Below are 72089 nucleotides of genomic sequence, written 5' to 3' on the forward strand. Positions count from 1 at the left end.
AGACTGACGGTCAAAGTGAACGTACCATTCAAACTTTGGAAGATATGCTGAGAGCTAGCATTTTGAATTTTCAAAGTAGTTGGGATGTACATTTGCCTTTAATGGAGTTTGCATATAATAACAATTATCAATCTAGTATTGATATGGCACCTTATGAAGCCTTATATGGAAGAAGATGTAGAACTCCATTATGTTGGTCTGAAGTAGGCGAGAGACAGTTATTAGGGCCTGAGATAGTGTGCAGTTGACAACAGAAAAGGTGCAAATCATACAACAAAGGTTAAAAGAAGCACAAGATAGACAAAAAAGTTATGCAGATCTGAAACGGAGACCAATTGAATATGATGTGGGAGATAGAGTATTTCTGAAAGTATCACCGTGGAAGGGTTTACTTCGATTTGGCAAGAAAGGGAAGTTGAGTCCTAGATTCATTGGTCCATATGAAGTTGTGGAACGAGTTGGGCCAGTTGCATATCGATTACGATTGCCTCAGAATCTCTCTAATATACATGATGTATTCCATGTTTCAATGCTACGGAGGTATAGGAGTGATCCGAATCACATTATTCAAGAGCAGCCAATTGAATTGTCTGAAGACTTGTCCTATAAAGAAGAACCAGTAGCTATCCTAGCTAGAGAACAGAAAGTCCTCAGGAACAAAACCATACCACTTGTTAAAGTTATGTGGCACAGACACTCTCGTGAGGAAGCAACCTGGGAAAGAGATGAGGATATGAGACAACAATATCCCCATTTATTCACCTAGACGGGTAAGTACAATTTCGTGGACGAAATTTCTTAAGGTGGGGAGGATTGTCACGTCCGTGTCTAAATTTCTAGAATTTATATCTAGATATTAATATATATTATAATTATGGGGTATGTGATTTTTATTTGGTGTTATAGGAAAAATTTGGAGTTAATTCGATGGGTTTAGGTGTAAATTAAAAGTTTAGGGTAATTATTAAAAGATTATATAAAGATGGAGGATCAAAATGGATATTTACTAAATTTTGGATATAAATCCTACAGTTTCCAGGAGGTACGATCACCTTCATCTCTTTTCTTTTTCTTTTTCTTATTCTTTCTGCTTCTTCTGCAAATTAACCGTTCTTCGACCGTTTCTCCACCGTTTCTTTGATTTACGGAGATTCGACCGTCCAAATCACTTGAAATTTAAACTATAGCATCCTTAGGCATAGATCTAAGTCCTAACCGAAGAGTTTTTGAGTTTCGGAAGCGTTTGGAGGGAAAACGTCTTAGACAGGATTTAGAGGTGAATTGAACGAGTTGTTTTCTTCAATTAGCAGTCAAGGTAAGTCACTATTAACTATCGTTTGAGTTTTATGTATAGAGATATATATAATCAAAGAATTTCTAGAAATTGATATTTTAGGGTTATGCCGGAATTTTGTAAAATTGAGGTTTTTCATAATCTTGCTTTTATTGTGAAATTATAGTTCAAATGAACTATTGACTATGTTTAAATGTGAATTACAGATTTTACTGGGTTATATTGATTTGAGGTTTCATTGGTTGATTAATTTTGGAAATTTTATTTGAGTAAGGATTGATATTTTGAAGAATTGAACACTTGTGAACTTGATTATGATCAAATGAAGTATATACATATATACATATAGGTTTTTGGTTTCAATCTATATATATATATATATATATATATATATATATATATATATATATGGAATTAAATGTTTGGTATCCATTGAGAGTAGTCCGGTATGGTGGATTTAATTTTCAAAGACCATATTTAGTGAGAAATATGGCCTGTGTACACAGTCTGAAGACCTATTGAGTATGGCAGAGAAGTGTTGGGTAAGACCATATGGGATAGGCAATGTTAAGAGACGTCTCGTATATGTTGTGAATTGTGATTTGAAATATAAGGGGATGAACTCAAGAATGGATACAAGATTATATATTTTGGGTTTTTGGTTTAATACCTTGATCCTATTATGAACTTTAGTTTTGAGTATATTTTACAAGGTTTTGATTAAATCCTTTATAAACGTATATATATGTAGTTATATTAAGTAAAGTTGATTTTTATAGCTGATAGTTTCTTATTGAGATTTTTATCTCATGTTTTCCAAATGTTTTTATTGTTTTGTTTTAGGCGAGGAAGTGCAAGGTACCGAGAGGGGTACTCGATCCTAGGGCGAGGTTCGGTTACAGCTACGAGGTGCAAGTCGTCTCTAGGGTATTGCATCCATTTTGTTCATGTACATATATGTGAATAGTATACGGACACTTGAAGAACTTGTTTTTGGCAGTGTCCTTTTGTTTGGTTTGTATTATCTACCGGTATATATATATATATAATTAGCTGAAAGTTGAGAACTTGTGGAATAGTGTGATATCGGTTATGATTAAGTCATAACTTTGAGTTAGATATAATAAAGAATTGTCTATATAAGTGATGCGGAAAAATCAGATTCATACCTGAATCTTGTGATGCATTTTTCGACCAGATATAGGCCGAATCTGTCTTGGAGTCCTAAATGAAAGTTCTTTATTTTTGTCTTATGTTTCCAGGGGTTTTTGAATCGCCTTAATCGGACTCCGTATGAAAAAGTTAAGCTGGAAACGGAATATGTTGTTCATTTTAGCTTTAAACTAGAATTTCGTTTTTGATTTGATTTTTCTCCTTATTTGAGAGATACTGCTATTGGTTTATATAATAAGTCAGTAGTAATGTCTCACCGTCTTATCTGATCTTATTTTAGGTCGGGTATGACAATATTAACTTTAGTTATATTATTATATTTATTTATAAAAAGATTATTTTATCTGTACTATATCTAAGAGATCTACATAATTTAAATTAATCCCTAAAATCTCTCTAATTCTCTGCATATCTATATCTAAAAGTTATACATCATTTAAATTAATCCCTAAAATATCTCTAATTCCCTGCATATCTATATCTAAAAGTTCTACATAATTTAAATTAATCCCTAAAATCCCTCTAATTCTCTGCATATCTATATTCTATATAAAACAGTAACGATGGAGCTGAGGTGTCACTTCCTCCTTTTTTACTGATAAAAAATATAATAAAAAATATAATATATTAACTTTAGTTATATTATTATATTTATTTATAAAAATATTATTTTATCCGTATTATATCTAAGAGTTCTACAGAATTTAAATTAATCCCTAAAATCTCTCTAATTCTCTGCATATCTATATATAATATAAAACAGTAACGATGGAGCTGAGGTGTCAGTCCCTCCTTTTTTACTGATAAAAAATATAATATAAAATATAATATATTAACTTGAGTTATATTATTATATTTATTTATAAAAAGATTATTTTATTTGTACTATATCTAAGAGTTCTACAGAATTTAAATTAATCCCTAAAATCTCTCTAATTCTCTGCATATCTATATCTAAAAGTTCTACATAATTTAAATTAATCCCTAAAATCTCTCTAATTTTCTGTATATCTATATCTAAAAGTTCTGCATAATTTAAATTAATCCCTAAAATCCCTCTAATTCTCTGCATATCTATATTCTATATATAATATAAAACAGTAACGATGTAGCTGAGGTGTCACTTCCTCCTTTTTTACTAATAAAAAATATAATAAAAAATATGATATATTAACTTTAGTTATATTATTATATTTATTTATAAAAAGATTATTTTATCCGTACTATATCTAAGAGTTCTACAGAATTTAAATTAATCTCTAAAATCTCTCTAATTCTCTACATATCTATATCTAAAAGTTCTACATAATTTAAATTAGTCCCTAAAATCTCTCTATTTCTTTGCATATCTATATCTATATATAATATAAAACAGTAACGATGGAGCTGAGGTGTCATTTCCTCCTTTTTTATATCATTAATTGTAATTATTAATTATATTTTTGTTAATCTTTATATATTAAGATGAATCTGTGCATCGCACGGGTCAAAAACTAGTTAATATTAATAGACGGACCGACTTTAACCCTCTATGCTATTGGTCTTAAGGATAACTTTTCATGTACAAATCTGATTCAAGGAAAAGGTCTTTGATGGGCCAGACAGATTCCTGGACTCATAAACAGATCTACCTACAACAATTAAGAAGGCATTTATATCCTAAAGAGTCATTTATTTATATATAAAAAGGATTAGTTACATGAATATCATAATTAACTACAAAATTACAACTAAATCATATTAGTAAACTTAATTTTGAATATGTCATTATTTTTCATATATAACAAATAAAGCATGCTTTTACATCCTAATTTAAAATTCTAAACTCCAATTCATAAATTTTAAACTCTTTATAAACTCCTATTTTAAAAAATAGATTAAAATTAATGATTTTATTAGTTTGACAGAAATCAAAATTAGGACTTGACATAATTGTAGATAGTTTTTCAAATATGAATTTATATGTAAATTTTCCTATAAAAAATTAATAAAACATTTGAAATATTTTATCTTATTTTTTTATAAAAAAAAAATGGTGCTTTCTATGCTTACTTTGTGTTTTTTACCATTAGATGATGGTGGACTTTGACAAATCCAATGGTGGGAAAAACAAAGTAAGCATAGTCTCTCCAAAAAAAAAATATATACAGCAAGATTTTAAAAGATAGTAAATATCATGAAGTAGAGCAAGTATGTATATATAATAATAATAATAATAATAATAATAATAATAATAATAATAAACAATAATAATATTTATTATTTCGGTGCCCGCTATGGTTACTTTGTTTTTTACAAAGTACTGTTACTTTGTGTGTTTTCACCATTGGATATGGAACATAAAATTAATCCAATGGTGAAAACACACCAAGTAACGGTACTTTGTAAAAAACAAAGTAACTATAGCGGACACCTTATTATTTCATATGTTTCATGTTACATGTTTTTTAAGAGAATTCTTTTTTCATAATGCATATAATTTTAATATGATCAACACATCAAGTCACATTCTTTCTACTATAAAACGTGATTTTGTAGAGATTAATTAAAATAATAGACTTATTATAGAATAAATAAACAGTAGAATCAATAAATAAGAGATATTAAAGTCTTTTTTTAATATTTTAAATTTCTGTGTAACTTTTTAGAAAGATATATGTAATATGAAATGGATGAACTATTTTTTTTAGAGAAAATCACACAGAAATACATTTTTTAAAAATTATTTACAACTATGTCATGTCATTATTTTGTATTATATCGAACTAGTAAAATCAGTACTTTTAATATATTTTAAAGATTATCATTTATAAATTAAAAATCTAGAATATATTTTCTAGGGTTTATAATTTATGAATTGGAGTCTAGATTTTTTTTTTTTTTTTTTGAAATGAAAGAATAATATTATTGGTTAATGTCAGCAATGAGAATAGAAAATAGGGAAGGGGGCATTCTTGCCACTCCTTACGAACAGACACAGAATCGACTGCTCTAGCTAAGCTATGTGCAGCACAGTTTGTTGAACGTTTAACAAAAGAGATAAAGGTATTCTCTAGCTCGCTAATTAATTTAACACGATAAAAAATAATGTCAGAAAAATACGATAACGCGTGGTTTCTACCGTTAATGGCATTTACCACAGAGAGACAGTCTGTCCGAAGCTCAGTATTTCTGATGCCTCTGTCTTTTAACCACGATAGTGCTTCTTTTACTGCCATAGCCTCCGCTATAACTGGATCATAGCAACCCAGGTGTGCCCCGTGGGAGGCGAAACTGCAGAAACCCCTATTATCCCGAATTAGAAAACCAAAAGAGCAGTATCCCTTATTTTGAAATACCCCTGCATCAATATCACAAGCTAATTTACCAATTTCCGGTCTTTTCCATCGTGAGGTACAGGGGCCAGTATTTGGGTTAGTTCTATTACGCACATCCCAGGCTAGCCGCCAGTCCGTCGTCTCTCGAGCAGCATGCTGAATCAGGTCTGTTGCTGGGGTCTGGAATTGATTCCAAACTTTCCCATTTCGTGAAGTCCAGATTCCGCAGATCACATACAGTTCTCCATTCGTCGGGCCATTTTGTGTATCCCTAACAAATCTGTTCAGCCATTCCACAAAATTCAGGACCCCATTCATTCTATTATCCCCATAGAAATTCCACCATACCTGTTGAGCATAGGGACACTGTACAAAGACGTGTGTTTCATCTTCAATATCAAGATCGCACTGGGGGCAGAAGGGTGATAGATTATTGTGCCTAAGTTGCAGATTTCTCATTACCGATAAGCATCCTGCCATCACTCTCCATAGGAAGTTTTTAATTTTGGGAGCAGCTTGTATTTTTCAAAATTTTCCCCAACAGGTATTATGATCATCCCTACTTGATTGAGGAAGCTCAGTGAGAATTCGGTACCCGGATTCCACCGTGTAATTGTCCGACACCTCATGGCCCCAGAACTAGCCATCCTCAGCCCGATTTCCTCGTCTTGGGATGAATAGAATCTCCCTTTGGTCACGGTCATTAAAAACTTCTTGAATTAGTTGTCTGTTCTAAGAGTTGTCATCCTGTAGGAGGTCACGAACACTTCCTGTTGGCATTTCACTTTCCCCTGATGTGATTTTGGGATTTGACAGGTCTGGGAGCCAGGGGTCCTCCCATATGCGTGTCATACAACCGTCTCCGATCTTTCGACGCAGTCCTTTGAGAATTAAGTACCTACTCGAATGTATGTTGCGCCAGACAAAAGACGGGTTATGACCCACCGCAGATCGTAGGAAGTCCGTTGTAGGGAAGTATCGAGCTTTCAGAAATCGTGCCACCAGCGAACATGGATTTTGAATGATTCTCCGTGCCTGCTTTACAAGTAAGGCAATATTAAAGTCATGTAATCGTCTGAATCCTAGACCATCCTAGGCCCCCAAAGCGTTTTGGCACAAAGCTTGTCATAACTCTTCCAGTGGATGCCAGATATTGATTCAGCATTATTCCTCCACCAGAAGCGATTCAATAATGACATATTAAGAATTAAGTTTGGTGATATGATTAAGTTGTAATGTGAAAATAGGTAAAGTTCAATGGCCATAGGTGTAATTTATCTGGCCATTCTGTTAAAAATTGAAGTTTGATGACCACAATGTTAAATGGGTAAAGTTCAGTGACCATGGGCATGGATGTAATTTACCCAATAATCGTGTAAGACGGTGAAAACAAGCTTTTAACATTGAGGACTGCAAATTTTGCAAGCAAAAAGATCTAAAATTGTCACATTTCAAGCATTAAATATCATATCTATGAGCAACAAAAAATACCCAAAAAAAAAAAAAAAAAAACATTTCACCATCCTGATTATCCAGAAACAAGTTTACAGACCAAACTAGTGAATTTTGATTGTTGCAGAGAACTCAGCAGAGTTCTTCCTCCTTGTGTGTGTGAATCACACAATCTGAAGTTGGGTAAGAAACACAAGTCAGTAGATACCCATCCTTCATCTGACTCTCATCGAGAAACGAACCGTCCGATTGGTCAACCGAACCAGCCGCCATCTTCCCTGCACAAGTGGAGCAAGCCCCAGCCCTGCAAGAGTATGGCAGTTCGATTCCAGCACTCTCGGCTGCATCGAGAATGTAGGTGTCATCAGTGGCTTCAAACTCGTTCTCTTCGCCGTCTGGCCCGATTAGCTTAATTTTGTAGACAGCCATTGATGCTTTGAAGTTTTGGGAGCATTTCAAGCCGAATGATTTGGAGATGCTCCTCACTGATCCGAGTGAACTCGGTGTTTTGATAATGGCGCTAGTTAACCGAGTTTTCGGTGTAGCTTTGAGCATGGACTGAGAGGGAACTGTCACGGTTGCCATCTTTAAACCCTGAATCCAGAACAGGAAATGTGAGTTATAGATTCATTTCATTGTATGTGTATGCTACGTCTCGGATTCTCAAAATAACATCAAACATGAAATAGATCATTTTGTATGCCTTGAAAATTTTCACAACAAAACGGAACTACTATCCGTTCGTCCAAGAACAAGGCAATTAATATTTGGAGCATTATGAGAAGATGCAAAACTAGGGTACTCCGCTCTTCACTCGAAGCTCCAATTGACGACACGAAGCAAGATCGACTTTAAATTCTCATTATTGCCAAGAACTCAACCAAGCTTTCTAAAACTATTATAGGCACCGACTATTTAGATTCATTTCATTGTATGCTACCTCTAGGATTCTCGAAATAACAAGCACAACATAGATCATCATGTACGCCTCAACAAATTTCACAACAAAACGGAACTAACTATCCATTCGTTCAAGAGCAAGGCAATTTATATTTGGAGCATTATGAGAAGATGCAAATTGGGACTCCGCTCTTCACTCGAAGCTCCAATTGATGGCACAAAGAAAGATTGACTCCAAATTATCCTTCTTGCAGAGAAGTCAACCAAGCTTTCTAAAACTAAATGCACCAACACTATTAGATTAATTTCATTGTATGCTACCTCTCGGATTATCAAAATAACAACAAGCACAACATAGATCATGTACGCCTCAACAAATTTCACAACAAAACGAAACTAACTATCCGTTCGTTCAAGAACAAGGCAATTCATATTTGGAGCATCATGAGAAGATACAAAACTAAGGGTACTCTGCTCTTCACTCGAAGCTCCACACTACAAGTTTCCAAGAGTTTGCTTTTCCAAAACATGCAACGCTTAAAAATCGAACTTTTTGTGCAACATAGCTTAACGTATATATTAACATATATGGCTATCAAAAGTCGGGGATTATAATTAATTAGAACACCAAATTTTCTTCATAAGAGACCAAAACTGAAGTAAAAACTATGCTAAGTGAAAAATAAACTGGACGTATTATTTAATTTTGCTAAGGATGTCAAAGCCGGATGCTTAATATTTTTTCTTTCAACACCAAAACGAACTAAGCAATCACTCAATAGCACAAATCTCAAAAGCACAGCATTCCAAATGATTATGATACTAAATGGTGAAATTCCTAGACCTATTTTGACACATCAAACCAATTGTCAAGGAAAACTCAAACTATCATGGATTTTTCCTCAGAATAATCCTCTTTCTGAGGAAGGACATGAAAATGGTGTTCAAAAGCAAAGAACACAATAATTGTATCACCGGGTTCAGTGACAGAAGTCAAACATAAGCATCTAAACACTAAAACACTTGTCATCTGACAGCGTGTTTCAAACACCGGTAACAGTTGATTAAACAGTTTCTACAACTTTCCCACTTACATTAACATCTGACATTGAACCCACAAGTGAATCAATCACCGGGTTCTTTGCCTCCAAAACCGGTATTTTGAACACCGGTTCTGTATGCATTCTGATAATCCAGACAGAAGCATTAGCTGTGGAAATATTTTTAACCGGACCTTACCTAAATTTTTTCTCAGAGAGAAGGCCTAATACGCAACGGTAAACGTTGTTGTCGTGTGACCAAGAGGTCACGGGTTCGAGTCTTAGGAGCGGCCTCTTGCCAAATAAATTGGCAGGGGAAGGCTTGCCCCCAGTACACCCTTGTGGTGGGACCCCTCCCCGGACCCTCGCTCAGCGGGGACGCGTAGGCCGCCCTTTTTTTTTTTAGAGAAGGCCTAATACATATGTTGCCCCATGTACTTGGCCCAAAACTTCAGCTGCCCCCTAAACTTTCAAAAGTTTCAAATGACCCCTATTCTTGTCCAATTGCATTCAATAACCCCCTATTTCTTAATAGAATTTGAATACGGAAAATGGGAGACAAACTACGTCACGTGTCAAAGTTGTCGCCCCGTGTCAAAAAGAAAATGTCAAATAGACAAATAATTAATTAGGAACTTTTGAAAGTTTAGTTAAAGTTTTGGGGTTATTGAATGCAATTGGATATGCAGATGGGGTTATTGAATGCAATCGGACAATGTAGGGTGTTATTGAATGTAATTGGACTAAAATAGGGGGTCATTTGGAACTTTGGAAAGTTGAGGGGGCAACAAATGTATTAAGCCCAGAAAAAGAAACATTATCACGAGAAAAAACCCATCACATATATCTGTGGGCACAAGCTAGAAACATACAAAACATAATGAAGTCTCTAACCTACGATGAGTAGGGCCAAATTTCAGCAAGTAATTGCTCATGTTAAATCAAGCCAAATTTCAATACCCCAAAACATTGGCATCAATATAACATCTCATTTCATAGAAATGTTGATGAAATGTTAAATTTTCAAGGAACTCTCCAATAACGAATTAAGGGTCAAAATAGCCCTCAAAAGCAAACAGATTTAATTTAATCCAAATCGAAGTTCAATTATCAACTATGCCTCAAGTTGGTGAATTTTTGACAAATTGGCCCAAATTTGATAATTTTTTTGGTATGAAAATTGATTGTATTCGGGCCGATCTGTCAAAATGTCGATGAAATGTTAAATTTTCAAGGAACTCTGAAATAACGAATTAAGGGTCAAAATGACCCTCAAACTTGGCACACATGATTACTTTAGCCCAAATCAAAGTTTAGATATCAACTCAACCCTCAAGTTGGTGAATTTTGACAAATTGGCCATAATTTGATAAATTTTTGGTATTAAAAGTTGATTGTATTCCGGGCAATCTGTCAAAATTTACCAACTTGAGGGCTGAGCTGATATCTAAATTTCGATTTGGGCTAAATTGATCTGGCTGTCAACTTGTCAACTTTAGGGACCATTTTGACCCTTAACTCCTCCAATGAGGGACACCAAATTTATGAAGATTGTATAATATCAAATCAATTAGAATCTCAAGAGCCACAAATAGGATTTCCCCCTAAAAAAGTCGGTAAAATACTAAATTTCAAGCGAGCTGAGAATTTTTTTCCCCTAAACTTACCACTAATCCAGGGTTGTCAATTTCACGATAACTCAAATTGCTCTCTATGTAACCTATTGGTTCGAAAACACATAGATAATGAAAGAGACTGAAACTTTTGTTGCTTCCCCAGAAAACAATAAGAAAGAAAAAAGCCCCACTTACAAAAGACACTCTACCCAAACATCAATCAAATTTAGCTCAACAAACAAACAAACAAACAATAGTACCCATCAATCATTAACTCAATAAACAAAATCAAAACCCGAGATAAACCCAAATCAGAATAGATCTATAAAAAACCCCATGATTCAAACCCTAAACAATAACGCAAAATCAATTATATACAAAAAGCGCACAGAGGAAGAAGGAGAAGAAGACTCACTGAGTTGGAGAAATGATCGAGGAAAATCAGGAAAAGATGGCAAGAAAGGGGGAAATGAGTTTGGTAAAGCGGAAGTAACGAGGTGGGTTAGAATTTATAAGTAAAAGGAGAGAGTGGGGGAGTCGGGTGGCTTTTGGAATCTTTTGAAGGGCAGCAGAGGAAGGCGGCCACCTCGCCGATACGCAGGAAGATACCTTATGGCTAAAAGCCAAAACCCACCTCACTTCAATTTTTTATTCAATTAAGGGGTTGTAATTATTTTGAGGGTAATTAATTTATTAGTGTCTACTAGACCTGTCTACGGGTCCGGGTACCCGTCCGGTCCGTCCAGGCCCGTGTCCCTTGGACCGGGCTTGGACAATAAAAATTGTTCATCGGTCCAGCCCGGTCCAGGCCCGCTAAAGCCCGTCTATTTTTTGGGCGGGCTTGGGATTAATAAAAATAACACTGGCCGGCCCAGCCCGGCCCGCTTATTAATATTAATTAATAAATATTTATTTATATATTAAATATTTATTTTTAAGTATAATATTTATTTTTTTTATAATTAACAATTATATATATATATATATATTTAGGTGGGCTTATATGGGTTGGGCTCGGGATTTGATTTTTAAGCCCGAGCCCGCCTAAATTAATTGTGGGCTGGGCTGGGCTTGGGCTGAGCATTTTTACTTAAAAACCCGACTGGCCCGGCCCGAGCCCGGCCCAACCCGGCCCATGGACAGGTCTAGTGTCTACATTTTAACAAAACACACTATTTAGTCCCTGTATTTTTAAAAACACATGATAAAATCCTTAACCTTTTTCTCGATGAACTGTTTAATCCCTAACATTTTTCTCGGTGAACTGTTTAGTCCCTGCCGTTAGACTCTCATGAAGATTCTGTTACGCAATTTGGATTTGCGTTCTTCTTTTCCTTTATTTTTCTTTCCTTTAAACTCTACTGCATCTGAAATCAAATTTGAGTGTTCTTCTTCTTAATTTTCTTCTTAATTGCTCAAATTCGTAAGCATTAGGTCTGTTCTTTTTCTTGTTCTCCATACAAATTGCTTCTTTTTCTAAATTGGATTTCATCTTCTAAAATTTGAAGGTAAATAGTAAAGGGTAATTTAGTCATTTCTGAATTCATAAATGGTAAAAAATCTAACAAACAGACGGAAGGACTAAAAAGTTCACTGAGAAAAAAGTTAGGGACCTTACCATGTGTTTTTAAAAATACAGGGACTAAACAGTGTGTTTTGTCAAAATATAGGGACTAATAAATTAATTACCCTTATTTTTATTGATTTAAAGGGGTGTTTGGTATTTAATAAAGGACATAATAAAGATAAATATTGGTATATGGTTAAAGATAAATGTTAATTTTAAATAAATGTAGTGGGGTTTTATATTTTTTCAATTCGGTATTTGTGGTTGGTAAAATTTTCATTTTTCCAAATTTGATCGATAACGATTTCAAAATCAAAATTTTCAAGAATTAAAGTTGTTTAATACTCCATCCATCTCATTATATAAATCGTTTTAGAAAGTGGAATTTTTTCAAAATATAAGTCGTTTTGGTTTTCCAAAAATTTTTTGTTTAGTTTTTTTGTCCAAGCATTAAATTTTTTTATCTTTATCTATGTGTTTTTTTAACATTCCAATGCTTATTGCTCAATCATTACATGAGAGAGAAATTTTTTTTAAATTAACCAATGTAAATTCATTAATTGAATTTCTTAATTTGTGTGAAAATATCTAGAATGACGTATATTATGAGACGGAGGTAATAGTATCATAGACCACACTTTTATTTTCGAAATCATTATTTTTGGAATTTTCCCACTCAAAATATTAACTTTCTCTCTCACTAAAAAACCAACACCTAAATGACCATTTAAAAAGTTGAAGAATTAAAATTGCTTAAAATATCATTTAATTTTTGAAGATTTTCACTTTAAGATCATTGTCGGTCAAATTTGAAAAAATAACCACATGCATCGATCTGCACAAAAAAAAAAAAAAAAAAAAAAAGTGACACCATAAGGTTTTATTTGAAATTAACCCTAAAGATAAAAGATGAGTATAAGATAAAAATAAAATAGTTTGAGAATTATTATTTCATGGTTTTTTTATATTTTATCCAATTTTTCGGTTCAAATCTCGCCAGACAACCTTTAAGTGGATATTTTCCCAATTAAAGTTTTCCGCATATACCAGGAATCGAACTCTTATTATTTCATGTTTGTTTTGTGGAATAGAGATAAAATAATATATTTTACTATATTATCAATACTTAAACTACATAATATTGATTTGATGGATAAAAAAGACTTTCCATCTCATTAAAACTGAGAAGTTTATCTCATCATTTTATACCAACCCCCTTTAGTTATAAGATTTGAGGGATAAGGGTCTTATCTCTCCCTTATCCCCTGTCCTATCTCTAAAATAAAAATGAAATAAATGAACTAGAGATTTTTTTTTATCCTTATCTCACCCCACTTATCCCTCATGACAAACACGCTCTGAGGTTAAATTTGACTCGTAGACATTTTCAATTTAGTTTAAATCGAAATTTATATATCAATTCAATTTTAAAGTTCCATATTTGACAAATTAGTCAAAATACAATCAGATTTTTTTATCTCTATCTCAACCCACTTACGTAACATCATGTGGATCTTATCTTATATAGATTCTCATAATGTATTTTACATATGTTGGATAAAATATATTTAAAAATTCAAATATTATGAAAATTGTGTACGGATTTTTAATTTGTTTATGTAAAAACATCAAAAATATCAATTTAGCACTCATAAATTACGAGAGACAATGAATCCTGGATCCGTCACTGACTTTAGAAATGCACAAAATTAATCAACAGTCGATTTTTAAAATCGAAATTAGATTAATCGAAACCGGTAAACTAGAGTATGAATTTTTACTTAGAAAATGAATGCTTAATAAATGAAACCGAAAGATTAATTAATTATAAATGTATGCACATACAACTTTTTTTTGGTAGGGAAAAGAAAGTAAAGACAAAACAAACACCACAACAAATTAATCCGAGATTAGCCTAGGAAAACTAACCCCACAATATCTTCAGAAAGCAAAGATAACCGAAAATCAGGAGGAGAATAGAAAATAGAGACGTCCAAAGCCCTCTCATGGCCCTCAGCAGCAAGCCGATCTGCCACCCGATCTTGCTCCCTGAAAACATGGCAAAAGTTGATAGAATCGAAAGAGGAGCAAATTCTTCTAATTGCTTTAACTAAATTCTGGCTCCCTAAACACAGAGCCCTTTTATCGGAAATCATCTTGACTGCTTCGAGATTGTCTGACTCCACTAGTAGCCTCCTAATCCCCAGATCCTCTGCCACCCTAAGCCCAGAAAAGATACCCTAGAGCTCAGCAATAAAAGAGGAGCCCAAACCCAGATTCTGAGCAAAACCTGACAACCAAGCACCTCATGCATCTCTCAATACACCGCCAACAGCAATTCTTCCGTCCTCTTTACGCGACCCATCGATGTTCAACTTTACCATCCCTTCACTTGGTCTATCCCAGCCTATCAGATGAACAATCGTCTTTTTGGATAGAACCTGCTAAGCTATCAACCTTGAAACTCTCAATTATTGAATTAACTTTTCTGAAGAAGAAAGCCAGCAAATTAGGAATGATAACCGCTCCTTCTCCAAATACCTCAACATTCCTCCAATGCCAAAGTTGGTGGCAGACCACAGCAAACAGAATTACTCCATGTTCGAGCTCAGCCAACAACTTTCCTTCGACACTCTCCCTAAACCAGTCTTGTTCTGAATAGGAAAAGAAGGCAGAAAGACACTGCTCAGGCAGAACTTTCCTCCACACGGCCTTACTTCCAGCATAATCTCTAAGAATATGGCAACTGGTTTCCGCATGAGCTTTACATCTACTACAAGCATCAGAATCCACCAAATGTCGTCTTTTCCTTTCAACATTTGTTAGAAGCCTATTCTTAGCACAAAGCCAAAGAAAACTCCTAATACGATAAGGAACCTTCAAGGACCAAATACCTTTCCAAAGGTTTGAAGGAGGAACATACAATGATTAAAGGTCTCAAAAACAGATTTACAAGAATAAGTATCATTATTAGTAAACGACCAACAACGAATATCACCATAATATATGTAAAATTCTCCATATATATAAATTAATTTTGTTATAAATATTTAAATATTTAATTTAATTTATTTTTTAATTGATCTTGAATGTTTTTGTTTAATACTTAAATAATTCTATATTAATTATAAGTGACTAAGGGGGTGTTTGGTAGCTGCTTTTCGACCTCCTGTTTGCCTTTCGTAGCCGAAAAGTAGCTTTTTATAAAAGCAGAGAATCCCTGCTTTTTGGAACAGCAGCCTTTTCAAACAGCAAACAGTAAACCATAACAGGAAACAGCAAACAGCAGATAAAAGGGACCCTAATTATGTTTACTATGTTAACCAAATCTAATGGATTTATAATTTTTTTGTTAATAAATTGAATCATGTATATCCCTACTTAATTGTATTACTCATATCGTAATGATAAAATTATTTTTGAATCGCAATAATAAAAATATTTTTACCTTTATAAAACAAGCAAAAAAGATAAAAGTCAAAAATGGAATGGCAGGTATATCTGACCAAAGAAGGAAGAAAGTTAATGATATACCGTTGGTCACTCAATCTAAACTCATGTGTTTCTTTCGAAATCATCACTCAATTTCAATTTATTTCAATAAAATTATTAAATTTTAAACTTTTTTTCAATTAGATCACTCCGCCGATTTTAGTAATTAAAAAGCTTCGAAATAATAACATGGGTGACACGTCAACTATCCGTTCCTGATTAAAATGGTTAAAAGGCATCGAAACGAAACGTGACAGATACGTGTTGGTTATTTTTAGGCAAAAAGCATTATTAAGCCACTGATCTTTCATTTTTTGGTTTATTAAGTCCTTGATCTTTTATTTGAATACATTAAGTCCCTGATCTTTTATTTTTTATCTCATTAAGCCCTTGATGACCAAATTAGTAAGTTGTGAATATGTAAATCTGTTAAAAAGACGTTATTAACTTCATATGTATTTAAAATTATTAAAAAATATATTTTTTACAGTTTAAATCAATGTTTTTATATTTTTCTTATAGTCACATTATACATCCAAAACTGCTTTCAAACAGTGAAAAGTTACAAATTTCGAATGCAGGTGCAATTAATAACAACCTATTAACTGAATTTTATGTTTCAAAATTACTTTTTTTTGTCATCAAGGATTTAATACGACCAAAATTAAAAGATCAGGGGCTTAATGTATCCAAATAAAAGATCAAAGGCTTAATGAACAAAAAAATAAAAGATCAAGGATCTAATGATGCTTTTTGCCTTATTTTTATGTAAAAAAACTAAAAGTTTGTTTTTTATATAAAAATAACCGACACGTGATAACCAGGTGGTGCATATGTGGATGTCACGTTTCGTTTCGGTCAGAGATCTGAGTTGACTCATGTTGATATGTCACTCATGTCATTATTTTGATGCCTTTTAACCACTGAAATTGACGGAGTGACCTAATTGAGACAAAACTCAAAGTTAGATGATTTTATTAAGATAAACTGAAATTAAATGCCCATTTTGAGACAACCATGTAAATTCAGTGACCAATGGTTTATTTAACCCGAAAGTTAATTAATAATTAATTACCAAATTGAATCAAATTTTAATACTCTTAATTAATTAATTAATTAAAAATATGGTTAGATTTGTGTATAAAGACATATTAAAATAATAAAAATGTGGAGCACCCCAAATTGGACTATAGAATTTCAGATACATAGGCAATAATAGAAGTCACAATGTTACATGTGCTAGCTAAGCTTCAAAAGTAGTGTCTTGACCCTTGACCCCCATTTATTTATTTTTTATATTTCACATTTTATGTGACAAATAATATTTATTTTTCTCAACCATAAAATATAGGGAAAAGCCATCAAAATCACATTTTTTTAATAAATTCTGTAGCAGCCATTTATGTATGCTGTCTTATTTATTTCCCATGTGGGTTGCATGAGAAATGTTCATTAATTCATCTTAATATTTGATCAGGATACGTGGGAGAAAATCTGATGTCTCCATTTCGACGTTTCTTTCCATGTCTCTCTCATAAAAAAAATAGTCATTTTTAATTAAAATAATATATTTTATGAGCCAAAGGGACCCATATGATTAAAAGTGATAGCTTTTTATGAGAGACATGGAAGGGAACACCGAAATGGGGACAACAGATTTTCTCGAAGGATACATAATTAAGAAATTATACATGATTATGTCATCATACTAACAGAAACTATATTTTGAATTTTGTATTTATCATTTTTTTAGGGTTAATTACATATAAATGTCTTGTGGTTTTACCGATTTGTAGATGAGTTTCTATGGTTTTTTTTTTACAAACACAACACTGTAATTTGCAAAATTTTACATTTGGGTTCAACTTGTCAGAATTTGACCGATAACGACCTTGAAATGAAATTTTCATTTTAAGGTCGTTATCGGCCAAATTTGGCAAAGTAAAAAATGCAAAATTTTATAAACTATATGGTTACTTTTGTAAAGAAAAATATTAGATATCTATCTGAAAATCCGTGTAACTACATAACATCTACTTGTAATTAACACATTTTTTTAAGGGTATATTAGATTTAATCTTAGTTAAACCTTATATTTATTATTTTAGAAAGGGTTAAGGTGCAAAAATACCCTTAACGTTTTGGGTAAGGAGCAATTTTACCCCTAACGTCTAAAATGGTGCAATTTTGCCCCTAACGTTGGAAGTCAAGAGCAATTTTACCTCTAACGTTAATAAATTGGGTCAATTTCAGACACTATTATAAAACACATATATTTTTGTTCCTTATTCAGCACCAATTGCATAACAATTCGTTCTGAAAAAAGGATTTCATGTTTTTTATAATTTAATAATAGAATTTGAGGTTAATATTTATAAATTTGGTGAATTTTTTGAATTTATTTTGTCTAATTCGTACAAAAAGACAGTATATTTTTTTATTTTTTTCACATCCCAACATATGTTTATGATTTGTTACTGATAAAATGACACGCGTATGAAGTGTAGATGACAAGATTCATGCCGAGAAGACAGTTTGATGAATTATTTCTCAAATTGATCCAATTTATTAACGTTAGGGGTCAAATTGCTCTTGGCTTCCAACGATAGGGGTAAAATTGCACCATTTTAGACGTTAGGGGTAAAGTTGCTCCTCACACAAAACGTTAGGGGTATTTTTACACCTTAACCTTTTAGAAAATTTAATCATTAACCTTATATTTATTAGATTTAATCTTAGTTAAACCTACTCCATGCCCTCATTTTAATTACTTAAAATACAACAAATGAGCATAGCTCAATTGATACACCACTAGCACTGTAATCAAGTCGAGCTTTGATCTGCTCAACTTCGGTTCACTATAAGATTAACGAGCTCAAGTCCGAGTCGAGTTTTGGCTTGCTCAAGCTTGGCTCAACTCATTAGAAAATAAACGAGCTCGAGTCGAGCTTCGAGCTTGTTCTTTGAACTTGGTTCATTAAGAAAATTATCTAATCATGAATTGTTTGTGAGTAAAATGTTAATTATATTTATGAAGTTTGCTCGGAAATAGCTCTTTAATTGTGTACATAAACAAGCTCACAAGTAAAGTTCGTGAATAAATAAACAAAATGTTTACTAATAGTTCGTCTATTACTTATTTATTATGTTTGTGAACGAACTCATCTAATAGCAAATGAAATAATATTGAGTTTAGATATTTGTAAACTAACATAAAACTAAAATTTGTTCATAAATGTTCTAATCGAGCATGCTCGCGAGCTTTCGAACGGAGCTTTGGCCGGCTTAAGCTCGACTTGTTTATGAACCGAGCTAGTAAATTGTGCTTATGAGCAGTTTGTTTACAAATCGAACCGACCACCGACTTGCTAATGAACGGCTCAACTCATTTACAACTCTATATACCACTAGTTTTAGAAGTAGAAAATCGTGGATACGGATTTTATATATATATGGGTGAGATCCAGTGTGACAAGGGGTTAGGATGTGACAAGGAGTTTATTGTGTGACATAACAAAACTACGTAGTTTTGATGATAATTAAAAAGGGCAAGGTGGTAAATTTGTAAATAAAATGAAAAAGAGGATAGAGAAAATTGTTTTATTTCTTTTCTTTAAAATATATTTTCCCGACATCTCTAACATCCTTTTTCGAAAAATTTTATACTATTAGACTCGTCTAAATTATACGGTCATTTTAAGATCCCTGAAGCTCAAGTAAAAAGATTTCCGGTGAACGGAATCCGGGTGGACGTTTTCTGGTGAGAAAAAAAGTGCCCAGAAAATTCTCAAACAAATCCAGAAAATGTAAAACATTATTCTAAGAAACTTTAATTCTTGGGTCGACGCGGTATTTCTTACGGTTTAGTCCCAATAAAACTTTTTCCTTAATTTTATCCATTTTACATGTTTGAACAATTTGTTGGGTCAAAACTGTAAGGAATCTTACTTTGAGCCAAGAACTAAAGTTTCTTAAAATGATGTTTTAAATGTTTTGGAATTTTTTAATAATTTTCTAGGCACGTTTTTTGTCCTACTTACATTGTTCCAAATCAGTGTACCATTTGTTCCAACATAATACTTATATTGTTCCAATAGAAAATTGTTTTATTTCTTTTCTTTAAAATACATTTTTCCGACATTTCTAACCTCGTTTTTCAAAAAATTTTATACTATTAGACTCGTCTAAATTAGACGGTCATTTTAAGATCCCTGAAGTTCAAGTAAAAAAAATTCCGGTGAACGGAATCCGGGTGGGCGTTTTCTGGCGAGAAAAAAAGTGCCCAGAAAATTCTTAAAAAATTCCAGAAAACGTAAAACATTATTGTAAGAAATTTTAATTCTTGGGTCGAAGTGAGATTTTTAATCCCAATAAAACTTGTTCCTTAATTTTATCCATTTTACATGCTTCAATAATTTATTGGGTCAAAACTATAAGGAATCTCGCTTTGAGCCAATAATTAAAGTTTCTTAAAATGATGTTTTACATGTTTTGGAATTTTTTGATAATTTTCTGGATACGTTTTTTGTCCTACTTACATTGTTCCAAATTAGTGTACCATTTGTTCCAACATAATACTTAATATTGTTTCAACAGAAAAATGTTTTATTTATTTTCTTTAAAATACATTTTCCCGATATTTCTAACCTCGTTTTTCGAAAAGTTTTATACTATTAGACTCGTCTAAATTAGACGGTCATTTTAAGATCCCTGAAGCTCAAGTAAAAAAAATTCCGGTGAACGGAATCCGGGTGGGCATTTTCTGGCGAGAAACAAAGTGTCCAGAAAATTCTCAAAAAATTCCAGAAAATATAAAACATTATTCTAAGAAACTTTAATTCTTGGTCCGAAGTGAGATTTCTTACGATTTTGACCCAATAAATTGTTGAAGGATGTAAAATGGATAAAATTAAGGAAAACGTTTTATTGGGATTAAACTACTTCGACTCAAGAATTAAAGTTTCTCCAAATAATGTTTTACATTTTATGGAATTGTTTGAGAATTTTCTGGGCACTTTCGGGTTTTTTTATCAGAAAACGTCCATCTAACCGCCGGATTCCGTTGATTTGGGACTAAACCGTAAGGAATCTTATTTTGAGTCAAGAATTAAAGTTTCTCAGAATAATATTTTATATTTTCTGAAATTTTTTGAGAATTTTCTGGACATTTTTTTCTCACAGAAAAACAGATCGCCGGATTCAATTCACCGGAAATTTTTTTACCCGATCTTCTGGGATCTTAAAATGACCGTCTAATTAAGACGAGTCTAACGGTATAAAATTTTTTGAAAAACAAGGTTGGAAAAGTTGGGAAAATGCATTTTAAAGAAAAAAAATAAAACAATTTTCTCTTTCCTTTTATTTACAAATTTGCCACCTCCTTTTGGTTAATTACAAAATTGGTCATTGTCACACAATAATGTTTGTCGCACCATAAAAAATGTGTCACACCTGATATCATCTCTATATATACTAGTCGAAAACCCATGCGATACACGAGATATGAAATTTTTATATAATTTAAATAAATAAATAAATTGACATTTTATTTTAAAGTAATTTTATGTCATGCTATAATTTTTTTTATATTATGCATATTTGAAATTAATATATATATTTTATTAATAATTCAAATCAAATTAAATTAAGTTTGAAGATAATTATTTAATTTTTTTTATAGAATTTTAATTAAAGGTGAATGATTTATTTATTCTTGCAAAATTCAATGATTTGTACTTTTTAGTAATTTTAATACATTTTCATTTTTTTTATAACTGGAATTCTGTGAAATAACAATAATAAAATAGGAGATTAATTAAAAAATATATTAGAATACAATGAAAACCCAAAAATTGAATTAAACTACAATTAAAATTAAATATTATATTTACAATACAAAAGAATTACAATCTATGTTAAAATGGAAGCAACATCATATATTATGTTATAAACTATTAGAATCAATACTTTTCTAATATTGCAAATACACACACATATATAGCCTTTGCCTTAAAAAACTTCAATTACATATAAAAAAAAGTTCATAAGAATTAGTCACAAATTCATCTTAATGATAATCATTTTTGCTTGATGGAATTTCATGATCACCAAGTATTCGAATTCAATTATTCATTCGACTACAATAATCCAATATATCCAATTGAATCGGTTTAATGTGATGATTTCTTCTATTTTCATATCGTAATATCTCATCAAGACATTCAATCAATTTGTTCTTCATTCCTTCAAAGCATATCAGTCACCCTCGCAGATATCACTTCTTTGATTTCATTAATATTTTCTAATAATTATATATTCTTGAATTTCGTAAGCAAGAACATGAAATAAACAAAAGAATACAAAACAAAAATGAAGGGACAAAAAAGTTAAGATATATTATCTCGTTTGTTTCGAATAAGAGAGAATGTCAAGATATATGTATATAAATAGAGTGAAAATATTTTTTGCCAATTAATTAAATTTTTTATTTTTTCTTAATGAAGTATTAAGTCCATAAATTAATTTTAGTTAAATAGAATTAAATCCCAAATGTAACCACTCAGTAAAAAAACCATTTTATAATTAATACGTGCAAATAATTCTATTAATTATAATCATTATGCTCAACATTTGAGAATCTGAAGAGATTAAAATAATAATATTTTTTAATTGATATTTTTCAACAACTTGTCCTATGATCATGTTTCATTTTCATCTGTGAAAAACTCTTGAAATACTAACAATTTTATACAAACTACAATATAATAGTTAAAAACTATATAAGCCAATGTTGCAGAATCAATTATCTCAATATCCCATAATTAATGTGCATTTTAGGATTTTGAGCATTAAAATTTATTTTTATTTACCATCAAGAATAAACACATTATAAAGTGTATTAGACGCTTACAATCTCTTTGCATAGAGAATTGGAAAAAAAACTTATTGATGATAATAATAATATAACATCATTTATAATTTAAATAAACTTTATTGTAAGTATATTATTTCAATACCTCTTTAATATTTTCTTCAATAGGTCTCTAACTTCAATGAACAACTATTGTGTGAAACTTTATATCTATTCATACCAAAATGCATTAAAAAAAATACAATTCATATCAGTTAGATAAACTCAAACTAAAAAAATAGTGGACTTCACCAGGTTCTGCATTTGAAAAATTAATCTAACTTCAATTAAACCTAACAATTGAATTCATATAAAGCTAAAAATCTAAATTTTAGTTAGAGTTAACAATCGAAACGATTACACCTAGCAACATATACTAAAAAATAATTCAAATTACAAAATCTTTATTTTAGTCATTTTGAAAAAAAAAAAGACTAATAAAAAAATGGATAAAGTAGCGAGAGGTATGGAACCTGAATAACGACAGAAATAGAATTTCATCTCTGAAAGATGAAACTATAATAATTATTGTTAGATAAAAATAAAGCATCATATGAAAAAAAATCGAATAATTACCTTTAGAAACATAATTTTTGACACCTTTGTGTTTTCCGATTTTAGTCGTCCATGCATCTTCTATTTCTATTTGATTTCTTCAATTGAAGATATAAGTTTGAAAAAAAAGACAAATAAAAAAGAAAACATAGATAATTAGCGAGAGGTATAGAACCTGTGCAACAGCAAAAATGGATCTGAAAGATGAAACTATAACAACTATTGTTTTATAAAATAAAGCAACAACACAATATTATTAAGAACAAAATAACTACAATATATGGAAAAAAATCGAATAATTACCTTCAGAAACATATGATTTCTTTTAATTTTTTAATAGAAGAAAAGAAAAAATAGAAGAACACAAAGAGGTATTCTCATATTTTCTACAACCTTACTTGATAGATAGTTTATGTCTCCAAATTCTTTAATTGGAGATATGAAAGTCTGAATTCTCCAAATTCTTGAAGAAAATGATATTAGATAGTTTATCAATAGAAATAGCTCCTAAATAGGTCTGAATCTAAGAACAAAATTATAAGACTTTGGTTTTTGATGGCCAATGAATATAATAGTTGAATATTATCTACCATGCTTTATATATAAGTTTATGTGTGCCTTTTAGAGTTCATTTCCTTTGTGTTTTTTCATATTCCTATAGCTCTTACCTTCTTTTATTATTTTAATTAATGAGGTAGTAATTGTTTAATATATTATAAATATAATCTGTTATTTTTAATTAATTAAATCTTTTAAATTTTGATTTTTTACTATGTTGATAACTCATAAAAAAAGGTCTTTAAAACACTTTTCCTTATTTCTCTCTGTTTCCGCTATTTTATATATATATATATATATATATATATATATATATATATATATATAATCATATGGATCTTAATGATAGTATTTAATCATTCACGGTTAGATCTAGGTTTATTAGAATTCTAGGATAGAGATTCAAAGTATCCTAAGATTTAGATTTAATAAACCTAAATTTAATGGTGAATGGAAAAATTCATTTTATATAAAAGGGTTAGCTTTAATTTTCAACGGGGATTATTACTGATTCTTAGGTGATTTAAATTAAAAATAGGATTTTGTAGAAGTAGAATAAAAGATGAATTCATTCAAATATTCAATGAAGTAAAGATAGCAAATTCGTTGAGTTAGAGGTGCAATATTTGGTGTATTGTATTAAGCTATCTGAATAGTCTACAAACGGTAATATTATCCTCTCTTTACTGTAGTTCTAATAATTTTTTGGGAAAAGTGAATAGGAAAAAGGTAATTGGGAGCCTTATGAGATTAGTTTCAGTTAAAGTCGTATATTTATATCTTTATTTTTTGGGTAATTAATTTATTAGTCCTTATATTTTGATAAAACATACTGTTTAGTCCCTGTATTTTCAAAAACACACGGTAAAATCCCTAACGTTTTTCTCGGTGAACTGTTTAGTCCCTAACGTTTTTCTCGGTGAACTGTTTAGTCCCTAACGTTTTTCTCGGTGAACTGTTTAGTCCCTGCCGTAGACTCTCATGATAATTCTATTAGTCAAATTGGATTTGCGTTCTTCTTTTCTTTTATTTTCCTTTCCTTTAAACTCTAATGCATCTGAAATCAACTTTGAGTGTTATTCTTCTTGATTTTCTTCTTAATCGTTCAAATTCGTAAGCATTGGGTCTGTTCTTTTTCTTGTCCTCCATACAAATAGTTTCATCTTCTAAATTGGATTTCCTCTTCTGAAGTTTGAAGGTAAATAGTAAAGGGTAATTAAGTCATTTTCGAAGTCATAAACGGTAAAAAATCTAACAAACAGAGAGAATGACTAAACAGTTCACTGAAAAAAAAGGTTAGGGACCTTACCATGTGTTTTTGAAAATACAGGGACTAAACAGTGTGTTTTGTCAAAATATAAGGACTAATAAATTAATTACCCTTATTTTTTCAATATACAGTGTAGTATACATATGATTTTGGTACCCATAAAAAGTAATTTGGAAGCCTGATTTTTATTAAAGACTATATTCAGTGAGGAATATGAATGTGTACGTGAACACAATTAAAAAATCTATCTGTATGGCTAAATAGTGTTGGTTAAATCTATACAAGATTAGACAAGTTAAAAAGAGTCTCGGATACAAATGTGATTTTTGGATATAAAATGAAAAAGGGTATAGTTTTTAATATGGATACAAAATAGTCTTTTACCTGTTCAGTATTTAAGAAATTTTACTAAATATTAGCATTAAACTAAATTGAGCTAGATTTTAATTTTATGAACTCTAATATGATATTTCAAGACTTCTTTAAGTTAGAAATTGATGGGTTTATAACTTAAAGAAGCAATGGGAAGATATTACGAGCAGTGGCGAAAACAGGTTACTCAGTTGGATGGTCAATTTTACACGTGGGTTCGTGAATTTTTTTTTTCTAAATCGAACTTACTCAATTTTTTTTATATATTCGTGTTATAATTTGAATGGCCAATAACCAATTTTTAAGTATTAATATACAATTTCTCAAAATTAAGCTAGATTTCGTTTAAGATTCCTAACATGTGAAAAAAATTGGATTTAGGAACGGCCGAACGGGTAAAAGATTAAATTTTTTTGTTTTGAGATGACCTACCAGACCAAAAAAAAAATAATAATTTGGATTTAAGGAGGGCTTAACAAGCAAAAAAAATTAAAAATTTTGATTTAGAAAGACTTAACAGGCCCAAAAAAAATTAGAAATTTCGATTTAGATAGTACTTAATGGGTCCAAAATATTAGAATTTTGAATTTTGGACAAACCTAACACTTACTGGACCATCTTTGAGGGCTAATTCAACATCCCGATAATTTTTTTTGAGACAAGAGGCCAAAAGTGCCCGGGGTCAAGGTGGTTCTGGCAGCCGAAGGGGCCAGGACCCCTTAGGCCCCCGTCTACGCCCCTGATTACGAGTGTTTATAATAAATCATGATATAAACATCTGACCATAGTCATAACCAATATTACTAGATTTTAGAAATTTTGTGTAGAAATATGTGGCCTGAGGTTTAATAAACAAAAATATCATGTCCAAACCAAATAGGTAGGTAAATTTAGTAAGACTAAATAAATACTTCTTACAGTTTCAAATGTTTTCAATAAGTTTTACTTTCATTGGAGTTATTTTCTTTAGTGAGGCATTGTTGTAGACTTGTTATATCCAATGTCGTTTAAGGTCAGACGTGACAATTAGCTTCTAAGAAGGTTAATTCCAAAGGAAACTCTAAGAGAATCCAGTATTTTTCACATAGATCCTAATGACCCCGTGAATTTAGTAATTCACCGTTAGATGTAGGCTGATTAAATCTAAATCAATTTTAATCAGTCTACATCTATTCACCGTGATCATTAGGGTCCATGTAAACACTACTGGAGAGGAATCATAAGGATTCTCTAGTGACACAACTTAGTATTCTTTGAAGTTAGGAATCTCCAGCATCTCAGAGAATCCTATGGAAGTTTAGCAATAAAGCTCCAACTTCGGAGCATCCTAAAGGGAGTTCGGAGCATCCTAGGAGATTCTAAGGAAAAAAACTCTAGAAAATTGGGCATGGTTGGTCCGTTTGGAGTCTGCCTAAGACCGCTTGGAAATCAAGTTTTTTCGAAGTATATTTTCATTTCATAAATGCAAAAACACATATGTATGCTTGCTACACAAGTCAATATACATTTATGCATAAAGAAAACAAGGATTATAGGCCTGGGGCTGCTTTTCGCACTCCTCGAAGTCTAATTAGGCCAATGTCATCAACAAGCAATCACATGCAGCAAACAAGCACGCGTGCTGTTAGAAAAATTGCACCTACGCAATTATAATAGGCCGCATGACATTCTCAATCACAAGTAATGAAATTTATATGCCTCACTGGCCATACATGCGTTTTATGCAAACACAATGCTCGAAAAGTTTGCTATGTAGCCCCTTTCATTTTCAAAGTCAAACGAGTCAAGTTACAAAGGATTCTCCAAATATCCATATGAACATACAAATAAATATCCCAATCCAAATCAACACACAATGCAACATCTCCACAATAAGCTCCTGTTTACTAACATTGACTGAAGAGAAAAGGAGTTAAAAATGGACAGAAACTATAATCAACATGATTATATATGATATAAATGATATAAAAATGAATGTTTCATCAAACAGGTTGTGTCGTGTCAGCAATCAACAGAGATTAGACAGAAGAAAGACAGGAGATGATACAAACACAATTCACAGTTAGACAATTGATAAGATTACGGGTCACAAGCAGCATAACAGATGGTATCAGGTAAAACTAAATAATTCAAAGCAAATAAGGGAAACCATGTTTCATATCTCTCAAAAAAACTGGCATTACAATGTACCTACTGATTTCATGATAAGAAAACAAAACAGCTGATGAAATTAAAAGATTGTTCTTTAATTATAAGAAACTGTCGATGCAATTCAAAAGCAAACTCTCCTTAGAAAACACGTTGTGGCGAACCCATTGTGGTCTTGAGGTTTAGGCACTTAACCTGATTTCCAGAAGAAACAATAAAATCAATCTGTGCTCATAAAATGGATTTTGAGTGTGAAATTAAGGCAAAATGGCATCAAAACACCCTAGATGGTGAAGAATAATCAAAAGCTATACATAAAGTAAAAATTCAAAGCATTATCGGAAATGAGTCCGGTGACACTTACATTCTGCCAGTTTTTCTTCAGTAAGGAGACAAGGAAGTTAACACTCATTTGAACGTTTTGAAAAATTTGCTTCTCCTCCATGCCGCAGTTTCCAACAGCAACTCCCATGCATAGCACCTTCTTCAATTGAAACTTAACAGTGGCTTTTGTCTCGTTGACCTTTGACTCCAAGGATTCTTGGTGAGTGACGAGAGTGGGGAACTTTCCTGTATTGATGCACAAGTCAGCATAACGTACATGAGACGGAACAAATACCTAAAAACGGGTGAATAATACAGCTGCTAAATACTTGCCTGCCTTGTTCAGACCAGGGCCCAGAAGACGGGGAATCTGCTTGATGACAGATTCTGAAGCCAAAAAAGCATGGTACTGCTTGGCAAGTTTCTTAACAAGTTTCTTGTTCTTGTTCAGCTTCTTAAGTGCCTCAACATCCATCCATTGGAGTCCAATTCCTTCAGCCTGCCAAAACAAATAACCAATTCAATTCAGTATACTGGGTTAACAACACCTGAAAAACCATAGTTGTGAAAGGCACAAGGGACAGACACAAAGGGGCACAAGGGCGCACCTGAACAACACACAAGGCACACCAAAAATTATAAATAAAACACTTAATATTTCTAAAATGACACAAATAGTCAAATAACAACAATCTAATCATAAAATGCATGAGATAATTTCTAAGCAACTACTAAGACATAATGTAGTTAACATTTCTGTCCTTCGGAATCACAGCTCATATCTTTCCTTTCCTAATCTGAGCCCTTCACATAAATATTTGCTGTGGCTGTGATTAGAAGCCGAAAAAACCATTAAAAAACCTACAACCCACTCAAGGCAAGAGGCTAGCCAAGGCGCACAACCAAGCGCCTCACAGACAAAGAGGTGCTAACCCCTGAGCCTTGCCTCAGGGGTGCATTTGACAACTATGATTCGAACAGTGGAAAACAGAGATTTCACATTAAGAAGACTACATGTTTAGTTGGAAACGACTATAGATATAATGGCATCTTAGGTAGAAATTGAAAAATGAATCAGCCTAAACGAATATAAGTTGCATAAAAATTCACAAACAAATACAAATGACTAGGTATTTTTATAGAAATTAGGAAAACAACATCATACATTTGACAAGTTGCATTGTTGCAATAGATGATTTAAAACAAAAAAGAACACAAGCAAACAAGTTCTTTCAGCTACCAAAGTTTAAAAAAAAAAATCCAGATAGCAGTCAAAATCAGCAACAACATCAATCCAACTCAGCTATGACTTTTACAGCATATGAAAAACCTAACAGCGAGTCAGCCAATTAAATGTCATTAACATCCCCTTTTACTACACTCAGTAAGATAAAAATACCACATACAGAACAATTAATAAACTTCATCAGTAACTGAACAGTAATAACACATTTAGATTCAGAACCAAAGAGATCAGCAGATAGCTAAAAGCCTTTATAGTGATATCATATTATACCTCCTCAACATGCTGGGCATCTCCCAACATACAAATTTTCATCTTTGGGCGAGGGATGTGTGGCAATTTGACTGAGCCACTGAAACGTTTGTCTTTTTGGGGATCATAGTTCTTAAGCCCAATTTGCAGCTCAATGGTCTCAGTGAAATTTCGCTTCTTCTCCTTTGAAGCATTCATTATATTTGTGATTGCCTCCCTTAATGCATCACTCTGAAGCTTACTGCAAAATAGGAAATTACAGAGTTCAGAGCCCTAAATACAAAAGTGAAATATACCATTGTAAACCGAAACATGTAAATCCTCACACAGCACAATAATCTTTGCTTTCCTTCAAGAATCATAAACGGTAAATCATTTGAAAACCTATGACTCGCACAAACACAATCAACCCAACAGTATATTAATCATCATAAAAATGACAGAAATATTTTCTTAATTGCCTCCTACAAATCTAAGTTCGAAAAGAGTAATAAAATAGCTTTTGCGCAGGCAAAGTAGCACTGAACCTATCATCAGCGTGACAAAAACAAAACAAATACAAATCTAAGTTCGAAAAGAATAATAAAATAGCTTTTGCGCAGACAAGATAACACCGAATCTATCATCAGCATCACAAAAACAACACAAACAACCGATCTCGAGATTCTTTCGCAATGACAAACGACGTGAGAAACAAGAGAACACAAATTAAAGTCGGAGTTTCAACATACCTCATATTTCCGATAGAAGATTTCCTACGGCTGAAGAGCTGGAGAGAAGAGAGAGATTTCTACCCAGAAGAAACTCTGCAGCTGGAATTTATACACTGATAAACCCTAGTTAGGGTTAATTTGGGCTGGACCTAATTCCCAAATATTTGGGCTTATTGGGCTTTGCGTATCATATGATGGGCTTCATCTTAATTAAAATTAAATAAAACAATATATATACATTTTTTTTATATATATACATTCTAAAATTTATCTTTGTCTTTTTTTTTTTTTTTGAGAAATCGTAAAATTTATCTTAATATTAAAAGTTTAAAAATACATTTTGCTTCAAAAAAAAAAAAAACAATTAAAAATTTCCATTTAAAATATAAACTACTAGAGATGATTTTGAGGATCTTTAGAAAATAAACATCAAATTTAACTACGATTTCATAATCATAATAATTTTTTGTTATTTAAATATAATTTTTTATATTTAAAATCTGTTAGATAAAATAATTGGTTGAAATTGGTTTAATTTTAATTTGTAATTAAATATATTGATTTTGTTTCCTTTATGTATATTTTATTTTGAGGAGATATATATCAGTGTGACCTGTATGACTAATATTTTCGTACAAAATCATTGTTATAGTATATAAGAATACAAGGATATACATATAACTAGCTTTCAACCCGCGCAATGCGCGAACTTATTTTAATATATTTTCATTTTAAATAAACTTTTTTTTAATTTTTATTTATTTATGTCTTTCATAATTTTAGTCAAATAGAAAACAATTTAAAAAGTATTAATAAACATATAAAAATAAAAAAAAGCAAAAAAATCAAGGGATAATGTACTAAAATAGGCATATGGTTTTTGGAGAAGTATTAATTTAGGCTCAAAGTACAAAATGACACCAGTATAGGCTTAATGTTTAAAAATGGTATCAATTTAGGTATCGATAACCGATTGGACACGTTATTCCTATTATTCCGTTAAGTTCTGATTTCTCCGTCCACGTACAATTGATAGAACTTAACGGTGTAATATCAATGACGTGTCTTGTTCCGTTATCGAGGCCTGAATTAGGCTCTGTTCTTTATCGCTGAAAAAAACTGAACTGAACTGAATTGAATTGAACTGAACTGAATTGAACTGAACTGAACTGAACTGAATTGAACTGAACTGAACTGAATACTGCTGAATACTGAACTGAATTTAACTGAATACTACTGAATACTAAACTTAACTGAATGCTACTGAACTTAACTGAATGCTACCGAACTTAACCGAACTTAACAATAATGATGATATTAGACTTTAAAATAATTTTCATGATAATATTGGACATTAATGAACTTATAATAATAATAATGGTTCTAATAAATTTAATAATATCAATAATAAATAAATATATTATTAAAGATAAAACTAAATTGAATATCAAATAAAAGCCCGGGATGATAAAATCTTGGCTCGATAAAAGCCTATGAAATTAAATAAAAATAAGTCTAATTTAAATTAAAAATACAAATTACATACAAACACAAATTTATATATAATTTAAAGCCTATGAAATCAAATACAAATCTTCATATGAATACAAACTCTTAACTTTTTATTTTAATTAAGGGTTAAAGTGCAAAAATAACGTTTTGGGCCAGAAGTAATTTTACCTCTAACGTCTAAAATGGTGGAATTTTATCCGTAACATTGATAAATTGGATAAATTTGAGAAATAATTCATAATATGGATGCAATTCCTAATTTTTAAATATGAATGCATACTTTAGTTTTATTTTTTTTATTAAACCATATATACTTTAATAAACTATCATTTCTTGACTTTTATCTAATTTATAGATAATGATAAACTATAAATAATAATAATAAATAATGATAAATTATAGATAAATAATAATAATTATAATAAATTATATATAAATAATTATAATATAATAAATAATGATAAATTACTGAATACTGAAACTGGATGCTGAAACTGGATGCTGAAACTGAATACTGAACTGAATTAATTAAGTGATAAAGAACAGGGCCTTAATAGTGACACAGGATGATAGAATGTCACTAGGATAAGCGTCCGGTTAGAACCATGGGAAGATTAGAATGACCTCACTAGGAACCTCATTAAAGATAGATAGCTACCTTAGAAAGCTTACACTGTCAATTGATCTATCCTAGGTATCAGAATCAGGGAAGAAGGTTTTTTATTTTTTATTTCTATATTAATATTTCTATTTCAAATTCGATTGGGTCTGCTTTTCAAATGTAAAACCTATCGAAATGGCTCTGGCTTTATTCACAGAAAAATTAGGGCACATGCTCTTATTATACGTTAGACGATTCCACCCCCTAACTCTTATTTAGCCCCGCTGGCGCAGCAGCTAAAGCAGGTTAGGCAGATGCCGACAACGTTGGCACGGCTGAAGGATCCAATAGTGAATTGAATTCTTCTTTTCTTTACTCAATGCTGAAGCTGGTTCTGAAGGATCAAATAGGTCATGGCTTGGGGTTAGTACTTTTTATTAAACGTTAAACTTATATTGGTATTATTTTGCACGTGGAGCCTAAATTGATACTTCCCAAAAAACCATAGATCCATTTTGATACCTTATCCCAAAATCAATAAAAAATAATACCGATCCAAAGTCCAAATTCTTAGCAAAATAATATAATTTTCAAGAGGCTAAAAATATATTGAACTCAAAATATATTTTCATCTAAAATATCATGACAATACTTTTAAAACTATCATTATGCTTATGTGCAATTGTTTACACTGTCGTGATCCGAGCCCAGAACGTCCATTTATTCACATTAATTTTTACGAAAGAATCATAATTCAGAGACATATTTTTTAATAGAAACAAAAAATGAAAAATAAAAAATAAAAATTGGAATGAATTAAAAAAGTAACAAACAATGTGTAAATATTTTCAAAAACAATTTCAAATTTTGAAAGAAGCAATAAGAAAGTAACAAACACTACAATTTTTGTTTCCATTAGAGATTTGTAATCTTAAATTTGAACAGCTTTTTTTTATTATTAGATCTCCAAAAATTTAATATTGATTTTTATCCAATCTAATTCTCATTTGGATTTTTTTAAATTTAAAATATATTTGCCATCTCTTTAATTAATAAGAGTACTGCTACATTCGGATATGGTTTGTAATTGATTAAATCCAATTTTTAATCTATGTTATTTAAAATTTTAAATGAGAAATCTAATTTGTATTCCAATTTTTATCTAACATATTTAAATCATAAACTCTGAGCTCAATCTTCAATTTAGGATTCTGATTTATTTTTTCTAATCTAAAATAAAACTCAATTATCATTTATCTATACCGATAACAAACTGATTTCATTTATCTATGAGTTTTTAAAAATTTGATTTTATTTTTTAAAATATTTCATTTATCTATCCTGATAACAAACTGAATTGCATAAATGGTCATTCTATCATTTAGGAATTCTTATTTAGTTTTAAATTAATACCATACTCAATATATTTAGTCTTTTTATAAATGATAAAACAATTGATTTAAGTTTTAAATAGATAACTTAGAACCAATTCCTTCATTTAGGAATCTAAAATCGATAACCATCTATTTATTAATTAATATTAATAATTACATTTTTTTTACAGCATTCATAATTTCATCTTAGATAAAAAAAAAGCAATACATTGAAGTAATTATTCGTAATACTAAAAAAATAAAATTACAAAATTATCACAATTATGCATTGAATTAATATAAACAGTATAATTTCTATGTAACTATTATGCATTTTACTAATCAGCCTGTAAATCTAACATGAGAATACTTCTTCTTCTTGAAAGTATTGTTTGATGCCCTAGTCCATGTACTTTTGTGATTGAATAAAGATGGTCCTTGAGTATGCATGTCATTTACTTTCATTCTTGTCATCAACTTACACGGACCAAACATTGTGATGCACAAAGTTATTTGATAATTAATATTTTTTAAAAATGATAGTAAATAATTAGAGCTCAAGTTAATGGGGAAAAACAGCAATAGAAACATATAATTTATTTATGGATTAATTACAAATAACTACCGTGTGGTTTGGTCGATGAGGTACCTATGGTATTTTTTTTTTTTGCAAACACAACCTTATGGCTGCAAAATTTTACATGTTTTCTTTACTTTATCAAATTTGGCCGATAACGACTTCGAAAGGAAAATTTTCAAGAATTAAACTTGTTTGGTATCATATTTACTATGGAACCATATTCTTAATTTTTCAAAATCATCATTTTTGGAGTTTTCTCTCTCTAAACATTATCTTTCTCTCTCATCAAAAACAACACCTAAATGACCTCAAACCTAAAATGTTGAAGAATTAAAGTTGCTTAAAATATCATTTAGCTCTTGAAAATTTTCATTTCGAAGTCGTTATCGGCCAAATTTGGCAAAATAAAAAAAACACGTAAAATTTTGCAACCACAGGGTTGTGTTTGCAAAAAAAAATACCACATGTACCACATCGCAAATCGGCCAAACCACATGGTAGTTATTTGTAATTAACCCAATATTATAGAGATAAAAGATAATCTGGTCATATTTGTCTTTACCTTTTCGAAAAAAAAAATAGAAAATGAATATATTATTGTATAACTATTACCAAAAATCAAGATATTCAAATGTTATGCGAACAGTACTAATCATTGACAAATATAAGCATCAAAATATTTTATGGTTTTGAGTTTGATTAAAAGACAAACGCATTTAGTATCTCTGATATGAATATATTGTTATTAAATATAATATTATTATGCAAAAAGAATCCTACACATATTAATATTTGTATAAACACCATAATAGAGATACTAAATGCGTAGAATCCAATTACACATATTAATATTTATATAAACACCATAATAGAGATACTAAACATCATGTTAATGTTAAGTAAAAGCAATTATAAAAAAGCCTATAATCTAACACTTAATCTGTCCAAATTACTCTAAACATATAGGATGCTCCCATTCCAAAATGGGATGGATTCATTTCACTTTCAAAATAAGAACAGAAACCAAGTTCCTTACAAACAGCAAAGTTATTTCACTATGTTTTCGTATCAAATCAATGGACCTCGTGGAAAGGGCATCCAAACATGTTGTGACAAATACTTTTAACCCCTTGATGTTTAGCAACCTGGAAACGTAAAAATCCACTTGAACACCATTGAACTTGGAATTTCAATTGGGGTTAGTTGAAGCAAGTCACTATGAAATGAAGACTCAGTGTGGAAATGAAGCACAAAACAACCAACCTTTTCATGTAGAACCATTACTGGTATTTTAGAGAAAAAAAATGTAACTATTTATAACCCCTCTTAAACAAAGACATTAACCATAAAATTCCATCTAATAAAGGACCAAACATAATTGATGTATAACTCAAGGAAAATAGTGTAGAAACATACCTGAAATGCAAAGGGCAAATATATGGAAGAAAATTTGGGTTTTGCTTGTATTTACTTCGTTTTCTATCCACTGAACCACTATTTTGATGGACTTTGGATATTTACATAACTAAGAGTATGAAGTTGTTCTGCAGTTTCTACCATATATGAAGACTTAACAAAAGGGCCACTGGTTGAACAAAAACATAAATTTACAATCAGAATTAGAATTAGAATGAGACCAGGATTCATTTTTAATCAGAGCCGAGTTTAGGCCGTCCGTCCTTTCCCTATTTTAGAACATCAAAACAATTTTGAAAGAACACTTATAAAGAAAATAACTAAATCTGGACCATCACATTACCTTAATTGATTCTAGAAAGCTCCTTTTGGGTAGCAAGCTTCGAGATGAACTCAGCTATATATCTTCCGGACCTGATTTCAGAAATAAAAAAATCAAAACCACTACGAAATACAGAAAACCAAAAAGGAAAAACAAAACTGAAGAAAGAAAACTGACCATCGAACACTGTGATTAGGGTGTTTTGAATTCGGATTAGTTGAGAAGATATGAGTTTATCTATACTCAAACCACCGTGATAGATGGAAGATGGATTCATTTGAGAAAGGATGTGAGTTTATCTTTACGCAGAATGCGGGAGAGAGAAAGACGCAGTGAGAGTTTTTTGGGAATGTTTTTCAATTTTTTAACAATTGAAAAAGGGATTGAGGGAGAAAATGACACATCATTACCTTGCTTTTATATTGTACCACGTAAATTAGGAGCTACTCTATTATTGTGACGAGTGTCACTTTTGTTCCATGCTTTATATAGATATAGATACCACGCGGAGAATAAATAAATAGATAAGTTATTTTTGTAATGAATTTATAATTTGTAATATTTAATTAATTTTCGTTTTGTGGAACTAACTTTGATAATATTATCATGAGATTAGGCGTAAAAATACCAGTAACGTGTTGACAATGAAGAACATTTTTATATATAACATTTAAAATGGTAAAATTTTACCTTCTAACGTTGACAAGTTAGATCAATTTAAAAAAGACAAAAAACATAATTAAGTTCTTAAACTTTGGCTGTTTTAAGGATTAAGTCCTTGATCATTTATTTTTTGACATTGAGCTCTTGATCATTGATTTTATTATGGATTAGGTCCTTATTTAACTTTTTCGCCGAGCTTGGACTGCATACATCGTTAGAGCGATTCGGTTTATTGACATGGACAAATAAAAATAAGTATTCCTTGAATAGGAGAGATAAAAATTAAAAACTAAAACAAAATTATAGAAATTAATTTCCAGTATATTCTTCTAAATTCGATTTTCTCCACTCTGATTTTGTGATTTTCAATATTAGAATCGCCAAATCGATCTTCTCATCTACTAAACACGATGGAAAAGTTAAATAAAGGCCAAATCTATAACAAAATCAATGATCAATAACTCAATGTGGAAAAATAATTGAGCAGAGACTTGATCCTTAAAACATGTAAAGTTCAAGGGCTTAATTATACTTTTTGCCTTTAAAAAGTAAATCATCAAGTTCTGTCTTCTTAGTTATGAATATTGTACACCACGTATGTAATTTACCCCCAAACCATATGATTGATCTTAGGCTTATCTTTTTGTGTAATGTTTTGTATAAGCTGATGGCTAAAGTTTTAGCGAATAGGTTGAAATGCATTCTCCCTCATGTGATATCTAAAAGTCAATCCACTTTCGCTCTTAGTAGATCATTAATTGATAGTGTTCAGATTGTCTTTGAATCTTTGCATTATATGAAACGTATACAAAATGGAGGTAAATGGGAAGTTGCTCTAAAAATTGATATTAATAAAGCCTATGAAAGGGTTGACTGGGGTTTCTTACGCTCGGTTATATGTAGAATGGGTTTTTGTGATCAATGGGTTAACTTGATGATGCTTTGTAATAGTAATTTTTCGTATTCAGTGTCGGTAAATGCAAGTTTGGTCAGTCCTATAAAAGCTAGATTGTGGGTTGCGACAAGGAGACCCACTATCACCTTATATATTTATTATTTATGTCGAGATCCTATCTTGTTTGATAGCTAAAACAAAATAGGACGGGTTAGTAACTGGGTGCAACATTTGTCCCGATGCCCCTATTGTCACTCATATTTTACCGATGACAATTTTTTTGTTTTTTAGTGCTACAGAATCAGAGAGTAGGAAAGTGTCGGATATACTTCAGTCATATGAAGGAATTTCGGACGAAGCAGTTAATCTGATGAAATCATGGATTTTCTTTAGTTCCAATGTTAGGGAGGACGTTCGTGACTCTATTTATAATTTATTGGGTGTTCATTCTCTTCTAGACAATGGTCGTTATCTTTGGGCTCCTGTCGTTGATAGGACGGTCTCAAAAAGCTATCTTTGGTTTTCTTAAACAAAGTTGTTAAAGCGGTTTAGTACCTGGATGTATAGATTTCTTTCAATTGCAGGTAATGAGGTTCTTATTAAAGTTGTTGCACATGCTCTGCCTACATTTTATATGAGTGCATTTTTACTACCGAAATCTATCTGTGACGAGCTGTAGAAGATGATGGATTCATTTTTGGTGGGGTGCGAAGGAGAATGGGGATTGTAAAATACATTGGTGTAGTTGGGATAGATTGTGTGTTCGGAAGGATAGTGGTAGATTGGGGTTTAGGAACATACACAAATTTAATTTATCTTTTGTAGGAAAACAAGGTTGGAAACTTATTGATAATCCTAATACGTTGGTTAGCCGAATGTTCAAAGCCAAATACTATGCAAATGAGGTCTTTCTTTTCTTCCAAACTGGGCACTAATCCTAGTTTTATTTAGTGGAACGTGTGGAAAGGAGTTCGTTGACGGATAGGAATAGGAATTCGATTCTAGTGTGGAAGGAACCGTGGTTGATTGGCGATTCAGATCATTGTTTAATGCCAGACTGTACTACGGCTAATAGAGATGCCTATGTTGCAGATTTGTTTATCTCGGGCTCGATAATTTAGGACTTGGGTAAATTAACGGCTCAATTATCAATAATATAGTCGTTCCAATGGCTAACTGGGATGATGTGCTGATTTGGAATTTCAATAAGAATGGCGTATATTCTTCTAAATTGGGCTACCATTTACTCGAACGAGCGTCTGAGGAATTTTCTGCATGCCAGAGGAGTCACATTTGGACGCTTGATGTTCCTACTTGGATTAAGTTTTATATATGGAAATTGTGTCAAATTTGCTGCCATTACGGCCCCAGTTGATTCAACGGTAAGTTAATGTTGAAACACCTTTCCACATAATTTTGATTTGACAAAATTGGTTAAGTATAATATATATACATATTCTAAACACACTAAGTTTAAATGCTTTTGATTTAATTCTACTAATGTGTTTGTTCAATGTTGAGTTAAAATACTATAAGACATAAGAATCGAAAGGCCCAAGCCCAATACGGAAGCCAAGACCCAAGTCAAACAACTCAGTACACTCGGCCCGCGTATGTCAAGACGTTGCCGTTTTTGAACAAAAACGCAACTCAGCAAACGGAAGGATCTAGAAGACCTTCGGGAACAACTTCACAATGAAGCTGCTGAGTCGTCTCGACAAAGCGTACAAGACAGCAGCTGGCAAAGGAAAACTTCCAGACAAAGTGTTTCCTCTTTTGGCAAAGTTCAGACGACACAGTATACTGTCCAGTTGACTTTACCATAAAAGGAGAGACCATCTGCTGAGCTGACCGAGGACAGAAGATACACGATTGTGATTGGCCGATAGCTCTGAGCAAGTCAGGATGACAACGACACATAGCCGTTTCCCTCCAACGGTTATTTCGAAATTCGAAATGACCGACGCCCAGACATCTCTATAAACAGTGCCATCACAAGCTTCACAACACACAAAACTTGATCAAGCCATTACGCTGACCAAATCTCTACAAGTTCTGCAAGCAAGAAGCAAAGCAAAAATTCTTACACTACATTTCTCATATCTGTGTAAAAGTCTAGAGTGATTGTAAATCGTCTAAAGTGTCTTAGCACATCTTTGTATTAGGACAAAACACTTATCATTTCTAGAGATAGAAAGGAGAGGCTGAGTACTCGGTTTTAAGTACTCAGCGGAGAGATTAGGATTGAGTAGAAGTATAGAGGAAGGTACTCTTGTCATACTCAATTGCTGATATTGTAAAAGGTTTGAGGCTCTACCTTTAAAGAGCTCAGTAGAGTATTTGAAATCTCGGAACGTGTTCCGGGGACAGGACGTAGGCTTAGAAGAAGCCGAATCTGGATAAATCTGCTGAGTGAAGTATTTCTTACCTTAACTCCTTATTTATATTGCTTGCTTTAAATAATCAAAACTGACCAAGTAAAGAGGTCAAGTTGAGTTGTGCGCGTTGAACGTCTGAGCTCAGGAATAGACTTTAAGTGCTATCTCCTGACTCAAGCTAAGAAACTGACCTAGTCATCTGTTGACTAAGCCAGTACCTTACTGTTTACTCAGCGCCGCTGTTCAAACCTTTTTTTCTTTAGAAAAAGAAGTCTGCCTAAATTGCAAAAAAGTTAAATAGTTCCTAACCCCCCCTTGGAACTATACTTGCAACTAAACAAGGGACCAACAAGTGGTATCAGAGCTTAAAAGCTCACTTTAAAAGGTCTAACAACCTTGAGCTGATCCCTACCATGGGCGAAAACAGCACTCGGTTTCTCCCTGGAAACCAAACAACTCAAATACTGCCTGAGGGGCTGTCCATTACTAGGCCTCCCCTATTCTTCGGGTCAAACTATACCTTCTGGAAGAATAGGATGAAGAACTTCATTCAGGCTACAAACATGAGTGCCTGGCTATCTATAGTCCAAGGCCCGTTTGTACCTGTCGAGGTTGTGGCTGGCCAAACAGTTATAAAAGCTGAGGCCAAATGGACAGAGGATGATCTTAAGAAGCTTCAAAACCATGCTTCGGCTATCAATATGCTTCACTGTGCGCTCGATGCTGCAGAATATAACAAAATCTCAGGTTGCGAGTCGGCACAAGAGATCTGGAAAAAGCTGGAAGTCACCTACGAGGGAACAAATAAAGTGAAAGAATCCAAGGTGAATCAGCAGATGAGACTGTACGAGCTGTTCGAGATGAACAATGATGAGGGCATTTCAGACATGAACGCAAGGTTCACCAACATCATAAATGAGCTCAAGAGACTTGGGAAAATCTTCACTGAGGAAGAACAAGTCAAAAAGATACTCAGGAGTCTTCCAAAGGACTGGCAAGCAAAGAAGACAGCAGTTGAGGAAGCTCAGGATTTAACCACCTACAAATATGACGAACTCATTGGTTCATTGTTGACCCATGAGATATCCATGAAAAACTTTGAGGTGAAGGAAAAATCTGAAGACAAGAAGCAGAAGTCACTTGTCATGAAAGCTGACTCCACTGATGGGAGTTCAACTGATGATGAGGAGATGGATATGTTCACAAGGAAGATGAAAAGGCTATTCAAGAAGAGTGACAAATACTCTAAAAAGCCTTACAGAAAGTTTGATAAGTATAAGGCTGACTCAAGTGACAGCAAATATAGAAAGGACAGCTCAAAGCCCATTACATGCTTTGAGTGCCATCAAACTGGCCACATTAAGTCAAACTGCCCCACGCTGAGGAAAGACAAGAAAAGTGGGAAGAAAGCAATGGTGGCTACTTGGAGCGACAGCGATGAGTCTTCATCCACAGAAACTGAGGCCACCGAGTCAGCGAAGATATGCTTCATGGCTGACGAACTTGCTGAGCCATGCGTCTCTGAGCATGCTGACCCATCCATCGCATCATATGATGAGGAACAATCAAATGAGGTAATTTCTCTTCCCCAGCTCAGAAACGATATGGTTAATTCCCTGAGTGATCTCTATACACTTGTCAAGAAGTGTAATAAGAAAGTTAGAGCACTCAGCAGGCGCTGTGACGAAGTGGAAGAGGTCAAACTGAGTGACCTCAGATACCTTCTTCAGGACAATTCGACTCTGCATGATAACATGAAGATCATGCATGAGTATGTCTCTGAAGTCCAGACAGTTTCAAAGAAACTGAGGAAGGATGTCACAACCATCCAGAACCAACTAAAGGTTCCAAATAAAAATAACATTTCTCTGAGAACTCAGTACCAAGGTACTCGGCAGAGATGGAATCCCCAGCGAAAAGTCCAGTGTGACTTTTGTGGGAAGTTAGGACACACCACTAAGGTGTGCTGGCACGCTCAGCACTGGGATGCTGACAAGTCAGTAAAAAATCCTAAACAGAAGGTCAGTTGTGACTTCTGTGGAAAGAATGGTCATACTGTCCATGTATGCCGCCATAAAATAAAGTATGATGCTATACCTATTGCACCTAACAAGTCAGGACCCAAAAAGAATTGGGTACCTAAAAGTAACTAGTTACAATGCAGGTAAGCCTGAGATGTGCCGAGAAGTCAAAGATGTGGTATATTGACAGCGCATGCTCAAGGCATATGACGGGTGATGAAACTCAGTTCATCACATTTGAACGTAAACGAGGAGGGAGCGTAAGTTTTGGAGACAACAAGAAGGGTAAGATAGTAGGCTCAGGAACCATCGGAGGTAATCCTACTATTGAATCTGTCTCCCTAGTCAGCGGACTCAAATATAACTTACTCAGCGTAGCTCAGCTATGTGACAATGGGGGAAAAGTTATATTTGATTCTACTGGATGTAAAATATACGAGGGTAAAACAAATGAGTTAATTTTAACTGCCTCTCGGATAGATAATGTCTTTATGCTAGACTTAGAGAAAAAGTTTTCAAAAACTGTGTGCTTAGTAACAAAGGAAGAAAATTCCTGGCTATGGCACAAGAGACTTGGTCATGTAAGCATGGACCTCCTAGCCAAACTAGCAAGAAAGCAATTGGTTGAGGGACTGCCCGAACTTAAATTTCAAAAAGATCAATTATGCCACGTTTGCCAAGCTGGAAAACAAACCAAACAATCTTTTCACAGTAAAAACATTGTCTCAACTAAACGTCCGTTAGAGTTGCTACACTTGGATCTCTTTGGTCCAGTCCAGCCGCTGAGTCTGGGTGGAAGAAGATTTTCCTTGGTCATTGTAGATGACTTCTCTCGGTATACGTGGGTCATCTTGCTGACCAGCAAGGATGAGACTTTTGAGACATTTTCAAATTTGGTTAGAAAAATTGAAAATGAAAAAGACCTAAAATTAGCTCATATCCGTAGTGATAACGGTGGAGAGTTCAAAAACCAAAAGTTTGTTGAATTCTGTGAAGCCAGCGGCATTGACCACAATTTTTCTGCGCCTAGAACACCTCAGCAAAATGGGGTTGTGGAAAGGAAGAACAGAACTCTGGTTGAAATAGCCAGGACAATGTTGGATGAGCATAGGCTTCCAAAGTATTTTTGGGGAGAGGCTGTTAACACATCATGCTACATTCTTAATAGGGCTCTAGTTAGACCTATACTCAAGAAAACCCCCTATGAACTTTGGAAAGGACGAAAGCCCAATATTGGATACTTTCGTGCCTTTGGCTGTAGATGTTTTATTTTAAATACCAAAGATAGCTTAACAAAGTTTGATTCAAAAGCTGATGAGGCTATCTTTTTGGGCTACTCAACAAACAGCAAAGCATACAGAGTTTTTAATAAGCGAACTCAAGTGTTAGAAGAGTCAATACATGTAGAGTTCGATGAAACTGACCCTGCAGGTAGATACCAGCCGCTGACCGAAGATGATCCAAACTCAGTAACCATCGCTGACCCAGAACCAGCTACTGAGTAATTCACGAAAAGGCTGACCAAGAGTAAGAGTGAACCTAAGATTACTTTTACTGACCCATCTACTTCTGCAGAGATTGTTGAAACAGGAACAACACAAGACATAAATCTACCCAAAGAAATAAGGATTCCAAGAGGGCACTCCGAAAGTGCAATCCTTGATTCTGCTGGGAATACCCTGATGACGAGGAATCAACTCAGGAAGTACCTCAGCAATGTTGCTTTCGTCTCAGTATAAGAACCGAAGAATTTCGCTGAAGCTGAGTACGATGAATTCTGGATGAACGCAATGCAAGAGGAGCTCGATCAATTTCGAAAAAATGATGTATGGGAGTTAGTGCCTCATCCAAAGAGTCAAAAGACCATCGGAACAAGATGGGTCTTCAGGAACAAGATGGACGAACAAGGAAACGTAGTCAGGAACAAAGCAAGGCTTGTAGCTCAGGGCTACAGTCAGCAAGAAGGTATAGACTACGGTGAGACCTTTGCCCCAGTGGCAAGGCTAGAGGCAATTAGAATATTATGTGCATATGCATCTTACATGAATTTTAAATTATTCCAAATGGATGTCAAAAGTGCATTTCTTAATGGAGTTATAAACGAGGAGGTTTATGTAAATCAACCTCCAGGTTTTGAGGACCCTAAGTTCCCAAACCATGTTTACAAACTCAAAAAGGCTCTGTACGGCCTCAAGCAAGCACCACGTGCTTGGTATGAGAGGCTGACCAGTTTCCTGCTGACTAGAAATTACGTCAGGGGTAAAGCTGATACAACCTTATTCATTAAGAAAAAGGGTAAAGATACCCTGCTGGCCCAAACTTATGTTGATGATATAATATTTGGTGCAACTAACGAATCAATGTGCAAGGAGTTTAGCAAACAAATGCAGAATGAGTTTGAAATGTCTATGATGGGAGAACTCAACTTCTTCCTTGGTCTTCAAATTAAACAAGGAAAGAATGGCATCTTCATCAGTCAAGCCAAATATGCCAAGGAGATCTTAAAGAAATATGACTTGGAAAATTGCAAGCCAATATCCACTCCTATGGGCACTGACACTGTCCTCTGCGCTGATGAGAATGGTAAGTCAGTAGACAGCAAGTTATATCGAGGTATGATAGGCTCTGTACTTTACTTAACAGCCAGCAGACCGAACATTCAGTTTTCAGTATGCTACTGTGCTAGATATCAATCTAACCCTAAGGAATCTCATTACATTGCTGTAAAAAGAATCCTTAGATATTTGCAAAGCTCAGTGAACGCAGGTTTGTGGTATCCAAATACTCATGATTTTACACTCATCGGATACACTGACGCTGACTATGGACGAGATAAGCTGGAACGAAAAAGCACCTCTGGAGGATGCCACTTCTTAGGAAGCTGTCTTGTATCCTGGTTCAGCAAAAAGCAGGCGTCAGTAGCCTTGTCCACCACTGAAGCTGAGTACATCGCTGCTGGTCATTGTGTTGCTCAAGTCCTATGGATCAAGCAACAACTTGAAGATTATGGTGTTCAAACGAAGACAATTGAAGTCAAATGTGACAACAAAAGTGCAATTGATCTTTCCAAGAACCCAATTCAACACAGCAGAATGAAGCATGTCAGCATCAGACATCACTTCATTAGAGACCATGTACTCAAGGGTGAGATCAAGCTGACCTTTGTCCCAACGGACGAACAGCTTGCGGATATCTTCACGAAGCCACTGGCCCGTGAGCAGTTCAGCATACTGAGAGAAGCAATTGGTATGTTTAATCCTCTTCAGTAAATTCCTGTGCTAAATGAATATGAATGCTGAGTGAATTACATGCTGAATGATTTATTGTTTGTTGAGTAACTCATCGAAACTGACTGAATATACAATACTGAGTAAACTTGCATGCTGAGAAACTTAGTTTAGAACTTGAACTTAAAATCATCCTTAAATACTGCACTGACCACTCAGAATATCAAACGTTTGACATTCTAAATACTGAGTGATTAATCCGTTAGCATAAATGCAAAGCACGCGTATAGCCTAGGATGACGTATTCGCCGTAATGTGTCATAAATGCCAGGATCGTTGTCGGTACATGATCCCAAGGCAAAACTGACACATGGATTCGATTAAGATCCACACCGTTCATTTCGTCTATAAATTATGGGTATTTCCCCATCTTTTACTCTTTACGCTTAATCAATTCTTAAGGCAAAGAAATCACTTAGAACTTCTTTTCTCTCAAATTCCTCTAATTCCTCCATCTTCGAAGAATGACTAAGTTATCTTTCAACGTCTCCGGTGCCGGCCACCAAAAGTCTAGCTCCGATGAACCTTCACAAAACCCCTCTACACCGAGCAAGGGTAAAACTGGCCAAACTTCTGGAAAAGGGAAAGCTGTTAAGATCAGGACCTACTCCAAGGTCTTCGAAAATGTCCGCGAATGGAAGGTTGAGCCCTCCAGATGGGTCTCTGAGCATTTCGTACAACATGAACAACCATTTGCCGAATGGATCTCCAAGAACGAATGGACTGGGCTGTTCTCGGTCAGAGATGAGACATATCCTGACCTGGTAAGGGAGTTTTACCACAACCTCAAGGTTGCCAGTGACTCCGCCGACTACCTAAGCACTGAAGTAAGAGGAAAAACCATCTTCATCAACCCTCTGTACATAGGAAATCTCCTCCAGCTCAAAACTGAGGGAGTAAGGCTGAGGAAGTCAGGAGATCAGGACAAAACCAACTACGTCCATACCTTTTGCAAACCTGAGGGTCACTCAGGAGAGATCTCAGCATCTTCAATGGGACAGCACCAGAAGATGGCTCACTACCTGCTGAGCTATTTTATTTACCCAAAGATCAACTGCACTACATCAGCAACAAACTTTGAACAGTGCTTCATATGGCACATGCTGACGTACACCCCCATCAACATGCCGGTCTTCTTAGTTGCTGGGTTCCTACACAGCACGGGTACGCTGAGGCTTGGGTCACTCATAACTCGAATTCTTCTTGACCACAAGATTGATCTCGAAGGCGAGGAATCCTTCAAAGGAACTGAGATCACAGCTGCCTCGCTGAGGGCACTGAAATTTGGGCAACCCTTGAAGAAAGGAAAAGCTGATGCTGCTGCTGCTGGCCAAGCTGGCCAAACTGAGGAAACTGTTGCTGAGCCTAAGAAAGGGAGAAGAACTAAGGCTCCAGCTTCTCGTAAGAGAAAATCTACTGAGTCACCAAATGTTGAGTCTCCTGCAAAGAGGCAGAGGTCAGCTGGAAAGTCAGCTGAAAAGAGAACCAGGCAAGATGAGCCTGGAACTGAGGAAGCTGCTGAACTACCTCAGAAGAAGCAAAAGACTTCAACACTGGCACCTCTGGACGTTATACCGACCGACTTCATTGTACCGGGTGATTCTCATTTCACTCAATGCCAAGGTACTGATGCTACGGAAACTGAGGTCCAGTTAGATGACCACTTCATCTCCCAAGTTGAGGAAGAACTTGACAGAGATAGTTCTGAGGAGGAAGAGGAAGAAGAAGAAACCAGCGGTCAGGATGACGCTGAGGATTCAGAAGAAACTGCCAGCGAAATTGAAGCTGAGGATGCTAACACTGGGTTAGCTGGTGGAAATGTGCAAACTGACACTGAGTTAGCTGCTGGAGTTGAGCAAGTTGAGCAAGTTGATCAAGCTGACCAGACCCATACTGAGGAAAAGGAACCTACTCCTACTCACTCAGAAGAACCTGCTCATCATACCACTCCACCATATAGAAGGCGAAAGCTGGTTAAGGCCAGTGAAGTGATGGTCAGTGAACTTCCTGTGCAATCACCATCTATTCCTGAACTTGTCCTCTCTAAGACAACAAAGGACCCTTCTACTGTTCAACTAAAGTTTTTCAAATGGCCATCAACTTCCTCTACTACAACGCCGTTGGAAAAACAGGCCTCTATTTCTTCTCAACAGGAACATGCCGACCATACCACTTCAACCACTTCAACAAGTCACGTTGAACCAACCACTGTCCATGCTGTCTCCTCAAGCATGGTGCTGACTCCCCATCTTTCTGCTGTCAGCACAGACAGTGTTCAGGTTATGTCTTCCATCAACAACCTCTCTGCTGATCAATCAACAATTCCTTCAACTCAAGTGTAGATTGAGCCAACTCATCCAGTCACTGACCAGGGTACTCCTTTCACTCCACTTTCTTCTGGTCATACTGATGTACATCGGGATGCCACTGAGTCCGGCAAAAAGCTCATTGACTCAGTGCAAGCACTCATCCACGATCTTCAACATTCCGCTTCGCCTGCTGCTGGATCTTCAATTCCTGAGACAACTCAGCTCTCCCAGGTCACTCTACTTCTCAACAAAGTCAAAGGACTCAAGGATCTGCTAAATGTCGTCTTGTCATTCCAAGCCCAGCAAGCTAAGCAGGATTCACTTGCCAAGTTGGCAGAGATACAGCTGTCAACAATTCAACATCTGAACTCTCTCCATCAGCAAGTTCAAAAGTTGTCTGCTGTGAACACTGATTACGCCACTTCCTCAGAACTCAAGATGCTTTTTGCTCAGCTTCATACTGAGCAACTTAAGACAAATGAGCAAATGGTGTCCTATAGTCAGTGCTCAGTCGAGCAAATCGGTGAGGCCATCAGGCTACTTAACCTCAACAAGCAAGAGATGGATACTGACGCTTTGAAGCAGAATGAGTTACTGTCTCTCGCACAGCAATCCTTCAATCACATCCGTCATAATAATATCCAGCGTCATCATTATGACTTAGCTCTCTTGAAAACTTTCCACCAAGTCTTTGCTGGCCTCTCTGAAGCTCTCATCTGGCAAGCAAAAGCTCAAGCTTTCAGTGTAAATATGCTCAGTGCTGCTGATCTTCGCGTACCAGTCGAAGTATCAGCTGATGGAGTTGCCATCTTTGATGGCGTAAATGAAAGTGCTGACAAACTAAAAGAGCTTTCACAAGAACTTTCTCGTGCTGTCTTAACCGATGCGTTCAAGCTCCCTGAAGTTGACAAAACAGGGGAGAAAACGCAAGCTGCTAGAGCTCAGCATGAGCGACATCAGTACGAGCGAAGTCAGTCACAGGGCAAGAAGAAGAAATAGATAGGCTAGCATAACTTAGGCCATATCAGTGTAATCTATTTGTCTAGTTTATTTCTTTTACTATGTACTTGCTGACTTCTTTCAATATATATCATACTTATTTTTCTTATTCCAATACTGAGTTATGATATATGCTATTAAGTACTGAGTTATTATGTATCTTCATTTATATAATATTTATTGACTAAATGATATGCTGATAACATGTTTGACATTAACCTATGTACTTATGAAACATTCTGATAAGAACTCATTGAACAACAAATTACTCAGCGCGCTCTATATGTCTAAAACTTCCGCTTAACACTGAGTAAATAGAATATGTGATATAGCTGACCTATACCTAAAAACTGACCTTAGACTTACTCATTTAAATCCTTAAATGTTTTAAGTAAAACTAAGTCAGTAGCTCAACCCTTACGGGGGAGTTTGCTAAAGTATATTAGGTCAACTATCATGGGGGAGCTCATACTGAGTTCCTTGCTGAATAGTTTTGCCAACATCAAAATGGGGGAGTTTGTTGAAACACCTTTCCACATAATTTTGATTTGACAAAATTGGTTAAGTATAATATATATACATATTCTAAACACACTAAGTTTAAATGCTTTGATTTAATTCTACTAATGTGTTTGTTCAATGTTGAGTTAAAATACTATAAGACATAAGAATCGAAAGGCCCAAGCCCAATATGGAAGCCAAGGCCCAAGTCAAACAACTCAGTACACTCGGCCCGCGTATGTCAAAACGTTGCCGTTTTTGAACAAAAACGCAACTCAGCAAACGGAAGGATCTAGAAGACCTTCGGGAACAACTTCACAATGAAGCTGCTGAGTCGTCTCGACAAAGCATACAAGACAGCAGCTGGCAAAGGAAAACTTCCAGACAAAGTGTTTCCTCTTTTGGCAAAGTTCAGACGACACAGTATACTGTCCAGTTGACTTTACCATAAAAGGAGAGACCATCTGCTGAGCTGACCGAGGACAGAAGATACACGATTGTGATTGGCCGATAGCTCTGAGCAAGTCAGGATGACAACGACACATAGCCGTTTCCCTCCAACGGTTATTTCGAAATTCGAAATGACCAACGCCCAGACATCTCTATAAATAGTGCCATCACAAGCTTCACAACACACAAAACTTGATCAAGCCATTATGCTGACCAAATCTCTACAAGTTTTGCAAGCAAGAAGCAAAGCAAAAATTCTTACACTACATTTCTCATATCTGTGTAAAAGTCTAGAGTGATTGTAAATCGTCTAAAGTGTCTTAGCACATCTTTGTATTAGGACAAAACACTTATCATTTCTAGAGATAGAAAGGAGAGGCTGAGTACTCGGTTTTAAGTACTCAGCGGAGAGATTAGGATTGAGTAGAAGTATAGAGGAAGGTACTCTTGTCATACTCAATTGCTGATATTGTAAAAGGTTTGAGGCTCTACCTTTAAAGAGCTCAGTAGAGTATTTGAAATCTCGGAACGTGTTCCGGGGACAGGACGTAGGCTTAGAAGAAGCCGAACCTGGATAAATCTGCTGAGTGAAGTATTTCTTACCTTAACTCCTTATTTATATTGCTTGCTTTAAATAATCAAAACTGACCAAGTAAAGAGGTCAAGTTGAGTTGTGCGCGTTGAACGTCTGAGCTCAGGAATAGACTCTAAGTGCTATCTCCTGACTCAAGCTAAGAAACTGACCTAGTCATCTGTTGACTAAGCCAGTACCTTACTGTTTACTCAGCGCCGCTGTTCAAACCTTTTTTTCTTTAGAAAAAGAAGTCTGCCTAAATTGCAAAAAAGTTAAATAGTTCCTAACCCCCCCTTGGAACTATACTTGCAACTAAACAAGGGACCAACAGTTAAGACTTTCAATGTTTGTTTGTTATATTCAGTGGACATAGAGCATGGATGTCACCTGATTTCTGGGCAGGGTGAAGTGTAATGTCGACGCAACGATCTTCCACGATGAACACGAGTTTAGTATTAGAGCGTCCATTACTCGGGATTCTTCGAAGGTCGATGGTGTGATTGAGGATATCCGAGCTCTTTTCCTAAATTGTTAGGATGTTTGTGTGGCTCTGTAGCGAACAGTGCGGCCCATGTTGTAGTCCGTAACGCCCGTTTCAATGCTAATTGTTGGAGTACTGATTTTGTTCGTGCTTTTTTTTTATTCCATCTCTTTGTAAGGAGGTTGGTTTTATTGATTAATATATTGGTTCTGTTTCTAAAAAAAATACAGAATTTATATATATGGAAATTGAAATGAAAAAAATAAAAAAATGTACAGTGAAGTAAGTCAAATTTCAAGATAAAAAAATAAATAAATTACAGGTGAAGTATGTCAAAGTTTAAGATATAATTTGTTTTCTAATGGAAGAGGTGGTTCATAATGAAGAGGTGTCCAAAAAAAACAACCAATAGGAATGCGTTAAACGTGAAATAGATTTGGGTCATATTGTATTATATCATGGCCTGTTTGGAAATTAGCGGTTAGCCGTTAGCTGATTACATTAGCTGATTTGACTAGCTGTTCTTGTAGACATGTTTGGTAAAAATTAGCTGATTGATAATAACGGTTTGTGAAAAAAAAAAACGAATAAGGGCATTTCTTTTTTTAATACATAAAAATATATTTAAAATAATTAAAAGTATTTTCATGTCTTTATTAATGCATACACATTAAAGAAAAATATATGTTTATTTATATAAATGAAAACAAATGTTTAAGAAGCATGTTGGCGTCGTCTACTCCTCATCAAACTATGAGTAATGTCAGTACGAACTCTTGCCATTTCATTAGTACTCATACGTTGAAGTTCTTGTGTGGAACTAAATTCCATATCCGAAAATACTTCTGGAGGAATAAAAGTAGGATCTTCATCTATAATCCTAAATGCTAGATTAGGAACTTTACTTAATCTTATAAAGTAGGATCTACATCGCACAAAAATATGTGTTTTACTTTGATTAGTAGATATAAGTGTTCTACAGGATAATTTTAGATTTCTACTAAACAAAAATTATGACCTGTAGTGTTCTATGTATTGAAATTTAAAATTTCTATCATTACACCATATGATCAATAAGAAGAGAATCTTATACAAGCAAACAAAAATTAATCAACTAACCTCTTTGATGAAGAGCTTCTTCAAAAAAAAAATTCTTCTGCAACAAACAGATTCTCAGATTTCTTCCTAAGGTCGCAAGAAGCAAAAAATTAAAGAAAAGCGCAGGAGAAGATGAGAGGATCGAATGAAACGTTTATTTGGCTGGAGGAGGAGTCTATCTACTAGGATTAAAGAAGTCCATTAATTTTAATATTGCAAAACGCTAATTGAAAAAGCTCCTAAAAGGAGCTTTTTCTAAATTAGCGTTTTCATCCCAAAACTCTCTCCCAAACCTCTCTCCACCAAACACTCCAATCAGCGGTTTCAGTGGTCAAACCGCTAAAGTTGGTCAAAACCGCTCTTTTTATCCCAAAACGCTCTTTACCAAACAGGGCCCAAATCAAATCAAATCAAAATATGATCCAAATGTAAAGCTCTGTTTGGTTCAACTGTTAGCTAATAGCTGTAACGGTTATTGTTATCTGTTTGCAGTTATAGTAAGTTGTCAGATGTTTGTTATTAGATGTTTAGTTATTAGTATTTGGTAAAATTATATTGAACTGTTGTTGTTCGGATTTAAAATGTCTAATATGGACGTGTTTTAAATTAATCAACCAAGAAATTATAAAAGGGATAAGGTGAAAAAATGCTCCTAACGTTTACAATTATGAACAATTTTACTCTTAATATCTAAAATAATACAATTTTACCCATAAGGTCGGCAGTTATGAACAATTTTACTCCTAACATTGACAAGTTGAGTCAGTTAGTTTTAAAAAAAGAGATTTCATATTTTTGTGATTTATTAATAAAATTGATTTGATATTTATAAATTCGGCGAAATACTAATGATGATAAAATGATGCACATGTGAATTGTAGATGATATATTCATGACCAAGAAGACAATTTGATGAATTATTTCTTAAATTGGTCAAACTTGTCAATGTTATGGGTAAAAGTGCTATTGGCTGCCAACGTTAGGAGTATAATTGCATCATTTAAGATATTAAAAGTAAATTTGCTCATAGCTATGAACGTTATGAGTATTTTTGCATATTATCCTATTATAGAATAAAAAATATATTACACAAATTAATAAAAATAATCTATAAAAAAAATAAAAAAAATAAAAATAAAATTATTGAACGCAACAAAACCTTGTTCTTCTGGTAATTATGCGTAGAAACATAAACAGTGGTGGAGCCAGAAATCTATACCTGGGGTGCTAATTTTAGGTTTGCCGTTGGGAAAAAAGTTTCGAAGTCTAGCCCGTTAGGGCTGGACAATTTTTTTTAGCGTTCAGCAGGCTAAAACTTTGTGATTTTAATATGTTGGCTAAAAAATGATAACATTTTTCACTTTTTTTTTTATTATTTTTAGCTATAAATTATTTATAATTTTTATAAAATTTAATTCAGAAATTAAATTATTTGAGTCTCAAAAGTAAGAGTTTGATTTTTTTTTTATGAAAGAGAGATAATAATAATAAAAAAATTAGCCTCGAGTTTGATTTTGATATGTTAACTAACATTTTTTTATTATAAAAAATAGATATAATAAATTCTAAAAGAAAGAGATATAATAAAATAAATTCAAGAGCCAATTTGGAAAATAAAGTTCAAATAAATAAAGGTTTATTTAAATGGGGATTGAACACATAACCCTTCGTTTTAAGATAATGCTCCCAAACCAACTTAACTACATTCAACTCTTGAAATAATACTATATCAATATGGGGGGGGGGGGGGGGGGGGGGCTTCGGCTCCCGAGCCTCGAACTGGCTCCGCCCCTGAATATAAATAATGTTAAAGAAGAAACATATTAATAAGAAGGATAATTTTGTCAATTACAGATAACTACAAACAACTGTTTATGAAAAGCTCCAAATAGGAATTTTTCGTGAAAAGCTTCAGAACGCTACAGTTTCTAGAGAAAATGTTAAACACTGCGGTTATATAAATCTAACCAAATGTTATATTTTCTGCAGTTTGGAATGAAACGCTAAATGTTCATTCGAAAAACTGAAACAAACACCCCGTAAGTGATTAGGTACACTTCTCATGAGCTTATATTGGACTTCAATAAATAATTAGCCCCTTTTACATTAAAATCATAATTAATTATAAAATTAAAACTAAATTATACTATCAAAATTAATTCTAAATTTAAAAAATAAATAAATAAATTTTTAATATGTTATTATTTTTCATATATCATAAATAAAATATACTTTTATACCCAATTTTAAAAATTATAGATCCCAATTAATAAATCTTAAACCATAAAAAATATATCTAGACTCCTAATTTATAAATCCTAGTTCTTAAAATATATTAAAAATAATAATTTACTTAGTTTGATATAATTCAAATTATTACTTGATATAATTGTAGATAATTTTTTAAAACTGATTTTCTATATAAATTTCACAATAAATTATGAGTGAAGTTTGCGAGAAAGAAAATAAGCGCAAAAAAAAAAAGTCAATCTCCAACTAAGAAAAATCAGTGATAGTATCACGGCGGGGTTCTCCAAAAACTGTGGGGATTCAAACCAACAGGAACGAATAAGACAGAGGAAATTTTACCTCTAATAACTAAATTTAGATTGGGATGGAGTTACTACCTCCAAACCGTGGAGATCTCCTACCCACCCCTAAACAAAACCCACCCAGTAATGATTTCTGAAAAATCTGTGCGAGGTTACCAAAAAATCCTAAAACATATATCAAATGATCCGGAATATGATTTAGGCCCAAAAAGCAGCGCCCAAGAAGCTGGGCCCATGAAGCTATCTATAAATACCCACGACAGGGAGAAGATGGGGATCTGATCTTTTCCGGCTCACTCTTAACTACACTATCGAGTAACCCCGTCTCTCTTCGAATAGTTCTTTAGATAAGTCTCTTTGGATATCTAACTGTCTTGATCGTCGGAGTATCCGCAGGGACCGCTCCCCGCACAGGGACGATAACCACGAGACGCGATGACACTCAAAGGCTAATCGAATCACTATAGCACATTCCCTAATTATTTGGTGCGGTGAGCGTGGACTACAAGTGATTTTTCAAACTGTTCAGCAAGATGCAGACACCAACTGAGCTCACACCTGTCCGAGTACTGAGCGCAGCAGCGACCAGTTCCATGACCGGCGAAGCACGTCCGGCGCTGTCTACCCCAATTTCTCCTAGGAACCTGGCCCCATTGATGGAGGAAGTGGATCCCGAAGAGGAAGGAGCGTACAACACGACACAACTCCTCAGCGCCATACGGGGTTTTCAGACGACCCAGTCCATTCACACAGCGGCTCAGATGAAAGTTATGGAGCAGCAACAAAACCTGCAGGAGGAGAACGCTAAGATCTGGCAATATCTCAAGGAGGCCGCAATGCCGCCGCAAGCGAGCCTCGTCACGAGCAGATCAGTGGTCCCAGAAGCGATCCCTGAAAGGCAGCCCGAGCCCGTCACGACTGCGTTGGGAGCTAGGGGTGCGGCATCCGGAGTTCCGGCGGCCATTGGCGACGAGGACCTACTGGAACAGAAAATTCAGAGATTTCTAGACAAAAGGGCGCTCGGAGGGGTAATGGGGGGAAGCATCACCTCTAGCAAAACTCTATTGGTGCACAGGATTATTGAAACAAGGTTCCCACACGACTGGAAGGCCTCGCGACTATCCCAATATTCGGGAACCGAGGACCCGAACGACCACGTAGCTTCCTTTATGAGCACCATCAACCTCTACTCCAAAGACGAAGACATCATGTGCAAGGTTTTCCCCACTACACTTTCCGCGAGTGTATAGGAGTGGTATCGAGGACTGACCCCCGAGTCCATCGACTGCTTTGACTTGTTAAAGGATCTCTTCCTCTCTAGATTCGCCGCTGTAGACACCGAGTCGGAGGACCTGTGACGAAAACCTGAAACAAGACGGTCGAAGCGATTGATTCCGGAAGTTTTGAAAAATATATAAAGAATAATAAGCTGAGGAAAATTAACGGCACGGCGCGGGCACACAACGGCATCCCGCACGCGGACGATGATGGTCGAACGCCCGCTTGACGGCTCGAGACGTGCGCGCGGCGTCCGTCGGACGCACCGCGAGTGGCACGCTCTCGACGCCCGAGCAATGCCTGGGACCGCTGGCGGTGCGCGCCCTCATGGGCCGTTGAGCACACGTGCCTGGCAGCGCGAGGCGCGCGTTTGGCGGTCGCGACGTGCGAGCGTCTAGCTGCGCGGAACGTGCGCTCGGCGGCCACGGAGTGCACGCGTCCGACAGCGCGGGGCACGCCCCGAGGTCGCCGGGCGGGCACCCAACCCTATATAAGGGCACGGATCCCAAGGTGAAGAGGGAGGATTTTTTGAGGAGAGCTTTCTCACACTAGATATTTTTCTAGAGAGAGGAAGTGGATTTTTTGGGAAAAAAAAACATTTTTTTTTTCCTAAAATTGAAAATCTCTAAATTTCCTAAGTTCAATTTTTACTAAATTTTTCATAAAAAAACGGAAGTTCGCGGTTCGTGGAATCAATCGGTTTCGACGGTCAGATACTGAATTAAAGGTATTATCCGAGGACTAGACTCTTTATTTTATTTAATTTATGCTCTCTTTCTATTTATTTTTTTATGCTATAGTTTTTATTCCTTTAGTTATTTATTTATTTTGTCACGTTTTATTTAGTTAGCGTATTTATTTAATTTTCGTTTCGTGTTAAATAAAATTCGGTTTTGTTTTAAAATAAAAAACCTCGTTTTGGATATCCCAATACGAACCGTGATCCGATAAAAAGGTAGTTCAGGTATCGAAAATGTTGTAATTATAAGTTTTTTAATTTAAAAGAGGTTTCCAAATAACGTTTTAAAATGAAAACATCGTTTTAGGAACTTCTGTTTTCAACTATGATCCATCTTTGGTAGTTCGGAAGTGCAAAACGATTGAATTAGATTTAATTTAAAGCTTTTGAATAAATCTGGAAAATATTGGAGTGCTGCTGTAATTTGCCAATTCTGTCGTTAAATGCTGTTTACCGACGTCGGTAAATCTGCTCAAATGTAAAAAATGTCATTTCGGTCCTTTTTTCTTAACTTTTAGACTTTTAATCCTTAGCATACATATATATAGTTAGTTAATATATGATTTTCAAATTGTTTTAGAACTTTAACATATATGATTATTTTAGGAGATTGGTTTTTTCCATTTTTACTCTATTTTTATATATATGTATATATTATATTACCTTCCTTTTTATTGTTATCCATTCAAGTTACATTAAATTCTATTTTAAATGTTATTTACTTGGGCATTTTGGGGAAATAATTAGTAGATATTAGTATATATTATTTTTGATGTTTAAAACTATAATAATTATGTATATATGTAGTCTTGGGATAGTTGGGTTATTTCATTGATTATTATTTTTGGATAAATGTTATTTTCCTAGTTATAAGATTCATTTGCTATTTTCAACACTTTTAAAATGTAAATGTACTATATATAGTATTTTCATATATGTATTATGTAGTCCCTTTTTATTAATTTTTATTCTCATAATCTCCTTTTGATTTAAAGGTATATGTATATGTTAAGTTGTTTTCTTTATTCTTTTGGCCCATTCATGGGCCCATATTTCAAGTGGGCTTTGTTTAAGTATAAATGGTGGTTTAAATGGATTTGTTAATGTAATTATAATAAGTAGAGAGTCCATTAAATAAGTGGAAAAAATAAATCACAAAAAAAGAGTTTTCAAATTGAATTATTTAAACTAATGTTTTTTTGTAATGTAAATAAATAGAGGCATTCTTGTTAATATTTCAAACCGTCTTCAAAATATCACGTTTTAAAACCTTAGCCCGTTCCAATGACGAATTAAGCGAACATTGTAATTAAATCGTTTTCTTGGCAAATAATAGAGTTTTGAACCATTTCCTTAAAGAATTTGTACAAAGTAAAATTGACTTGTATGTTTAACCACGTTTTCTCATTAAAGGTTTTTATCTCAAACGTTTTCAAATATTCGAGTCGTTCCAACGGCGATTCGAGTGAACTTCATCAAACGGGGTTTTGAAACGCACCCTAATCGTTCCAACGGCGATTAAGGTGCGAACCATGTAAATAAATCCGTTTTGGGGAAATAAGTTAATGTAGAATAAGCACACGACATAATATTTAACACGGTTGTAAATAAACCACTTCTTTCTTCCCCCTCTCTGTGTATGTATAAACATAAATGGGTGATTCTTTACTGGTGTGGCTTTTCAATATCATATGCTCAAAACGGTTTCTAAAAAGAGAAAGAAAAGGGTTTCAAATGAATTTTAAACTTAAAGAAGTATACGATTAGTCCGTTATCGCCTAACATGCTGAGTAGGAGGCCGGTGGTTCATAACTGGGCGATGTCGGGGTGCCTAGTAGCCTTTCTCCGGAAAGGAGCTAGCCTTCTCGGCTCGTACCTAAGTTTCCCGAACCCACACCGGTCTCCCACAAGGGATCGGTGTTCATTTTCCCATTCGTGGGTGGCGACTCTTCCATATCTCCGAGCTCCGGTCCTGCCGAGCAGCTTGATTCCACGATTGGTTGCTTTCGGCGCCAATCACCGCTTACGTCGCCATGAGGTTTTCCACCCCCCGGTCCGCCCGGGAGATTAGGCCGTGGTACCTCGTCTAACAAGTGGCGACTCTGCTGGGGAAGCGAGAAATTTGATTCCGGAAGGCATGCACTAAGCCCTTAACGGGGATAGATCGTTTTACTTCTTTTCGTATGCATTCACGAGCATTATTGCAAACCCTTTGGGTAATTTCCGCGAAACCTCTAGCGAGAGTCCATTCGTCGCTCAAAAGAGGCTAGCGTAAGTTCCCCCTTACAGTAAGGCGCCAGAGGGTCCCCATCCATTCGTTAGGGGCGAATCTGTGCGGTCCTATGAGGTCCCGCGGTCAGCCGTGTCAGCATATAGTAGCCTTAGAAGTTTCCATAGGATTACCCGTTACTATTTTTGATGTGATAAATGAATCAGTTCGTGTTTTCAAACCGCCATGATACGTGTCTAATCCTAAATTATGTAAAGAAAATGAGACGATGCGTTAATATATACTCATGAATCGACATACTAATTACCCTAAAACATCGAAACGATTTGAACTAAAGACGACTTAGTCATCTCATATGAATGAACATGTGCGACCCGCCTTGTCCCTTTCGGTGTCCCGACGAAGGCACGTGTTCAGGAAATACGTTATGACGTAAGCACGTATTAGTATTAATCGGTTCGGTGTTAAGGATAGTTACATTTCGATACAAAAGACTATATTAACGGTAGCCGTTATTCACATTCTTTAAATAAATTGGGATAAAACGAGATCACGACGAAACAAAAACGAAGAACATTTCTGTTTCGAACGACCTTGTTGTAACGTGAAAAGTTTCGCACAAGTAGCCCGTCCCTTCCGAATAAAAGACGAGCTTTTACGTTATGCCTTGTGTCATTCTTAAGAGAAATGGACGTGTCCGCAAAAGGTGACTAAGAAAATAAAAAGACAAAAAGGAACTAATCGACCAAAATCATTGTGAATCTACGATATATGTTAATCCCGCGAGTAGTTAAAGAAAATAAACCAATATCGTTGAATACGTGCCTCGGACGAGAGTATACCCCGTTTAAAATCTCGAAGCTGAATTAAGCCAAACCATATAATTGCACCATATGGACGAGACTGCGGGTTTTGACTAACGACTCGATCATTTCGACCGTTACCAAAACTGCAAGAAATATGGCCCGATATACGTGTTTGCTTAAATTCGCGCCTAAAGGAAGGAAAACGGTGATATCCTCACTTCGAATAAACATGCGATTCAACGAAACGTTGATTTTCTATAACCACACTGAGATGATATATCCCGTGGATTGGGAGGAACAAAGAGTTGTAATTAGCCGAAAGATTATCGTGCGCTCAAATAAGACTCGCCGTCTTTTCATGTAGCAAAATGAGCAAACGGAATCTCAACGCTAAAAACAAACACGTTACGCAATGAATCCGTTCCCTAAAATAAATCCAAAAGTGATTCCATCACTAAACAAACGCATGGTTATGTTCTCGATAAAATCCCCATTGTAACCCAAAAATCGAGACATGAACCCACGCGAATAAAAGGGAACGAGTCATTGACAATAACGAACGATTGGACTAGAAGAATAACTCGAACCATGTCTAAAAACCGAGATGCGCTCAAAGGGAGTCAAAACCCGAATTAACGCATCTCGCGAAAGGACAAAAGACGAGTTATTCCGAAAGGACAATCCAACTTGGTCGATTTCTTAGTCACTAAATATGGATACGTCAAAACGAACTGTATTGTCTGATGGTTGATTTACTTTCCCGCAATAATCGACGGCATCACGCGTCCCCTGGACCGCAATGTGAGCCAAAAAAACCAAAATCCTAGGAAAGAGACCTGGACCAACGAGTGTGTGGAGGAATAAGGGTGGAAGAGAGATGTTGTGATACGTGTAATTAGAACTAACGTTTGTTCTTCTTATCTTATAATCGCAAATAAATAAACGCACACACCACGAATCATGCATATGAAATCATACATACATACTAATGGGTACCGTTCGTGCAGACGTCATCATTAAGCGGTTGTGGTTTCGTGAGAGTAATCGGCTTGTCAGACAGTTTGATCAGTCGCGAGTAGACAGTCCCGAATCAGTAGTTGTGGCTTCTGAATCATCTTCATCCGAGTATACTCAGTCTTTCGTCAGTATGTCTGCAACCGATGAGAAGGTGGCTGAATTGGAGAATTCTGTGAACAATATCAACGACCAGCTGGCCGCAATCTTGGCCCAGCTAGCTGAGTTAGCACTGAAGGACAACAAGAGTGGTAGTAAGCGTGCTGAGAATGAGGTGAACGATGGCCCTCGCTTTGGGAATGAGGAGGATTATCAGGATTATGTCCGAAAACAGTTAGAGAAGGAGAAAGCTAAGGAAGAGGAGTGGAGGCAACACATCACACAGGAAGTGCAGGACTTGCGCGGAGGAAGCTCCGGAAGTCAGGATTTCTATAACTTGAAGAATTGCTTGACAGCAACAGCTTTGCCTCTGAAATTCCGGCTCCCTGACATGAAAAAGTTCGATGGAACTGGAGATCCCACCGCTCACATGAATCAGTACATTGCGGTAATGAAGCACACGATCCTGACCGAGGATCAAGTCTTGGGGCTGTTTAACACTTACCTGGAGGGGGCTGCCCTCACATGGTTCCATGCGCTGCCAATGGTGACAAAGAAGGATTGGAAGGAGTTAGCGAAGTCATTCATCGCTCAGTATAGTTTTAACACCATGTTGGAAGTCACTTTGAAAGAGTTAGAGAGCACTAAGCAGCAGACTGGGGAATCCCTTTCAGACTTTGTGAAGAGATGGAGGGCTAAGGCCGCGGTCATGAAACAGAAGCCGCTTGAGCAAGATCAGATCCGAATGGTGATTGGCAATACGTTGCCGTATATTAAGAATGAGTTGAGATATATGCCGTTCACAGATTTCAATCAGATGTATAGTTGTGCCTTGACTGTCGAAGGTGATGGGGAGCCGAAGAAAGCTTATACCAAGTGGACGAAGTCTGGATATAGTGCCGGAGGGCCTAGCGCGAGTACGGAATCTGCGACAGTGAAAGTGGTTGATCTTAATGCTATCGAAAAGAGGCGGTTCGCCAAGTTCGATCAGACCTATGTGAAAGTTTTTGAACGTCTGCAGAAGAAGGGGTTGTTGAAAGCCCTTACCCTGTATAACAAAGCTCAACCTACTCCGCAGATTCAGGCTAGAGGGTATTGTGAATTCCACAGCAGTTATGGACATACGATTGAGAATTGCGAGAGGCTGAAACACGAAATCCAAGATTTGATTGAGGAGAAGAAGATAGCTGATCCTTCGTCAGCAAACCCTTCCGTTAGGCGCAATCCATTGCCTAATCATAGGGTGAGCTTGATCGGAGTTGGTTTGACGGAAACTGTAGTGATGGAATCTTTTGAGGAAGATGTAGAGGAGTTGTTGGACTCCGTCGAAAGAAGCAATGTGGGAAATGGTTTGTATGTGTCCTTCTTGGGTGAGGAACAAGAGGAAGAACCAATGGAGGAGGGATCAGATGGTGGAGCACCATATGACGAGGATAGTGCCGAAGAGACCGGTGAAGGGGCGTCTCGGACTATCGTGCCAAATTTGGGTTTGTTCAGTGGAGGAAGGGATCCCGAAGTGCACTTGCGTGAGTATATGCACGACATGTTTATTGAATCCTTCGGGGTAGATGAAATTGCTCAGTGGTTCCACCATTCGCTGGTAGGTGAGCCTTTGTAATGGTTCCATTCATTGCCCGACTCTTGCAAGCACGATTGGGATCGGTTGTCGGATTTGTTTCTTGAAAAGTATCAGAGAGCTGAGGATAGAACCGCGGAGCACTTTGCAATGCAGATTGGACCCATCAAGCGTCCATTGCCAAGGGTGAGCAAGTATAACGGCAATAAGGACCCTATGGAGCACCTTCACTTCTATTTGTCGGCTATGACAGCCTTGAGTTTCAAAGAGGAAGAGATCACTAGCTTGTTTTGTAATTCATTGATGGGTGAACCGCTGATGTGGTACATGTCGCTGCCGATGTATGTTAAGACCGATTGGGCAGCTATGACGAAGAGATTTATCAAGGAATATACGGTATGGATGTTAACAGAGCAAACCCCTGATTCCCCGTCTTACCAAACACCTGATGCGGTGTTAGCGATGCCTAGGTATGGTGGATACCAGGATCCTGTGGAGCATGCAAGGATATTCCGCGATCATATGTATAACGCTGGATTTCCACAGTGTGAGTTGCATGAACATTTTCCGGAAACCTTGATGGGTGAAGCCTTATTGTGGCATCAGGGTCTGTCGGAGGAAGAGATGTGTCATTGGGTACCACTCAGGAATGCCTTTGTGGCGAGATACGAAATGTACATTCCGTGGACGGGATCCCTGGATGATTTGGACAGGATTAGGCAATTCCCCGAGGAACATTTTATGGATTATGCTAGGAGGTGGAGGCACCGTTATGAGCGGTGTAATGAGACAATGAGCGATAAGGTGCAGCTTATGTGCATACAACGAGGCGCTATTCCGTTGGCCGCAAGAAGGATGAGTAGAGTGTCCCTCCGTGACTATAATGAGTTGATAGGTTGGGCCTTGTATGGATCGGCGGATCCCTTTTTCCTGAATCCGAGTGTTCCTCACGTCATGGATTTAATGGTCGTAGACATTTGGGCGAGTTCCTCGGACGAGGAGGATGCCAATCGAAGGGTTCCTATTAACATTTGGGACGAGCCGGAAGTTGCGGTGATGACGAGATCAGGTCGTGTGGCCGAGGGAAAGGCACCAATGGTAGAGACTGAGATTGGAGAAGGTTCGGCTCCTAAGCCCGACGACCAAGTTCTTGAACAGTTGAAGAAGACGCAAGCTAAGTCTACGGTCTGGGAAGTTTTATGCCACTCTAAGTACCATCGTGAGAACCTGATGAAGGAGTTGCAGAATTTGGTGATCTCCACCGACACTGAGCCGGCAGCGCTAGTAGGGGCAATAATGGCCCGAAAGAAGACTGAGATCACGTTTACCGACGAGGATCTCCCAGAAGAGGGGAAGGCTCACAACAAGCCATTGTATATCCGAGCGGAAATTAACGGGAAGAAGACTAGCTGTGTGATGGTCGATGATGGATCGGCCATTAATGTTTGTCCGTTGAAACTCTTATCGAAGTTGGGAGTGGAGAGAGGAGACTTGACAGCTTCTGAAACTATTCACGTGCACTATTCACGTTTTTACTATTCACGTGCACTATTCGCGTTCTACTATTCACGTGCATTAGCTAAGTTTTTACTATTGACGTTTTACTATTCACGTGCGCTATTCACGTTCTACTATCCACGTGCATTAGCTAAGTTTTTACTATTCACGTGCACTATTCGCGTTCATTAGCTAAGTTTTTACTATTCACGTGCATTAGCTAAGTTTTTACTATTCACATTGTCACTATTCACGTTTTACTATTCACGTGCACTATTCACGTTTTTACTATTCACATCGTTTTTACTGTTAACATGCATAAATTCGTAGTGTACTATTCACATACATATAGCGCGCATTCTTACAGAAACAAACAGGTGTTACGTGTAAATAAAGGAATTCACGTTTTCTAGCTAAAGTCCTCTAAGGCAGTCTAAGAGTTAGCATGCAAATCATGTTCGTATAGGAGTGCTAAAGCCTAGAGTTCAAATCAAATAAAAGTGAGAAACCACTTACCTCGTTGCAGCGTGTCCTGCTCAAGTGTGTCGTAGGGTCGTGGAAGGTATCCACTCTATCCAGGTTTACGTAAACCTCGTCCATACCTCTGGTGCCATCCCATTCGTCTAAATCCATCCCGAGAATAATCCAAATTGAAGTCTAGTGAGAGAAAGAGGAGAGAGAAGGTGTGGGGTTGAAATGAAACCCCACCACCTTATATAGGAAAAGGGAATGGCATTCCCGTAAATAGGGAAAAAAGTACGATTTGACATAAAGGTAAAAAGTAAATAATTAATTACCAGGTGCACAGACCTCCGATTTGCAGTCCGTTTCAGCCTGCATTTCTCCCAGACAGTGACTAACATTGTCAAAACATCAATTCTAGACAACAGCTAATTTTTACAGAACAGTGACACCAGTCAAAATACATACGACAGTCAACAGAAAAACAATCAGTAGTCTATTTCATTTCGGACTCAGACATGTGCCCATCGAATCATCAAGATGATAGCTCCAGTGAGAAAATACAGACAACAGTGTGGTAAGAAAATCCAGAAACAGAACCCGCTTTTTAGCCATTTGACTCACGGTCGCAGACCGGAGTTGCTTTTGATCCATTTGACTCTCGGTCGTAGACCGAAGTTGCTTTTTAGCCATTTGACTCACGGTCGCAGACCGAAGTTGCTTTTGAGCCATTTGACTCTCGGTCGCAGACCGAAGTTGCTTTTTAGCCATTTGACTCACGGTCGCAGACCGGAGTTGCTTTTTAGCCATTTGACTCTCGATCGCAGACCGGAGTTGCTTTTTAGCCATTTGACTCTTGGTCGCAGACCGGAGTTGCTTTTTAGCCATCTGGCTCGTGGTCGCTGACCGGAGTTGCTTTTTAGCCATCTTCACCACAGTCGCAAATCAGGGTAGCTATTTAGCCATTATCCCGTGATCTTGAAATAGGGTAGCTGTTTAGCCATTATCCCCGCGATCTTGAAATAGGGTAGCTGTTTAGCCATTATCCCCGCGATCTTGAAATAGGGTAGCTGTTTAGCCATTATCCCCGCAATCTTGAAATAGGGTAGCTGTTTATCCATTATCCCCGCAATCTTGAAATGGGGTAGCTGTTTAGCCATTATCCCCGCAGTCGTAAACCAGGGTAGCTGTTTAGCCATCATCCCCGCAGTCGTAAACCAGGGTAGCTGTTTAGCCATCATCCCCGCAATCTTAAAATGGGGTAGCTATTTAGCCATTATCCCCGCGATCTTAAAATAGGGTAGCTGTTTAGCCATTATCCCCGCGATCTTGAAATAGGGTAGCTGTTTAGCCATTATCCCCGCAATCTTGAAATAGGGTAGCTGTTTAGCCATTATCCCCGCAATCTTGAAATGGGGTAGTTGTTTAGCCATTATCCCCGCAGTCGTAAACCAGGGTAGCTGTTTAACCATCATCCCCGCAGTCGTAAACCAGGGTAGCTGTTTAGCCATCATCCCCGCAATCTTAAAATGGGGTAGCTATTTAGCCATTATCCTCGCAGTCGTAAATCAGGGTAGCTATTTAGCCATTATCCCCGCAATCTTGAAATAGGGTAGCTGTTTAGCCATTATCCCCGCAATCTTGAAATAGGGTAGCTGTTTAGCCATTATCCCCGCAATCTTGAAATGGGGTAGCTGTTTAGCCATTATCCCCGCAGTCGTAAACCAGGGTAGCTGTTTAGCCATCATCCCTGCAGTCGTAAACCAGGGTAGCTGTTTAGCCATCATCCCCACAATCTTAAAATGGGGTAGCTATTTAGCCATTATCCCTACAGTCGTCAATCAGGGTAGCTATTTAGCCATTATCCCCGCAATCTTGAAATAGGGTAGCTGTTTAGCCATTATCCCCGCGGTCATAAACTAGGGTAGCTATTTAGCCATTATCCCCGCGGTCGTGAACTAGGGTGCAACCCGAAGCAGAGTCTGATGCAGTCAGAGAGCAACGCCGGAGCGCGCAGCGCAAAGGTCAGGTATGTTTCCTCCTACTCGTTACGTGTCTTTTACTTTTATATGTTTTACATTACATGTGTTACGTTAGCAAAAACGTTTTCGAACCACACACATCACTGTCAAAATAGAAAAGTAGGGGCAACTGTAGACACCGAGTCGGAGGACCTGTGACGAAAACCTGAAACAAGACGGTCGAAGCGATTGATTTCGGAAGTTTTGAAAAATATATAAAGAATAATAAGCTGAGGAAAATTAACGGCACGGCGCGGGCACACAACGGCATCCCGCACGCGGACGACGATGGTCGAACGCCCGCTTGACGGCTCGAGACGTGCGCGCGGCGTCCGTCGGACGCACCGCGAGTGGCACGCTCTCGACGCCCGAGCAATGCCTGGGACCGCTGGCAGTGCACGCCCTCGTGGGCCGTTGAGCACACGTGCCTGGCAGCGCGAGGCGCGCGTTCGGCGGCCGCGACGTGCGAGCGTCTAGCTGCGCGGAACGCGCGCTCGGCGGCCACGGAGTGCACGCGTCCGACGGCGCGGGACACGCCCCGAGGGTCGCCGGGCGGGCACCCAACCACGTCGGGCGAACGCCCAACGCGTCGGGCGGACGCCCGACGAGGGTTGGGCGGACGCCCGACGAGGGTTGGGCGCGGGCGCCCAACCTCGCGTTGGGCGATCGCCCAACGCCGTTGGGCGATCGCCCAACATTGTTGGGCGGCCGCCCAACAAGGTTGGGCGGTAGCCCAACATTAGGTTGGGCGGCCGCCCAACCACAATGGGCGACGCCCAATTTTTTTTGGGCGTCGCCCATTGTTCCGGGATCCGTTTCCCTATATAAGGGCACAGATCCCAAGGTGAAAAGGGAGGATTTTTTGGGGAGAGCTTTCTCACACTAGATATTTTTCTAGAGAGAGGAAGTGGATTTTTTGGGAAAAAAAAACATTTTTTTTCCTAAAATTTAAAATCTCTAAATTTCCTAAGTTCAATTTTTACTAAATTTTTCATAAAAAAACGGAAGTTCGCGGTTCGTGGAATCAATCGGTTTCGACGGTCAGATACTGAATTAAAGGTATTATCCGAGGACTAGACTCTTTATTTTATTTAATTTATGCTCTCTTTCTATTTATTTTTTTATGCTATAGTTTTTATTCCTTTAGTTATTTATTTATTTTGTCACGTTTTATTTAGTTAGCGTATTTATTTAATTTTCGTTTCGTGTTAAATAAAATTCGGTTTTGTTTTAAAATAAAAAACCTTGTTTTGGATATCCCAATACGAACCGTGATCCGATAAAAAGGTAGTTCGGGTATCGAAAATATTGTAATTATAAGTTTTTTAATTTAAAAGAGGTTTCCAAATAACGTTTTAAAATGAAAACATCGTTTTAGGAACTTCTGTTTTCAACTATGATCCATCTTTGGTAGTTCGGAAGTGCAAAACGATTGAATTAGATTTAATTTAAAGCTTTTGAATAAATCTGGAAAATATTGGAGTGCTGCTGTAATTTGCCAATTCTGTCGTTAAATGCTGTTTACCGACGGATTTTCCGTCGGTAAATCTGCTCAAATGTAAAAAATGTCATTTCGGTCCTTTTTTCTTAACTTTTAGACTTTTAATCCTTAGTATACATATATATATAGTTAGTTAATATATGATTTTCAAATTGTTTTAGAACTTTAACATATATGATTATTTTAGGAGATTGGTTTTTTCCATTTTTACTCTATTTTTATATATATGTATATATTATATTACCTTCCTTTTTATTGTTATCCATTCAAGTTACATTAAATTCTATTTTAAATGTTATTTACTTGGGCATTTTGGGGAGATAATTAGTAGATATTAGTATATATTATTTTTTATGTTTAAAACTATAATAATTATGTATATATGTAGTTTTGGGATAGTTGGGTTATTTCATTGATTATTATTTTTGGATAAATGTTATTTTCCTAGTTATAAGAGTCATTTGCTATTTTCAACACTTTTAAAATGTAAATGTACTATATATAGTATTTTCATATATGTATTATGTAGTCCCTTTTTATTAATTTTTATTCTCATAATCTCCTTTTGATTTAAAGGTATATGTATATGTTAAGTTATTTTCTTTATTCTTTTGGCCCATTCATGGGCCCATATTTCAAGTGGGCTTTGTTTAAGTATAAATGGTGGTTTAAATGGATTTGTTAATGTAATTATAATAAGTAAAGAGTCCATTAAATAAGTGGAGAAAATAAATCACAAAAAAAGAGTTTTCAAATTGAATTATTTAAACTAATGTTTTTTTGTAATGTAAATAAATAGAGGCATTCTTGTTAATATTTCAAACCGTCTTCAAAATATCACGTTTTAAAACCTTAGCCCGTTCCAACGACGGATTAAGCGAACATTGTAATTAAAATCGTTTTCTTGGCAAATAATAGAGTTTTGAACCATTTCCTTAAAGAATTTGTACAAAGTAAAATTGACTTGTATGTTTAACCACGTTTTCTCATTAAAGGTTTTTATCTCAAACGTTTTCAAATATTCGAGTCGTTCCAACGGCGATTCGAGTGAACTTCATCAAACGGGGTTTTGAAACGCACACGACATAATATTTAACACGGTTGTAAATAAACCACTTCTTTCTTCCCCCTCTCTGTGTATGTATAAACATAAATGGGTGATTCTTTACTGGTGTGGCTTTTCAATATCATATGCTCAAAACGGTTTCTAAAAAGAGAAAGAAAAGGGTTTCAAATGAATTTTAAACTTAAAGAAGTATACGATTAGTCCGTTATCGCCTAACATGCTGAGTAGAAGGCCGGTGGTTCATAACCGGGCGATGTCGGGGTGCCTAGTAGCCTTTCTCCGGAAAGGAGCTAGCCTTCTCGGCTCGTACCTAAGTTTCCCGAACCCACACCGGTCTCCCGCAAGGGATCGGTGTTCATTTTCCCATTCGTGGGTGGCGACTCTTCCATATCTCCGAGCTCCGGTCCTGCCGATCACTGCTTACGTCGCCATGAGGTTGTCCACCCCTCGGTCCGCCCGGGAGATTAGGCCGCGGCACCTCGTCTAACAGCCGCAGTAGCAAAGGTACGAAAGATCAGCTCAGACCTCAACGGGCTCAAACAGTGGACAACCGAACCACTGCGCAATTTCCTTTCTAGGTTCCACCACATGGCCTCTCAGGTCAAGGGCCTCAACCTAGAGGTAGCTCACGATGCCCTAGCGAAAGGAACCTCGTGCGAGCCCCTAAAGCAAAAGTGCTTCAGGAAGATGCCGCGATCTTTCGAGGAGCTCATGACCATGGCATAGACCTTCGTCCGGTATGACGACTGTGATCAACCAGCAGGGTATGAGGAATCGGAAAGGGACAAGGCCAGAGGAGATGCACGGAAGGAAGAAAAGAGCAGGCCGACCGGAGAAGCACGAGACGGAGGCTGGGCACGCAAGGAGGCCCCCATGCCTTTCCCGATGCGAGTCGAGAGGGCAAACCCGAAGCGCAGGGGGGACCGATCCCGGGGAAAGGAAGTACACTATGCTACTCAGAACCAGGCTCGCCGATTCACACACCTGACTCCGCCGGTGGACAAAAGGAAGACCTGCATCGAGAAGGAATACTGCAAGTACCACAAATCCTCCGGACACTCCACGGAGAACTGCTATCAACTACAGAAAGAAATCGAGCGGATCACAGAACAAGGTGCCCCGCCAAGAACCATTAGGCAGAGAGAACAAAGCCCGAAGCAGCATGACAACGGCCGAATAGATGAGGCAAAGCGACAAAGGTTCCACGGTGAAATCCATGTCATAAGAGAGGGAGTGCCAGCACTCTGTCCGCATCCGGAGAGCTCCCATAAGAGAAAAGCAGCCGATCATACCCTGACGCTACAGCCACCACTCCGGACCAGCCATTCGGAGGCCCTCATAATCACCATTAACATCGCCAAATTTAAGATACACCGGGTACTGGTGGACACGGGGAGCTCAGTAAACCTGCTTACTTGGAGAGCGCTCCGCGCTATGAAGAATACTCACACGGCCCTCCGTGCTGGAACCTTTCCCCTGGTTGGCTTGTCAGAAATAGAAGTCCCCGTGAAGGGAGTCATCTCTCTGCCAGCGATCCTCGCCGAGAGCGACGAGCAGGTAGAGGACACCGCCGAATGGGTGGTGGTGGACATCCCCTTGGCCTATAACGCTATTATCGGAAGACCTCTGCTGGCTAGCCTCAAAGCTACAATTGACATCTCCAACCTATGCTTGACTCTACCGCATCGGGGCGGCAAAATCACTGTCCCAAGAGACCGCATCTTGGCCAAGAAACTGCAATGGGAGGCAACTCAACCTCGGACGACACTCTATCTTGAAGACGGTCTGATGGATATGAGGGGGTACAATCCCACGCCAATTGAACCAGTCAACGACTGCCCCGTTGGGGAGAACAAGACGCTGAAGATTGGGACCAAGCTCCCACCTCCTCTGGCCGACGAAATAAAGACCGTCCTGGCTGAGCATTCGGACGTATTCGCTTGGTGCACCGAAGATATCACATGCATCTCACCCGAGCAAGCGACCCACAGATTGAACATCGACCCTTCCATCGAACCTCTAAAGCAGAAGAAGCGGGTACAAGCGAAGGACAAGCAGGCAGCTATCAAGGCAGAGATCGAGAAACTGTTAGCTATAAAATTTATTCGTGAGGTCCACTATCCCGATTGGCTTTCTAATGTTGTACTTGTAAAGAAAGCCAGCAGAAAGTACCGTATGTGTGTAGACTTTGCGGATGTTAATAAAGCATGCCTCAAAGATTCCTACCCGCTGCCTAACATAGATCAGCTTCTAGACCAGACAGCCGGTCGCAAAATCCTATCCCAGTTTGATGCCATTGCTGGTTTTCGGCAAATTTCTCTAGACCCGGCCGATGCCGAAAAGACCTCCTTCATAACACATGAAGGCACGTATTGCTACAACGTAATGCCCTTCGGTTTGAAGAATGCAGGAGCCACATATCAGCGCCTAATAGATAAAATGTTCACTCACCTCATCGGCAAGACGGTACAAGTGTACATAGACGACATGGTCGTCCTAAGCACTAATAAGAGCGACCACCCACACGACTTAGCGGAGGTATTTAAAATTTTCTGGGATTACAACCTCAAGCTAAACCCGGAGAAATTTTTTTTCGGCATTCGTAGCGGTAAGTTCCTTGGTTGCGTGGTCTCGGAGAAGGGTATCGAGCCTAATCCCGCGAAGATCGAGGCAATTTTAGAAATGAAAGCTCCAGACAACCTACAGGGGGTTCAAAGACTCAACGGAAGGGTAATCGCCTTGGGACGATTCATCTCCTGTTCGGCACAGCGTTGTCTCCCCTTTTACAAGGCAATAAAAAAGGATCATCCCTTCAAATGGTCTACAGACTGTCAGGTGGCGTTCAATGCCATCAAAACTTCCCTCGCCACGCCGCCCCTACTATTAGTACCAAAGTAGGGATGAGACATATAACTATACTTCACCATTGCCGACGAAACTGTGGCAGTGGTTCTCACTCAGGATGAAGGCACGGAAATGTATCCAATTTACTTCTTGAGCAAGGTACTCAAAGGGGCAGAGATCCGGTACTCCGAGGTCGAAAAGGCTCTCTTCGCCATCATACAAGCATCCGAGCGCCTGCGGCCATATTTCCAGGCACACACGGTTATTGTTAGCACTAACTACCCTCTCAAGAAGGCAGTCCAGAGACCAGAGGTCTCTGGTCGCATCACCAACTGGTCAGTCCGACTGTCTCAGTTTGATGTACGCTTTGAGCCTCGCACAGCAATCAAAGCTCAAGTGTTGTCTGATTTCATCACCGAATTCACCGGGTCGTCGACCAATGAGCCCACCCGGGCAGAAAATATCAACGGAAGTCTATGGACCATAAGCGTAGATGGCTCTTACGGCCCGGGCCGGGCAGGCGCGGGTATCGCCATTCAGGGACCCGACAACCTCCGCTTACGTTACGCCGTCCGACTTAATTTCCCAACAACGAACAATCAAGCGGAGTATGAGGCTCTGATCGTGGCCCTCCGGTTAGCCAGAACAATGGTAACGGGGCACCTAACCATTTATTCAGACTCCAACTCGTAGTCAGCCACGTCAGCGGCACTTACAAAGCAAAAGACCCAACGATGTGTCAATACTT

General features: G+C 36.2%; 2 protein-coding genes across 2 annotated transcripts; both read right to left on the reverse strand.

The window, feature by feature from the left end:
* Window positions 1-7216: 7216 nt before the first annotated feature.
* LOC136224266 (ferredoxin, root R-B1) lies at window positions 7217-11365 on the reverse strand. The gene is made up of 2 exons (XM_066012546.1): window positions 11208-11365; window positions 7217-7830 (listed from the first exon to the last, which is right to left on the reverse strand). The coding sequence occupies exon 2, from the start codon at window positions 7819-7821 to the stop codon at window positions 7369-7371; it is 453 nt and encodes a 150-aa protein (XP_065868618.1). The 5' UTR covers window positions 7822-7830; window positions 11208-11365; the 3' UTR covers window positions 7217-7368.
* Window positions 11366-27655: 16290 nt separating this feature from the next.
* On the reverse strand, window positions 27656-30318 carry LOC136223787 (large ribosomal subunit protein uL1y). Its single transcript, XM_066011955.1, has 5 exons — window positions 30215-30318; window positions 29505-29724; window positions 28322-28487; window positions 28029-28234; window positions 27656-27859 (listed from the first exon to the last, which is right to left on the reverse strand). Exons 1-5 carry the CDS (start codon window positions 30217-30219, stop codon window positions 27806-27808), a joined length of 651 nt encoding a protein of 216 aa, XP_065868027.1. The 5' UTR covers window positions 30220-30318; the 3' UTR covers window positions 27656-27805.
* Window positions 30319-72089: the final 41771 nt, after the last annotated feature.

The sequence above is a fragment of the Euphorbia lathyris genome, chromosome 3, assembly GCF_963576675.1.
Source record: "Euphorbia lathyris chromosome 3, ddEupLath1.1, whole genome shotgun sequence".
NCBI lineage: Eukaryota > Viridiplantae > Streptophyta > Magnoliopsida > Malpighiales > Euphorbiaceae > Euphorbia > Euphorbia lathyris.

What these genes read in the sequence shown, in the direction of transcription:
- LOC136223787 (XM_066011955.1), bottom strand. An exon ending in CCCTGGTCTGAACAAGGCAG is followed by an intron (nt 28,235 to 28,321) that starts GCAAGTATTTAG and finishes GCATCAATACAG; the next exon opens with GAAAGTTCCCCACTCTCGTC. An exon ending in TGAAGAAAAACTGGCAGAAT is followed by an intron (nt 27,860 to 28,028) that starts GTAAGTGTCACC and finishes TCTGGAAATCAG; the next exon opens with GTTAAGTGCCTAAACCTCAA.
- LOC136224266 (XM_066012546.1), bottom strand. Translation starts at nt 7,821, where the DNA reads ATGGCAACCGTGACAGTTCCCTCTCAGTCCATGCTCAAAGCTACACCG.